Consider the following 72,089-nt stretch of genomic DNA (forward strand, 5'->3'; position numbering starts at 1 on the left):
AAGCACTCAAGTGTTCAGAGGAGGAATCAAGGGTACCAAATGGAGAAAAACAATACACAAGAGTCTAATATCTTTAAGTGGGTAAATTATTTTTTCCTTGAGAAAGCAGAAAATGTTAATGGCTAAGTCTGCCAAGACATTTTATAATAGAAGTAAATAAAGAAACAAAAGATTGTTCCAGTACTTTTGTGTGCAATTAAAATCTGTCATTCAGTACCCTAACTTAATCTTGGCACTCTGACATAAATCTATATGTCATAAAAGGTACACTTTGTCTTGAATTTTTTCTTCATATAAATACGAAACAGCTGGAATTTTTTGTGTGTGCAGTGATATTTGACATAATATATTTAACGTATGTCAGTATTAGAGTGAAAATAATTATTAATTCATTTTACCTATCTTTTCCCTTATTCAGCCTATTGAAATAGGACTGTTTTGCCATTGAGACTTAATTTTGTTAGTCAAAGTTTCTTTGGCTCCAGATGATAAAATTATTATTGATTTATAAAATTAGATGAGATATAAAAGAGTCTGTGGGATAAGGAGTTGTCAGAAACAACAAAATGAATAGGCTGAACAATGCTGGCTCCGTTTCCCTGCCTGTTTCCTTTAGCTTTTCCCTGGGACATCTAGAAAAGATAAGCCTCCTTGTACCTCTATGTTACTTCAGGACATGCTCAGAAAGGAGAACCCTGGAACTGCTCCTACACCCAGCTACCCCACTGATAAAATGATAAAAAGCAATGAGTATAAGTCATCTCCCTGATGTCACGATGGTGTAGGTGTGATTGCCAAAATAGTCTCTAAAGTACCATGTCTTCAACTCTTCCACAACTGACAAGTGGATTGACAGAAAAACAACATGTCGAATTTGTACAATGAAGTGACATGACAAAGTAGAACAATAACAGAATTTGTTGGTAGAACTTTCAGGCCAGGTGTGGTGGCTCACACCTGTAATACTAGCACTTTAGGAGGTCTAGGAGGGTGGATCACCTGAGGTCAGGAGTTTGAGACCAGCCTGGCCAACCTGGTGAAGCCCTGTCTCTACTAAAAATAGAAAAATTAGCTGAGTGTGCTAGTGGATGCCTGTAATCCCAGCTACTCAGGAGAATCACTTGAACCCAGGTGGTAGAGGCTGCAATAAGCTGAGATAATGCCACTGCATTCCAGCCTGGAAAACAGAGTGAGACTCCATCTCAAACAAAACAAAACAAACAAACAAAAACAAAAAAACAAACAACTTTTGGGTTTTTTCACCGTTCACCAGTTGTGAATAGCAAGTCATCTAACCTCTCTGAGCCTCATAATCTAACTAAAAGAAATAATGATAATGTCTCTGCCACATATGTTAGAATAATTCTTTGGGATCAAGGGAAATGAATATATAAGCATATTTTTAATACAAAGGCATACAATTTGCTACTACTAATTACTTGCACATGGTAGGTATATACTTAATCAATAGGTATATATTTAATAAAGGATGCAATGTGTCACAAAAGCCCTTCTAGATTAGATAAGATTACCAGGATGAATCCTTCCTATTAAAAAAAAAAAAAAAGACTAAATGATGAGTAGTACAATCTATTTGTAAAATATTTGTTAGTATCTACTAATGTTGAACATTCTGCATAAGAGTCTTATAAGACTGCATTGCAAAAGTCAAAGTTAACAGGAAAAAACAGGGAAGGAAAGATGGTAAGTTTAGAGAAGATGCTGCAGAGACTCTTCATGCTCACTCTACAATAAATACCTGTTGAGCTTACAGTTTGTGTTAAGTACTGTGCTTTGTTCCATGTTCTCATTGCTTTTACAATGTGGTCATTGAAAAAATTAAATTTTAAAGCAGCAAGTATAAATTACAACTTAGTTTTAGTTATAGGTGATAGACAAATTTACAACCTTGTAAATGATTCTGTAAATTCCTGGATGTATTAAGTTCAGCAAGTTACTTGACCTCATATATGTTTCTAATTTCTCACATGGGAAATAGGAATAATAATTGTACCTACCTCACTGGGTTGTTATGAAGATTTAAACAGTTAATACTCATAAAATACTTAAAGTAGGGCTTGATGCATTGACATTTACACGGCACATTTCATTGATCTAAAAGGTATAGTTTAACATTTTGGATATTGGGCTAGTATAATCAGTAGCATGGTATATTCACTTAGCCAAGGTGTGATAGTTTCCATTATCTACACGTGCTTGACCTTGGCTGTATGTTTTTGGTGGCTTGATCAAACACTTCAAAGTTCACTTGAAGAAGAAATTAGAAGTTCTGATTATATCAGAAAACCTTAATTTGAAACGTTGTGGTAAAAATTATTAAAATACCTATGTAACCCTTCTAGGAAGAAAAAGGTTGCAGCAAACTCTCAAAAGAAAGTAACTGATTTTGAACTTGAAGCAAATTTTTGAGAAGCAGTACATTACCAATGCTTTTGATAGCTTAAATAAAATATTATATAAAACACATGGATATTGACTGCTTTGAGTTGAAAGAAACTAGGAAGGTTGTATTCTGAATGTAAATATTTTAGAAATATCATTATTTCCTATCAAATTCCCCTTTTATATATGTCTAAGATGGATATATTGCAGAAATCTACATCTAAATATTTCAGAGAGCCCTTTCAATAAAAGTAAATTAAAAATTCTGAATACTATAAAACATTGTGCCATCATTTAATTAGCATCTCCTTCTCTTTCCTAGTGACTACACGTAAAGTAAAGTAAAATGTGTATTACCGTCAGCAGTGTCTTGGTTTCAATTAAGTATGTACGTATTTGTTGAATAAATAAATGGTGTGACGAGAGCATAAAAGGAGAAATAGACTATCTTAAAGAGGTCAAGGAAAACTTCCCTAAGGAATTAATTTTTGACATATGGCTGAGATCTAAAGAAATGACAGAGATCGAACAAAGGGAAGTAGAGGAAAAGTGTGTCTCAAGCCCAAGAAACAGATGTACAAAGATGCTGTGGTAAGGGTGAACATGACACTCAGGAAGGTATAGCTAGGAGGATAGTGGTCACCTCACAGCCTCATTTCAAGGTACCTTCCGGATTTAGTTTCCTGTAAGTTGAAAGCAGGCTTTTCCTTTACACATATTGAAAATCTATACAATCTCTTGAACTCTCATTCTGATTTGGAAGCAAATATCCTTCATCTGTATCACATATTGGTTTTATTTTTCACTGAAAAGGGAAATCAGTGCTCATTAGCTAGAAAAATACGTTGCAGTTAATAAGTCTACTTTGACTGTTTAATGTCTGCACATGGGATTTTATTCAACATGATTTTATAATAACAGCTTTTATAAAATTGAATAAATATTATTTGATTATAATAAGTAATATAATGAATTTAGCTACAAAATAAGAAAAGCTGTTGAATCACTGTGTAACACAAGTTAAATCATAAATCATAATGAAATAATTTGAACTTAATTCGAATGTAATAACCCATTACATCTCCATATTTTTCTCTCTCTTTTTAATACAGTAAGCTAATTATCTTCTCAAAACCTTTATATTATAACATGTATAAGGGCCAGAAAAGTATCCTGCTCTTTAAACTCTTAAAACACACATAACTAGCCATATGTATTTAAGGTAAATTCAAGATATTGTGGATGAGGAATTATTTTAATGTGCTTCGCTGTAACAGGTAAATAGTGTAGAGAGTTCAAGATTGCTGACAGAAGCAGCTGGTGCACACCACTCTAGTGGAGAGAAAACAGAGTGGCAACTGAACACTACTGTTCACTTGGATAATCCAGAAGGCCACTTTGGGATTTATCAAGGAAGCAAAGGGACCCATGGAGAGCAGAGAGGAACAAAGCAGGATAGCCATCTATCTAGGACTGGTGCAGAGTCAGGGGAAGCTCCACACAGTGGGGAAAGGGTCAGTGAGGAAGAGCCTCAGGGACTCACAATTCCACTACAGACCTTTGTAATCCTAGGCATAGGAGATATATACCCTGACCCCGCCCCGCCTCCTCACCCCCACTGACAGGCCTCCAGAATGACACAGAGAGCTGCCTGGTGTCTGGGCAGAACTACTGCCCAAGGCCATGAGGAAACCCATGGACTGGGATCTCTGAGCACCCCAGTGCCAGCTGCCATAGCTCTGCCAACAAGGAAGGACAGGCTCTCTTACATGCCTCTACGACAGGGGCTGCAACCATGGTGCTGAGGAGGGAGAGACTGCAAGCCTCATCTCCACTGCTTCTTGCCAGACAAGGCCCACTGGCCTGGGTCTCTAGCACAGCCATATCAACCCTGCCTGATCACTCTAATTGGTTGGAGGCTCTGTATTTCTCTGGGGTGTATCTCCCAGAGGCAACTGACAAGCCCTCTGCCATTGCAGTTTCTCTGGTCCCTTATCCTGCTGCCCCTGGACTGGGGAGGGAGCAAAAAGCCCAAACACTTTTACAAGCCTCCAGCATACCAGCAGCCATCCTACGAAGAGGCATCAAGTCTGCTTTCAGTGTGCCTCCTGCCCCTGCTGCTTCTTCCCAAACAGGCCTTTCTGCCCTCTACCTTCCAGTGCAGCCATCCTACACCCCTTCCTGATCATCTTAGCTCTGGCCTAGAGCCCTTCTGAAGAAAATTATTCCATGGGCCTGTGATCTTCCCTATTACTCCCTCTGCCTAAGTGCCCTGCTTACCCCACCTGATAGTTGAGCAGGTGACCTGGTGACTAGCCCACGTTTCCTCTTCACAGCCATCACTCAAGCCACCTTCCCTTCCATCCAGCCCCATTGGGACTCATATATGTTATCCAACAGGCCACCTAGCGGCTAAGGAGTTAGAGAAGTACCCACTGCATTCCAAACCTGCTGGCACCTGACCATTTCCTCCAGGAGGCCTGAGTTTGGACAGACCCACCCAACTGACATCACCATCACCAACACACCCCAGCAAATGCCCAAAGGCAGAGCCTCCCCCACCGCTCTTAAAAAAAGACATTGTGCTGCCAGCTGTGTTTTCCAACTCCTGTGGCATAGAAAGCACATGGCACCAAATACTCCAAAGTCCAGCCCATCACCTGAAACAACAGAGAGCACCTCACAGTAAAGAAACACCAGGTACATATTCATCTGAAAATGGTCATGCTGCCCAAAGCGATCTACATATTTAATACTATTTCTATCAAACTACCAATGTCACTTTTCACAGAATTTTAAAAAACAATTTTAAAATTCATAAATTCGCCGGGCGCGGTGGCTCACGCCTGTAATCCCAGCACTTTGGGAGGCCGAGGCGGGTGGATCACGAGGTCAAGAGATCGAGACCATCCTGGTCAAAATGGTGAAACCCCGTCTCTACTAAAAATACAAAAAATTAGCTGGGCATGGTGGCGCGTGCCTGTAATCCCAGCTACTCAGGAGGCTGAGGCAGGAGAATTGCCTGAACCTAGGAGGCGGAGGTTGTGGTAAGCCGAGATCGCGCCATTGCACTCCAGCCTGGGCAACAAGAGCGAAACTCCGACTCAAAAAATAATAATAATAATAAAATAAAATTCATAAATTCATATGGAACCAAAAAAGAGCCTGAATAGCCAAGGCATTTCTAAGCAAAAAGAACAAACTCTGAAGGTACCACATTACCTGACTTCACACAATATTATTAGGCAACAGTATCCAAAACAGCATGTTACTGATAAAACAAACAAGCAAACAAAAAACAGGTACATAGACTGATCAAACAGAATAAATAACTCAGAAATAAAGCCACATGTCTACAGCCATCTGATCATCAACAAAGTTGACAAAAATGTGCAATGGGGAAAGGACTCCCTATTCACCATCCCAAATGGTGTTGGGATAACTAGCTAGCCATATGCAGAAGAACAAAACTGGACCTCTACCTTTCATCATATGCAAAAATTAGCTCAAGATAGATTAAGAATTTAAATGTAAAACCTCAAGATATATTAATGCTAGAAAAAGCTTAGGAAATGCCATTCTAGACATCAGCCTTGGAACATAATTTGTGGATATGACCTTAAAGGCCGCAAAAACAAAAATTGACAAGTGGGGCCTAATAGAGATTCTGCACAACAAAAGAAACTATCAACAGAGTAAGCAGATACTCAATATATTGGGAGAAAATATTGCCAAGATATGCATGTGAATAGGGTTTAATATGCAGAATCTACAAGGAACTTAAATCGACAAGCTAAAAGCAAATAAGTCCGTTAAAATGTGGACTAAAGACATGAATAGACACTTCTCAAAAGGAGACATACAAGTGGCCAAGCAACATATGAAAAATGCCCCACATCATTAATCATCAGATAAATGCAAATTAAAACTACAACGAGATACCATCTCACATCAGTCAGAATAGCTGTTATAAAAAATTTATAGATGCTGGCAAGGTATGGAGAAAAGGAAATGCTTATACACTATTGGTGGGAATGTAAATTAGTTCAGCCACTGTGGAAAGCAGTCTGGAGATTTCTCAAAAACTTAAAATGGAATTATCATTCAACCTAGCAATCCCATTGCTGAATGTATACCCAAAGGAGAATAAATTATTCTGCCAAAAAGATACACCACACTGACATATTAATCCCAGGACTATTTACAATAGCAAAGACTTGAAATCAACCTAGATGCCCATCTATTGTGGATTGGACAAAGATAATGTAACATATATACAGTACAAAATTATATACAGCCATAAAAAGAACAGAATCATGTCCATTACAGAAACACTGGTGGAGGTGGAGGCCATTACCCTAAGCGAATTAAAGTAGAAACAAAATTAAATACCAACATGATTTCACTTATAAGTGAGAGCTAAACATTGGGTGTATGTGGACATAAAGATAAGAATGATAGACATTGGAGACCCCAAAAGGGGAGAGAGAGGGAGAAGGGCAAAGGCTGAAAAACTACCTGTTGAGTACTATGATTATTATCTGGGTAATGGGATCAATCATACCCCAAACCTCAGCATCATGCAATATGCCAATGTAACAAACCTGCACATGTACCCCCTACCTCCAAATAAATGTTGAAATTAAAAAATAATAATACTTAATAATAAAATGCAGATCAATGAGATTAATTATAAATATATTTAATATTATTAATTATAAATATAATTAATAATAAAATTACAGATCTATGAGACAGAAAGTTAACATCGATATCCAGGACTTGAACTCAGATCAGGAACAAGTAGACTTAATTAACATTTATAGAACTCTCCACTTTAAATATACAAAATATACACTCTTATCAGTACCACATCACGCCTCTTTACAGGTTTAAATGAAATATTGGTTGGCTGCTTGTTAGTTATTTTCTTCCCTCATTCTTTTTTTTTTCCATTTCTCTATTACTAAACACAATTACAGGCACACCCATTTTTAGACTGCATTCTAGCCCGGGCAATAAAGCAACACCCCAGTTCTCTCTCCCTCTCCCTCTTCCTCATTCTTCCTCTCCTTCATTTTTTCTTTTTCTTTTTTTTTTTTTTTTTTTATTTGTTCTCTTTCTTCTTTTCTCTCTTTCTTAAAAAAAAATAAAAAAAAAAAAACCAGTATCTGTAGCTCCTGCATTCCTTTCCATGGCCTTTGAGTCTTTGGACAGAGGTTCCTGTTGCGTGTTGTCAAATATAGACCTTTCTCCTTTCCATCAGTAACTGATGCTCAACTGGAACCCAACAGGGAGATGCAGTTTTAGTCTCCTGATGAGCAGTTCAAAAGGCCTGTGGCACCTATTAATATGTCTACTATTGCTAGGTAACATATGCAGTGCTTCCTAAGCACCAGGCAATGCTCTAAGTACTTTCCGTGCTTAGAGCCTCCCAACATTCCTATCTATGGGAAAGGTACCATTTTTTATTATTGATACAGGAGCTAGAAAGAATTATTAGGCCAATGTAAAAATAAATAAATAAATAATTTAAAAAAATAAAATGCATAGTGATTATTCTTTTACTTTTCAGAGTTCTAAGTCACGATTCTTTATTTTATTCATTATTTTCTGTCTTACAGCTTTCCTTTTTCCTGTTCATTTTTTATTCTTTGGTGATTTAAGAAGTCTATATTAATTTTCCTAGAGTTTACACTTATAATTTTGAAACACAGCTCATCCTTCAGTTATGTTGCCACAATTACTGACGTGATTGATTTCTCTTTTCTATAAATGAAGAAAACAAATTTACAATTTTGGTTCATGTTAACAGCTATTTTTACCTAGATTATTTTCCCCATTGGTATGAATTATTTTTCCACAACTACTTTACCTTTACTGTAAGATTCCATTAAAATTTCCATTATAAACTTGAACTTCTTCAATCCTTTGACTTTTCTAATAAACAAAACATAAATATAATAATACACACTACATAAATAGACAGCAAATGCTTTCTAATTTTTTCCAGTGTTCTGTGGGAAAATATTGACCACTTATTTTATACCACTGATCTCTGTCTTTTAGGTCATTTTCATCATCTTGTTCCAAATTTAATGAACCTATTGGTACTGCTCAAAGTAGTCTCTGAGTTATATTTGTGATACTTTCTCATAAAACATAAAAAAGATAGTAAAAGAAGTAAACATTCATAATTTTTGTCAGCTAGAATTTAAATATTTTTAATATGCATAATAAACATTTTATCATAGACAAGGTCAACTTTAGAAAAATTGATCAGGTAGTTTTTTGGGGCCTAAACAACCTTAGCAATTAAATTAAATTTTTAATTTGTAGATAAAATATCATCGTTTTGCAAATTGGAAAAAAAATGCTTGAAAAATATGAATTTGAGGCCATTTTATGCAATTTTGGTGCCACAAGCTCTTATCACTATTGTTGCCAAAGTATTTCTTATGTTGAACAGAGATTCATATTATGCCAATCTTACTTAAGGCAAAACCAACTATTTCTTTTAGTCTTCCTTTTTGCTACCTTTATTTAGGAGATCATTCTTACTGATCAATATGTTGTTATTTCAAGAGTCAAAGATCCCTGATTATTCTTGCTAATTTTATTTTAGAGAGTATATTTTCCTCTTCAGCAATAATTTTTAATACTTTCTTTTTGCTTGGAAACTATATTTTCTTTGGAATCACATCTTCTTATAACCCAATTTTTTATTCATTACTTTGGTTTATCGCTGGTTCAACTGCAATGTGCTTTTTTATTAACTTTTTTATTAGGTGGCATAGCATATACTTTCTCAGCTCTCATATATATAAAATTGTTTTTCCATTAATTTTTCATAAGGTTGAAAATTTAGGTGTATGAAATTTTGGGTCATGACAAATTTTTATCAAGAATTCTTATTAGCTGGGCATGGTGGTGCATGCCTTTAATCCCAGCTACTCAGGAGGCTGAGGCAGGAGAATTGCCTGAACCCAGGAGGCGGAGGTTGCAGTGAGCCGAGATCGCGCCACTGCACTCCAGCCTGGGTAACATGAGTGAAACTCCGTCTCAAAAAAAAAAAAAAAAAAAGAGAATTCTTTAGACATTGCCAAATAATTCTGGGATTTTGCCTATAAAGCAGAATGTGAGACTAATTTGACCTGTGATTTCTATTCAGGAGAATTCTTATTTTATTTGTATGCCATAAAAATGTTTTCTTAACACATTAAATTCAAAAATTTAACCAGGACAAACTCAACACCTTTCCCAGTTTGTAAACGTGAGATTAGTTAAAGAGCAATGTGTATTGTGTTGTTTGTCATTAATTTATCTAGTTATATATATTAATTTATATAACTACTTGTTGACCTGCCTTCCTGTCTTAGAGGCTTCACTTACCTCTGTAGTCACATTAACATTGTCTTTTTAAACACTTATCTTTAGCCTGTTGCACAGTGCTTGATACAGCATAGCTCTCCACAATATTTGTTGAGATAATGAATAAGCAAACGAATATGAAATATTTCTTAAAATTCCAGAATTTGATAACATTTCTTTAAATGAAGTTCAATTCCAGCCATGGGATAGACATACGTAGGAATGAGAATTAAGAGTCTATATATTTTTAAAGAAAAAATTAAGATTAAAATATTGGTTCAAAAATTAAAAACATTATTCCACATAACACATTAAGTGTCAAATATTATGAAGGAATACCAGTTGCCTTATCTTTAGTGCATCTATTAGCTCCATTATAGGTGTTACTTCATTATTGTAACTTTTAGTGATTACTGATGGTAAAATTATTTCAAGTAGGCATTGTCTTTTCTGGGAGTACCTTGTAGTTTGGATGCAAGTACACACATAATTTTCCAGTTTACCTCTGAGAGGAGGCAAAATTTACTCTCAACACACCACAAGTAAAAATTCTAATTTAGTTGCATGTGGATAGGTGTGGGTTCCAATTTCTGACAGGTCACTCTCCCATGCAACCCCAGAGTTATGTGTAGAAGAAACACTTCCATGTCATATTTCAGGAGAATGACCAGATTACGTCTCCTAGTTTCTGAGTTTATATGAAGGCTTTATGACTTCGTGAGTTTCAAGATATGAGGGCTTCATCTTGCACCCTTATTTGGGAAGCAAATCTGTGCACTCACCCTGTAAAAGTTTAAATCAATGTGGGAAACTGGTAAGACCACAGTGAGTTCAGCTCCAGCTTACTGCATTGGCTTTCTGATCTTTATTAGTTTCTCACATGTGGCAACGTTTTAGATTTTTTTCTTTGAGTTCAACCATATAATATTTAATAGTTTTCATTTATTCAGCATTTATACAGCATTTCTATGTTTTGGAGGAAAAGTTAACTCTGCTGTCTTAACTGGACATGTATTCATCTTTGTATTTCCAGTAACTTCCTAAATCTGTGGACCAGAGTTATTTCTCACTCTTTCCTAAATTATTTATTTAATAAATGAATAAAGCAGATATGAATGCCCTGTAATAGTCACAATGCTGATGTTCATTGAGAGGGTGGACAATAGACTGAAAAGTGCTCCAGGAAAAATAATAAGGAATAATGGGAAGGGTGAGAGTATAAAAGAGCAGGCAATCCAACCCTAAGGAATAAGCTCTGTGACTTGCAAAAAGTGCCTGAGACCTGATATCTTTGGGGAAATTTTTTTAAATTCACCATAATCACCCTAGTTTTGCCATGGTGATGCTTTACTATTATTTTAACGTTCTGTAGCTCTTTACTAAATACACACTATAAAAATTCTGCCCAAACAAAAAAAAAGATGTCGTCAAAAATAAATAGTGAAAACACCATCTAATGCAAATTTCTGTTAGCAAATTCCTGTCTACGACACTCCTAGCTTGACAAATTTGGATCATACTACAGATGGATAATTTTTTGGCAATAATGTTAGTTTTCTCCCAAATAGAAACTGTGTGTTCACCGCTTTCCAGATGTACAACTCCCTCTGGTTAATTCTTACAAAAACCTCTTTCATTGTTCAAAGAAAAAAAAAACCAATTTGAACAAGTTTCTTTGTATCTTTATTGTTTCATTTGATAAAAGACAGTTTATCTATCTAGCACATGCATTGCATTCTCACAGCACCTTGTGGCAACATAGCTTTTTTTTTTTTTTCTTTAATCTGCATTTGCTAAATTTAGTATGAACGGCAGGATAATCCTTGCTAGGAAAGTGGATTATAAAGATAAAAGAAAGAAGCATTAAGTTCTTTCCCCAACCAGTTCCAAATGTGCCTTTATGCCTATAATATCCCATAAACACCAGGACAACTGCACCAGCTGCTCTTGACTCTCGGAGGGCATGATATTTCCTCTCATTCTGGCACCAGCCACCACCCCAAAGGAAAGAAGCTCTCACAAGCCAGAAGTAGGAGGCGGAGCTTTCACCGGTGCTATAGATAAAACACTAGGACCTGATAGCTCTCTGCTGACAATGACTTTTCTATAAAAAATTTAAAAAGTAAAATATAAAAGACATGAAATCCAGACATTAAAAACAGGCTTTGGATATTTTTAAAACTGTAGTCTTCTGATATTTTATAACTGTTATATCTATGACTCTTGGCAATGCTGCATTAAGTGGGAGTGAGAACAAAGGGATTTAACTCCCTAGATGGACTGATTAATACATGGCTTACTCACTTCCATCAGTATGAGCTCTTTCTTTTGTGTTATTGCATTTTTGTACAGCTAAAAACAATTCATTAGCTTATGTTAAAGCTAGAAACACCATTCAAGTGCTGTAAAAATATGATATGTACATTCTGCTTTATCTTATGGTTTTTATTTTATTCTATCAAATGATGAGATTGGAAACTTTCTTACTCTTAAAATGAACATAAAACAAGACTATACTTTCAAGAAAGCCTGAGAAGTGCTGTCCTGAGCATCTTTATTCCAACGTCCTTGAATACTGGCCACAAAAGACTATGTTACTCTCTGATATTGTAAAAAAAAAAAAAAAAAAATCCCCCTACAACCCCCACAAGGAAATGGATGTACATCATTGAGAAACTACATGCTTGAGAAACTACAATATGATGATTGTCCAAAAGGAATTCCAAATATTATGGCAATTTTTTTCTTTCTTCAAAAATATTCACTTCAACTCTTTGTTGAATTCCCATTATAAATACACACACACACATGCACACACATACACCATGTTCCCCAATGGAAAGACTGAAATGGCTATGTGCTGGTGGTAGGCAGAAAAATCACAAATCATTGAGTCCTCATGAATAAGATCAGATGTTGGCACCTCTTGACCCCTCTAAAGCAGGAAGAAGCTTCAGAAAAGCTTCCACCAGAAAATCTGGATTGATATCTTAGCCCTGATACTTAAGAGAGTTGATGCTGGTATTTACTTGTTGTTTAACCTTTGTTTCCTTATCTGTAAAATAAGGTACAATATCCTTTCCCATTTTTTACTCTGGTTTTTGTCATAATCGGGTGAGATAATGTATGTAGAAATATGGAAATTATTTACAAAATTTAATAATGCTATTTTTGGAAATTTATATTTGGTACATACAGCAAACACTTATGCCTTTCTATGTGTTAGTCACTGTCTAAGTGAATTAAGTATTTAAGTCATTTTATCCTCCCAATCTCTGTCTGAAGTAAAAATGATTATCAACCCCATTTGACATACCAGTAAACTGAAGCACTGAGACACAAAGTAACTCACGCATGCTATTAATACCTATACAATATCAATGTTTTATGGATGTCACTGATTGAACTAGTGCCATTCATATGCTATGCTATACTTATCCTATAAGATCAATAGACTGATATACAAATTGGTTGAACTATAACATTTTAAAGGGAGGTTTCAGATATAAGCCCTTAAGATACAGTGCAAGCCAATCCTAGGAAAAAGTTAGAAGAGAGAAATGAAAATATTTATATTATCGAAATGGAAACAACGGACTCTGGGCATGGAGAAACAAGGGATAATGATGATAACCTTCCCCTGCATAAGGTTGGGCCCTTCCATTGTCCTTCCTTAGTGTCGTTATCATAGTACATGTAAGCAATAGCAGAAAATGAAAATGTAGCAAAGAAGTATTTGAGATATGATACATCCTATTGGTGAGAGTATGATCATGAGATGAAAACGTTATTAAACCGAGCAGGGGAAGGCTGAGGATAGGAAGAAGTAAGTATTACCAAATTGCTCAGATAATTCAGAAAGAGTTCAAATAACGCATTAGAGTAATTCTACTTATAATGTACTATTTGACTAGACCACCAAGTCCTTAAGAGCTAACTTTAAGTAGGCAATGGCACCAACAATACTTTTATGGGGAAGGTAGAAGTGTAGATGCATTTATAGGGTATGTCATGGGGTATATGCGGCTTCCCTTCAGCTGCTTTCTCTCTTTTTTATGATGACTTTCTTAGAGGTTCTACCATTGCTTCCCAGTTACATATTACTTAGTCACAAAACATTAGTTTGTAGCATACACTTCAATTGCCAGAGGGACAAATGACTTCAGTGAGGGGGGCATAGGTACTTTGTTTGTTATCTATCACTGAATAGCAAATTACACCAAAACTTAGTGGCTCAAAAAATGCCATTTGTTAGTTCACAGTTCCTGTGGGTCAGGAATCTGGGCACACTTATCTGGGTATGTCTGGCTCAGGGCTTCTCACAACATTGCAATCAAGGTGTTAGCCAGGATTTCAGTCATTTTAAAACTCATGTGGGGAAAGATCTGCTTCCAAGCTTGCTCACATGGCTGTAGGCAGAATTTAGTTCTTCACTGCTGTTGGACTAAGAGCCTCAGTTCCTAACTGGCTATTAGCTAATGGCAGCCTTTAGTTTATTGCCACATGGGCCTGTTCATAATGCAGCTCAAACATGACAGTCAGCTTTCTGGGTAACAGCCTGGATGGGGAATGAATAAGGTCATCCACATTTGGGCTTCCACAAGTGAGATATAGAGGCAAGGTAATTTAAAGTATTGATAAAATAAAAGGTTAAGAGGACCAGACTGTAATCCCAGCACTTAGGAAGGCTGAGGCAGGAGGATTTCTTGAGGTTAGGAGTTTGAGGCTTGCCTGGGGAACATAGCAAGATCCTGTAATCCCAGCAGTTTGGGAGGCCATGTCAGACGTATTGCTTGAGGCTAGGAGCATGAGACTAGCCTGGGCAACATAGCAAGACCTCATCTCTATAATAAATAAAAATTAAGCTTGGCATGGTGGCATGCACCTGTAGTTCCAGCCACTTGAAAAGCTGAGGGGGGAGCTCACTTGAGCCCATAAGTTCAGGGTTGCAGTGAGCTGTGATCATGCCACTGCACTCCAGCCTGGGCAACAGAGTGAGACCCTATCACAAGAAACAAGCGGTTAAGAGAAAACATTGAAAGAAAATGCCTGAACTCAAGTGTAAGGGAAGGTCTTCGGAAACTAAAAAGTTCAGGAACTGGTAGTTTTGGTGAACCCTTGGTGTGGATGTTGAATTCACTGTAATCATTGGCAGGGATTGGAATGGACAGGAAGATTTCGAGAGTCAAAGGGAAGGGTTCATAAATTTAAGAGAGTGTGCTTGTGCTTGATATTAGAAAGGAAGGAAGAATCCCTGATCTCACTCAGGCCTTATAATATATGGAGTGTGAGAGATTAATGGCCTCTGCTTGGATGGGCTGCAAGAGAAGTAGTGACCATTATGGAGAGCTTAAGTTATTTCAGGCAAAAAGGTTGAAGTTTATTAACTGAGATTGTTGTAGATACAGAGGAGTTTCTTTATCATAAAGTATTAACTCTAGAATTGCCCAAATTTCCTATCAAACTGGCCTAATTAATAACATGTTATAGTATATCTTGATTCCATGTAATTGCTTCTCCTGTGTCGCATATACCTCATTAAAGTATTCCACACATACTCTTTTATTTCAGGCTTGTTTTCTGGGACACTCAAGCTAAGACAAAGAAAAACGGAAATATAATACTGTTTATACAAAAGGGTGTGTGTGTGTGTGCATGTGTAATATACATTATACATACCAGTAAACATCAACAAATTATAATCAAACAAAAAATCTAAGATATGAATTTTTCTGTTTTTAGTAATCACCATCATCATCATCATCATCTCCCTCTAAGTCACTGTAAGGAAACAAGCTATATGATCTAATATGGGATGCTTACAGGAAGAGGCCAAGAGGCCAGACTGCAGGGGAAAATGAGAATGTTTGTATTCACCCAATCAATATTGATTTCATTAAAAAGACTATTTTTTTCCTTTAAATATAAATATTCTGTTCAGAAATCCTTAAGACTACTAGAAGTTTTAAAAGATATATCAACAACTTCTATAAACAAAAGTTGGAAATTATATATTTTTATTAACAAAGAGAAAATTATTAAAAAGATAATACGTACATAATTTATAATCAGGAAAATTATGGTTCTGAGAGTATATTAGGTTACGAGGGCTGCTGTAAACAATTATTACATTTTGGATGGCTTTAAAAAGCAGAAATAAATTTTTTCATCATCAGGAGGCTAAAGTCTGAAATCAGGTGTTACTAGGGTCATGCTCCTCCTGAAGACTCTAGAGGAGAAAACTTCCTTGCCCTTCCTAGCTTCTGGTGGTTTCCAATAATCCTTGGCATTCTTCATCTTATGGCTATATCACTCCAGCATCTACTTCCATCTTCACATGGCTATTTTCCCTGTGTGTGTGTCTCTGTGTCTCCAAATCTCTTTTTCTCTATAAAGATAACAAGTCATTGAATGTAGGACCTAATCTAATCTAATGTGACCTTACATGGACTTGATTATATCTTAAAAGATTCTATTTCAAAATAAGGTTAAAGTAACATGTACCCAGGTTTATAATTTCAACATAGGTATTTTAGGAAATGCAATTCAACCAACTCCAGGGTATTATCAAATAATTCTTGGAATTTTGACACTAATTCATATAAACCAATGCTTCTACTAAAATTTAAAAAGAACAAGTTAACAAATACAGAATATTTTTACTCAGGTAAACTATAAAATCTCATGACCTGGGAGCAGTCACTTAAAAAATGCAAATAAATCCTTTCCCTAGCCACTGTTATGATAGCTCTTGTTTCCACGAAGTTTCTCAGCCTTCAATTGCAATATATTCCTTTTTAAGAAAGTGTTATACAATCAATGACTATATGCACAAGAACAGACTAAGACTAGGCATATCCTTAGCGCTGCTAGTGTTTTAGCTTTGCTTTGCTGTTCACACTTCTGGAGTTGAAAACACTGTAAGGATCTGATCAGTTGAGGAAAACAAAAAAGAGAAAACAACTACATCAGAGTTGTTTTCCTACTTCAATGACTGGATTCTGAGCTTTCCCTCCATCTTAAGGTTCTCTGAGGTGGAATGCTTAGCATCCAAACAACGTACACATGCATACTGTAAAATTATAATCCTCTTCCTTACAGTAAACATCACTGGGAAGGAAAAAAAGGATTTTCTATGTTGGCAAATGACTTTGGTACAACGGATACATGAAAGCCAAGAGATTCTTTCCCCCTAGCCTTCATTACTGCAAATATGTGCTGTCATGTAGATCAGCTCTCAGGTCTAAAATGTAAGACCTTCTGTGAGACTGGCTATCTACTGAAAGTGCAAAAGGTGAAAGTCTTTTTACATAGTCCAATTAAATGCATTTTTTTCCTTTTTTTTTTCAAAAGACCACTACCTTTTATTAACTTTAAACCACTTCTGTGAAATAATTCCCAAGGAATTATTATGAAAGGGGATTTGTCTTAGTTCGTTTATACCACACAAATAATATTACCAAATTTGGGATGTTTTCAATCTATAACCATCTTTGTCCTCTTTGATGGCCTTTTTCCTACATTCTTTATAATAATTTATTTTTCTTTAGCAAAATTCAACATGATTAATTTTCGTGTCAAGAAACTTATTAGAATTTATAACATGCATATGAATATATGACACTATCCTGTTGTGTTTTTCATTACCACGTTGTGTGGGCTTACTTTCTTCTCTTCATTTGCATTACTGTAGTCTTTCTCTAAAATCAAGTTAGTTTACAAATGGATCAAAGATTGTCCTTTTCTTACAAGGTGTGTTCAGCTCCACTCTTCCAACATTAGTCCATTTTGTCAACCAGCATTGTCACAAACTATGTAATTGTCACATTGAACTTTTCTCTATACCATTTCTCAACTGATTCCCCATCTTCTAATACACAAGCTTCAAACTCATATTTGCTTCAAAACCTGCTACTAGTCCCTCAATTCTCACCTCTATTGAATGAATTATTAATGCTTTTGGTTTATGCACCATTACCTGCAATCACACCTACTTGTTTCTCAAATGTGTCCTGTCCAGAACACATTTCTCAAATAATTTCTGAACCTAAAAATGAAAGCTACTTCAAGATAATTCCTCTGTTTACAATTTCTGGCCTTTAAATTTTTATCTGTAAAATCAGTGATTAGATTATCCCTAACTAAGTTTACGTTTTCTGTGGTCTTTAAAACTTGGCACAAGCTCTATTTGCTAGGTACTACTATAAATTAATCTTATAAAAACTCAGTAAGAAATTCTATTTGATATATGAATATACTTATTTAATCTCATCATTTATAATGTGACTCAAATATTTCAAGTAAAAAGAAAATGTAAAGATAAGTTTAATAAATAAGAATGCATATTTTTTCCAAAAGTATATATTGGAGAACCTTTGTTTACACTGTGACCTCACCTGTTGCTAGTCTGTAGCTAAGGGTAAACTATTCAATTTGAATGTCATGTCAAAACAAGTCAATGCTCTTTGTTCATAGTAACTGATGAGTAATGGGCTATTTTATTTTTAAAGCCACGTGGGAAAATACCATCTGATTAAACAGAATATAGACAAAACAGTTGTAATGTGTAAAAAAAGAAAATCTTCAATATTAGTTTTCTTTTTTCCTTTTATTACTATGTTTAAAAAAGGGAATCAGGGGATCTTAGAGCAGAGGAGCAAAGGGGAAAGGCCCAGATTTTTTGGCTGATGAGAAGATGTGTAATGCTAAAAATACAATGAATAAGTAAACATTGAAGACTATCCATTATTATCCTAATGATTTCAATAAATACTTAAAATAAGTACTCATAATGCAGAAACCTTTTCAGCAGCTGAACTAAATACAATATGTTTTACTTTATGATAATCTGAAACCAGAGGGTTAGTACAAAGGTGATTTAGTATCAGTATAGGACTTAATGGTAGTAAATATCCAATCCTCCATTTTTAAGTATATGAATCAGGTCTGATTAAAGCTAGTAAAGAAGAAAAAGTAAGAAAAATATTCAATACTACATATGTACTAAAGAAAGATCTTGTTAAATAAGATTTACCTGCTTAACTTGTAACATTGCTTAAGTTCAATTGTTTAGTTAAAATACTGACTTTTAAATAAGAATGATGTGAGTAATTTATTAACTTGTATCTCAGCTAAGTCTCTAACTCTTGTGTTATTCACATAGTGTGATGGTGACCACTCAAGATAGTAAATAAACAATATAAATAAATATATTGTTTACCTAGATGTTGTCAGAGTTGAATCTTGAAGCATGAATAAATAAATAATATTTATTAATTTGCATGGTATTCTGCTAGCCACTTTATTTGTCTATGTGATGTCTTACAATACTCTAGATTCATGGCATTATGGGCTGAATTCCCAAGGCCCCCACTCATTCATATTAAAGCCCTAATGTCATTGCATCAGAATATGACTGTATTTAAGATAAGGCCTTTAAAAAGGTGATTAAGTTAAAATAAAGCAATTAAGTTTGACCTTAATCCAATCTGACGAGTGTCCTTTTGTGAAGAGGTCATTTTGACACTCAAAGATATACCAGAGATGCATGAGCACAGAGAAAAGATCGTGTAAATACACAGGGTGGGCCACCATCTGAAAGCCAAGGGCAGGTTCTCAAAAGAAATCAAGTTTGATGACACCTTGACTTGGACTTCCAGCCTCCAGAACTATGAGAAAATAAATTTCTGTTTTTTAAATCACCCAATCTATGATATTTTGTTATGACATTAACACACATAGGTCAATCTACAGGCATTGCTTAAAATTTTTTTCCATTTACAACATTGTATCCTTGTTTTTTGTTTTGTTTTGTTTTAGCACCAGGGAATGACTGAATAAAAATATATCTTCTCATTTCTTGTTTCAGCTCTTTGGTAACCCATTATACTATAAAAATATACTACCAAGGAAGGCATTTCCACTCTGGCTAGCCTCTACTCTGCCTTCTGAACTTCAGTTTTATTTTCACCAGGTTGATTTTCCAGGCACTATGTAGGATCTCACTGGCAGCCAAACCAGTAGACATCACAGCTGAGAACTAAAGTTGCTGAACTTCAGATCAACCCAGGGAAGTAGCTTTCCACCAGTTGCTATGGGCTGTACAGGGCCAGGAATGGGCTGAGGTGATCCTTACACAGTGGTGTGATCCTTGCAGAGTGAGATCTCCTGAAGTTTTAACTGTAGGCACCTTACTCTCTCTTTACTCGAGTTTCAGCCCTGTTGATGCCATATCCCTCCAAAGCATTTCTTGGCATTCCTTTAGAGCATTTACAGTTTTGTTGGGAGTACACAGGAGATAGTTAGATGAGATTAGAAAAATGTGTTAGCTTTAAAAAAAAGTGCTGAATGATGATCTAAGTGAGTTCTTCATGAGTTTCAGGACATAATTTGCTTTGCCTCAATGCTATAAAAATAACTTCATAGAGCATAAGAGCTTGAAGGACATATAGGATTTTAATAATGCCTGGAAGCTGGTATCTTCAAATCAAACAATGTAAAAAGATGGATAATGTAAAAACTACAATAAGTACTATTGTAAATAATTTAGAAACTTCGGAGAAAACATGAATTAGAAGCCTGACTATACCTCTTACCAGCTGTGTAACATGGAGCAAATTACAGCCTCTCTGAACTTCTATTTCCTTGTGGGTTTGTTGAGATTATTAGAAATAACCTACATAAAATGATTTACTTTGTGCCAGGCAAATGCCCTGGACTCACTAAATGATTCTACACTTATTATCATTGTTTCTTGATTAATGCAAATCTAACCACCATCATCTCAGCAGGCCTTATGTTAGCACTCACATGACAGACATCAGAAATCAAAATTGACCTTAGCAATGATTTAGTCCAGTCTCCTCATTTTCCGGAGAAAATTAATGCCCAGAGAAATTAAATGACTTGCTTTAGGTTACAGGGCCAGTTGGCAGCAGTGACAGCATCAGCCACAGAACATATGATTTCTTACTCTGGTTCAGAATACTTTTCATTTCAGATCACTTCATTAATAGCAGTACCCATATCTTAAACATGTATTTTTAAATGTGTACTAATTGCATATGAACAGTCAATGAACTGAAATAGATGGAATTAAATTAAGACTAAGTGCTGTGCTAGTGCTACAAATTTACACTTAAAACAACTCTGATGTACAAGTAATTGAAGGTTCTTGGTTGTCTTGCACAAATCTAATCTTCCCCGCAAGCCCTGACCCTGACAAACAGAGAAGAAATTCATGGTGGAGATTTTAACTGGCTAATTAATAGTATCTTACACTCTGGTTTATTTTTTTTTTTTCAAGAAGGGAATTTGTTTAATAGATTGCCACTTATAAGTCCCAAAATGGCAAATGAGAATGTGGGTATGGGACACAAGGGGACCACTTGCCCTTGCAGAAGTGGAGAAGAGATGCGGGACTGCTGGAGTGTCCTTTGGGCCCCTGGCTCCTTCCAGATCTTCGCTGTAGGATGTCTGGTTTGTTTATTTATGTATTTATTTTAATTTTAATTTTAATTTACTTTAATTTATTTATGGAGACAAAGTCGCACTCTGTTGCCCAGGCTGGAGTGCAGTGGCACGATATGGGCTCACTGCAACCTCCACCTCCTGGGTTAAAGTGATTCCCCTGCCTCAGTCTCCCGAGTAGCTGGGATTGTAGGTGTCCGCCACTATACCCAGCTGATTTTTGCATCCGCCACTATAGCTGGTGATGTTTTGCATTTTCAGTAGAGATGGGGTTTCACCACGTTGGCCAGGCTGGTCTTAAACTCCTGACCTCAGTTGATCCGCCCACTTTGGCATCCCAAAGTGCTGGGATTGCAAGTGTGAGCCACCGCACCCAGCTGGATATCTGGTTCATTCCTGAGATTTTTATGCTGTGTTCTGAGCTACAACATATAATTTGGACTTGTTCTAATGGATACTTCAGTGGTTGGTTGTGCTCTTTTTTTAATTTTCCAAACCACCCCCCATTAGCTGCCCAACTAGGCTATTTATTCTGTGGCTTCGGCACTGTGACCACCTTGTCTCTTCTCAGGGTAGTCCCAGGAATGCCCCCCAGCTCTGGGCTCAGCTCTCTTCCATCTCTTCCAGGAGACATGTGGGCACTTTGGGGTCCCATTCTTGTCCCCTTACACAAGGGCAGCTCTGAACCTTTCCTCAGCATTCTCTCTCTGCTTAACAATGCCATATCTTCATTTTATATTTTCTGTGCCATGGCTGATCTACGTTGCCACAAACACCACATAGTGAAGCTATCTTTTCAAAGATCAAAACTGAAGTGGGCAGAAACCTTTCCCTTCAATTAACTCCACACCTCTGACTCTGGGATTTCAGAAGAGCAAGTGAAATCTAGGCTTCCTGTTTTACTCTTTGTTTTTTTCTTCACCTTGGTGTCTTTCTTCCCGGACCTCACTGGACCATAAAAAATTGTCATTACCTTTTCTCTCTGTCTACCCAAAACTCCCCTTCAATTATTATTTTTTTTTGTACCTTCTCTGCACTTTGGTTAATGTTAAATATCTACAATTTGAGTCCGTTAGACTAGGTTCTTGATAGTGCAATCTCAGGTTTCTAAAAACTAGTGTTTAATTAGGGCAAATAATATGTTGGCTAACTGTTCCACAAATATTTTTCTCATTACAATACGTACTTTTCTGTAGACCTAAATTGGACTATGTCAAAAAATTGCTTGAAATTCTTCAAAAATGTTTCCTTTTCACTTAGATTAAAATACAAATTTTCTACAACAATTTGGAGGGTCTGACCTCCCTACCTCCTCCATCTTCCAAACTCACCTCCATCCTTCACCCCTGATTCATTGCACCCTAAAAACACATATTGAATCAAAGATCCCTTCAGGATCTTTTATCTCATTCTTTTCTTTCTTTCTTTTTTTTTTGATTCTTTGCACTTCCAGTTTCTTCTCATCCTTTAAAGGTCAAGGCTGGAAAGTGACTTCTCGAAGAGGAGTTTCCTAAACTTCTTGTTGAAACGGTTTGAAAATAACCTTCCACTCCTTTCAGCAGCTTGTTTCTAGCACGGCGCCTGGGTTATTCCCACATATACTTAAGAATCTGAATCCATTTTGTTCATTAATATGGAAGTTCATTGTCTGTTACCTGAGACTATAGAAAATACATAGAATCAAAGATGATCTTTATCTTGTTCACCATTTTGTGCTTAGAACAATTAATAAATAGTGCCTGAATAACAGTAGGTGCTCAATATACAAGTAATAAAAATGTAGATGGGGGATGAATGAGTATATGTGGATCTGCTGGGAGTCATCATGAGGTGGACATTTCTTGATGTCCCTAAATTATTTACACTTTTGAGAATACTATGAAGAACATAATAAAGAATGATGATATATAAGAACTATCAAATCCTGTGATAATTTTAGATGATTAAGAACATAGTCTTCAATAAAAGACTAACATGTATTAAAAAATGAAAGAAACAACTTCAGAACTTAGACTATATTTCGAACTAGGATTTTATTATCTAATTGCTTTATCCATTTTATTATTGCTTATTTGGTAATATTTCTGCCCTTCGTTGTATTTTCTTTTGTATAAAACATCTATTCATTGTACAAACCTTCTGAACATGCTCCTAATAAATTAATCAAGTATTCTGTTTCTCATCTGTATAAGACATGCAAATACATACACATTTATGAACATCTTTATCAAAAACTGAGCACTAAAATGGCATAAAGATTGGCTAGTCTATCCAGGAATATTAGGACTGTCATACAAGATAATTGCTGCCAAATATTGTTACCTTGTAATTGGTCACAACAAAGCAGTTCTCTTTTCAGGTAAAGCTAATAGAAAATTAACTGAGTAATAACTATTTCTTCATTATTTCTTTTTGTTCCTCCTCGTTTTTCTCCTTTTCCTTTTCTTCTAAGAAACAAAATTTAAAAACCATGTTATTTAAAACTCAATTGTATTACTCAACTGAAATATGCATAAAGACATAAAGTAAGACAGAATTTTGTAACTAGACTTGCATCGTAATTTTCATTTAATTGTCCTTTATTTAGAATTAAACCTCTGTTTTTCTTCTACAGCTCAGCTACCTATTTAGAAAGTAATTTTGTTGTATGGTAGAAACTGTTCATTTATCAGGGTGGTTTTTTTTTTCTTTTAATTAACCATTGCTTCATGTGTGTTCTAGATTTATAGTTGCAATTTGAAACAATAGATTTTACCTGGGTCAAGTTGCATTGGAGGTTAATGATTTTTATCATTCAGTTGTAATTTAGCCTTCTTATGTTTAAGTTTCTCTAGAGTTTTCTCTGTTGTTTTTCTGTCCTTGCTTTTTACTCTCGCCTCTATTCCTAAATTAAATCTCAACTTTATCTTTGTTCCCTGCATGACTTAACAGAACTGAAATTTAAATGGAAAAAAGTTAATGTATCAAAGCAGAAACTTACCCTATTCTGTTACAGTATAGGCATTCACTTCCCAGAGACTTGTTCAAAAAGACAATATCTAGACATTAAGGTTTTGATTATAAATATCACTAGTCAAATTGTATTTTCTTTTCAATCTATACTGACTAAAACAAAAAAGTTGCTCTTTATTCACTTTCAAAATATATAAATGTATTTATTTTATGAATAACACATCAAGTATTATTTTTTTCACAATAGTCTATGGTCAATTTAATGAGAAGATGAGTCATATTTACTGCCTTCAATGAACATACAAACTACGGTATTTATAGACTAGCTCTTTAGCTCTTTGTTTATTACATATCTTTTGTATTTGAGGTTTTACTAATTTTATTCATGATTTGATTAATTCCAGCAAAACACTGAAAGATAACTGGAGAACAAGCAAAACATAGTAGATTGCTTTGGTACTTTGAAGATTTTCTTTAAAAAAATTAGTTACTGAATATACTGAAGTTCTACTTTATTATATTATTATGTTAGTAAAGTTTCACATTTTATAGAAGTTTGCTATTGGTTGATGAAATATTTAATAGAGGCATTGGCCAACAAAAACTCTAGATTTATCTTTTAATTCACAAATAATTTTAATTGAGATTAATACAAATCTGATTTTTTTCTTCAGTCCTAATATATTTCTCCTCCCCTTTCTCTGCCTTTTTCTTCTTTTTCTCTTCTCCTTCTTCTTCCTTTTTTCCTTCTCTTTCCTCCTCCTCCTCCTTTCTCCTTTTCCTTCATCTTCATTGTCTTTTTTTTTTTTTTTTGGCACACCCACCCTATTTTGAACTGTTTACAATGAGGAAGACAGTTCCTGTATAGACTCTGACTTTGTATTTGTCAGTAGACCTTGGCGATTACCTACCCTGTTTCTGTTTTTACTCCTTTTTTTCTTTTCTTGTCTTGTCTTTTTTTTAGAATGGAGTCTCACTCTTTCACCAGGCTGGAGTGCAGTGGTGTGACCTCTCTGCACTCCACCTCCCAGATTCAAGTGATTCTCCTGTCTCAGCCTCCCCAGTAGCTAGGACTACAGGCAAGCACCACCATGCCCAGCTAATTTTTGTATTTTTAGTAGAGATGAGGTTTCACCATGTTGGCCAGGCTGGTCCCTATCTCCTGAACTCGTGATCCACCTGCCTTGGCCTCCCAAAGTGCTGGGATTACAGGCCTGAGCCACCACGGCAGCCTGGCCATGCTTTTACTCTTAGTCTCTTGAATATGGAGAAGTTCCTGCTGGGTACTCACTATTGCTTTGATGATCTGTATAGAGGATTTTTATGTTGTTGTTGTTTGTTGTTTATTTTTTTCATATAGTTTATGTTAACTAGATAAAAGATAAAACATATTGAAATAATTAAAATGCATTTTGTTGTATTTATGTCCTTACATTTTGAATAGTTTATGGCTGTTTTTGATGGAATCATATACAATTGTTAAAGTAAATTTTATGAAAATAGATAACAAAAACTATAAATGCTCATTGAAAAGTTCAATTAATACACGAGTATAAATTTAAAAAGCCAAACTTCTTTACGTATTATCTTTAATTGCTCTCCCGAAGGCCACAACTGAAAAGTTGCTGTGTAAACTTTCACTGAATAGACATAGACACATTCATACAACTATGTACAAATATACAAATGTATATTTTCAAGCAAAAACTGCATCATAAAATACAGATAGTTCTTAAACCACATTTTAAAAATTAATAATTTTATGAATATTTATATTCTTTACTTAAAAGTTAAATTATAATAAGCAATATAGATATAGCATTATATTATGATTATTGATATATTATTTTTTCTTCTGCTACTCAGTGGAGCAGTAAAGAAAAAATCAAAACCTATGCATGGTTCAGAAGAAATTGTATTAAATTGCAATTTTTGAGATTTATTGAAAATCCTAGCACTTGAGAGTTTGTTGCCTGAGTTGACAAATATGCAATGGGGTGGCCAGATGCTGATCTGCTGGTTTCCTGATAACCTGTCTGATAGGTTCCTTTGATTCTGTAGTAAAGGGTGCCATTACAGTAGGAGTAGGGATAGTAGCAACAATAGAATAAATGAGTTGACCTTCATTAACATATAATTATATTTTTAAATGAGATAGAAGTTTATTTTTCTTTTATACACAATTGTAAGCTGAGGTGGTGGCTCTAATCATCAAAGTTTTCAGAGACTTCGGTTCTCCCTATTAATTGCTCTGCTATCCTCAGCAGACAACTTCCATCTTATGGTCCAAGAAAGCTATTCCAGCTCCTGCAGTCATGGCCACATTCTAGCCAGCCAGATAAATTATAAGGAAAATGGAATGCCGGTTCCCTTCTTTAAAAGGAATAGCCCAGAGTTTGCACAGAGCTCTCCTGATATAGTCCTTTGGCCAGAACTTTATTACATAGTTATACCTGACTTCAAGCAAAGCTGGAATATAAAGTATTTCTCTGTGTGGCTTTACCATTAGCCAAAAATTCTTTGCAAAAAAAATTAAGAGTGGATGTAGGGGACAAGGGATATCACAGGTAGCTAAAAATGAATACCTTTTAATACTCATGAAGTCTATGATTTTTATAAAGAAAAATGGTGTGTTAAAGATTTGTGGATTAAAAATGAGCTTTTCCTCTCTTATCTTGTTAATTTCTCTTGTATGTCAATTATAATTTGACTCTTTTTGTCCTTTGTGTATGCCACCCCCCTAATTAATAGAAAGAGTATAATTGTAACATAGAATAATTGCAGCTCTGTCATTCCTGCTCTTCTTGTAAAATCACTTAACTTCATTTTGTCTGAGTTTTCCCACCTGTTCAATGCTTAAAATAATGTCTGTGCTATATATATAAATTATTCATAGGAAGGTATTACACAGAACAAAATAAAGAAAATTACAAATATATTTGATATGTAAATCATGTTATGCTTTAGTAAGTAGTTATAGCTACCAATTATCTACTGCCTACTATAGGCCAAGCGGTCTCTCAGATCCTTTAAATGTATCTCATTTAATTAGTATCTACAGCAATCATATGATGTATTTCAACGTTTTTGTATTTTAGACTTGAGAAAACTGAGGCTTAATAGTAATTAAATGATTTGCCCACAGTGCCAGTTCCACCATGCTCAGGCTTTGATATTTCAGGTTCTTGGAGTTTTCCAGTTTTTATACTTTTAAGTAAAAGACTAGCATATCCATCTAACTTGTTTTACTGCAGTAAATAACTATAAAATTACATCAGATGCTCATAAAAAGAAACCTAAATCAGGAATTTTTCTAAGACTTATAATATTAAAACAAATATTTTGGTTCCTTCTGCCGAGGGTTATCCTTGTCACACTACTTTTCTCCTCATTTTATGAGTGAAAAGAGATATTGCTTAATGTTCACTGCAGTCATCTTTAACTTCAGTTGTTACCTCTTTCAGTCCATCAGTTTGTGAAGTCAGTATTGAAACTCAAGAATAATTTGGCATGCTCTTGGTCTGGTTGAGTGAATGCCGGAGCCTACAAACACATGAAAGTTGAATTCTCATTTCTAAGGAGTATTACCTTGTAAGGTGAGCAATGTTCACGTACATGGAAACTCAGAGACATTTTCATTATGGCTAATGACAGTGTACCTAGCTGGTGGGTAATTATAGGCCTTCAACCTCCAGTTCATCTTCATGAGAGTAATGTTTATTCAGAATAATAAATATAAGGTCTATGACATCTTTAATGTTATGCTTAAATGTGACTGTGACCACTGATGAATGACTGCAGTTGTTTCATGCCTTGCTAAACATATTTGACTTTCCACAAGCAATAGATTCTGAAAGGAGGGGTATTCAAAGTGGGTGCTAGGAAGGTACACATATTAATCCTGTAGAATCTAGCTAAAGCTTGTGTTCAGTTCAAGGGTGACATTAACAGAGTTTTGTGATCTGTCTTGCGTCTCATTAGTGCTGATCAGCTGGTAGGGACCAGTGGCATTTTCCCTACATCAGCATCTGCAGTATGCTTGGGCTTTGTTCCTGATAAAGAGAATTAGGGCTCTCCAGCCCTTTCAGAGATTCTGTGAGATTATATACTTAAAAAAATTTTAATCTAAATTAATCTGACCAGATGCTGTTATTTGCAACTAAGAACCCAGAATATATCCACCATGCTTTGTTAAAAAGCTTAGAGAAAAAGTAAGATTCATTCATTCGTTGGATTATTTGCTTACTATTTTCTTTTATTCATGTTCTCTTTCTTGAATAAATAATTAACACATTCAAAGTGTTTATTGAGTACCAATTGCATAAAGGCTATTTTATTAGTTTTGTGGGAGGTGAAAAAAATAAAGAAATTAGATAGAAACCCCACCCTCAAGGAATTTTTATAAAGTTGATTCAACCATGCTAGAAAATAGAGAGTGATATGAGAGAAAATAGAAAGAGTGATGTGAGAGAGGTACAGAGGTATAATCTTATGAAGGTTCAGAGGAGAAAGAGATTGGATACAGCAGAAAAGAATCATTTATTTCAGAGAGGAGCTGGCATAGGGGATGAGGACTAAAAGTTAGAAAATATTTACATGAAAATGTGGAGAGATAGGCACTTCTTGAGTAGAGAAGGCAGGAAGAAGAGAACATACATGGACAATATGGGCAGTAGGCATAATTAGTTGTAACTTATCATTAATGGAATGAGAAATGGCCAGATCACAAGAGCTTTTAATTTATGCACAGGCATTTTGTCTCTAATTTGTAGGGCAGAGAGAGAGCACTTGAAGGATTTTGAGAAGGGAGTACTTTTAAAAAGTTATCTATTTATCTATCTGTCTACTTTATGGAGATATAATTAACATACCATATTATTTGCCAATTTAATGTAAAAATTCATTATTTTTCATATTCACAATATGTGTTGTTTCCAGATGATAGGTTTATTTCTTTTGTTAAAATTTTCCTATGTATTTTATATTTTTGATAGTATTGCCAATGGAATTATTGTCTGAATTTCATGTTTAGATTATTTGTTGAAAGTATATAGAAAAGCAATTTTTGTGTATTGATCTTGTATCTTGAAACCTTTCTGAACCAATTTATTAGTTAATAGTTTTTTAGTGCTTTTCTCAGGATTTTATGTAAAGTTTTTATTTCATTTTCTTCCCTAATTGTCCTGCCTAAATTTTTAGTAAAGCATTGAACAAAAGTGGCAATGGAGAACATCACAGTCATGTCTTTCACCATTAATTATGATACTAGTTATTGTTTTTATAGATGTCATTTACCAGGCTGAGGAAGTTTTCTTTGATTCCTAGTTTAAGTATGTCTATTATTAAGGAATGCTAAAATGGTTATTCTGATGTATGTGTACAAATGGGATTGGAACTGGAGGACAATGAAGATGTTATAAAAAAAAAAAAGGCAAACTGAGATGACAGTGCAAATTAGAACAGGAAATACAGCATAGCTACAAATGAGAGAAATATCGAGGAGGTGCAAATGATGAGTACTGGCAGCTGAGTTGGCATAGGTAAAAATATAGAGGGAGGTTTCTGAGTGTCTGGAGGCACTTAAATGTAATAGAACACAAACTGAGACTACATGAATTAGTGGTTAAATGCATGAGTTAAAAATCTCAGTTTGACTCTTTTATACTTATATACTTTGACCAAGCAACTCATCCTCTTTGTGTCTACATTTCCTTAGCTATAAAATGTAGTTAATAATAACTGTCTGGTAGGGTTTCTGTGACTATTAAATGAATTACTGTATTTGAAGCTCTTAAAACAAAGCTTAGCTCTAAGTGTTACCTGCAATTATTACTTCAAAAGAATTTACTCTTTTCCTAATTTAAAAACAAATGCAAATATATAGTCTTCACATCGGTATTTTTCAGTCAAAAGGTGAACATAGAAATTTTTTTTCTATTCACAGTAAAATGGGCAATGCAGACTCTATTGGTGCAAAATATCATAGATGAGGTAGAGAACACGTTTTGGAAATATATTCACATTTTCAGGAAAACAGCCTGTTTCCTTTTTCAAACCCATGGCAGACATGAACAGACAGCATGAAATAAAGAAAAGCTCAAAGATTTTAGAAATAGGTATCCAACTAATATACATAAAACTTCCCTTTACAGAGCAAAATGCATATTTAATCAATCTAATCAAATACAACCTCGGCTAAATTGTCTTATTCTTGCCTAAGACATGCACACACCTGCTGAACAAAAGGAATAAGACATCTTGTCTCTAGGAAACTACTGAAGTTAATTAGCTTCAAAAATACTTTATTTTTGAGCTTTAAAAAAAATTCAAATCCACAGTAGCACCTAATTACAACATAAAATATGGTGATGCTTTGGACTACTTTATTTAAAATGACTATATTTGGTTTTTATCCCAAACCTTTGTGTTCACAAATATAGCTGTTTAATAATGTAGGGTAGTTAATTAATAAATATATTTGAATATTATTTTGAAATCATAGTGTATGAAATGGACTAAATCAAGCCTATAATGCTCAGAAGAAAAATTGCATACTGTAAAATTATATAAAGTTTATTTCTTTTATCTATAGTTTAAGTTTTATATGTAGATAAGTGATATATAGATACACACACAAGAATTTTTACAAATTACTGATGTTACAAATCTAAAACTCATATTTTTATCTCAAACTAATAAACATTAAAAACATTAACGATGTTTTCATCAATAGGTCAACCTTTTTACATCCTAGTTTTGAACTTTTTCTTAAATTTGTCCATTTTAATCCAGATTAAAATGCTTAAATAAATGAAAATAACACATTAAATAAATGTGTTTATGTACTGCACTTCTTATCTAACAATATCACATCTTGTGGAATACATGATACCATATAATTTGTGATACTGTTCTACGGTTTCAATGCTCAAACTGAGCTTAATAAAATTTCATAACAAAAATACCAAAAATGAAGTATCATGATGAAATGAGCAGTGGTATCAAAAGGAATAAAAATGGTTCAAGCTTTTTATAAGCAAATTAGATATAGGTTTTAAGAACTTTATATGAAGGCTTAAATTTATTTGACTTATCCTCAGATGTATTTTAAAAATTAACTTATTTATTATGTGTTTAAGTTACTTGACCTTCCTCTTGAGTCTCTTGAACCTCAGGATAGGGAAAAAATACAACTACTATGTACTCACAAAAAGTAAAAAATTAAAAAAAGGAAATCAAGTAGTCTTAGTTTAATGCAATAATAAAAAGGATCACTTAGGCAAAATGTTAAATTCTTCAATTTTCTCATTTCACTTTCCTTCTTTTCTTATCCAAGATGGTATCTGATGTATAAGAGGGACTTTGTACTACTGAAAAAAAGAATTTTCACTGGTGTTGCTGTTAATCACTGCAGTCTTTTCTCTGCTTTAGCCTTCTCCTTACTAGTATTGTCCAATTGGACTGCCAAATCAGTGCTCACCTGGTTGCTAATTTTGGCTTCTGTGTAGCATGTGATCTGGACCCTGCAGGTTTGGTCAGAGCCTGGTCTGCATCTTCAGGTTACCCGACTTTCTCTCAGCATGCATAGGTGAAAAAGCCCTTTCTAATGCTTCACCCCAACTTTCATCTAGACCCCAACCAGATGTCCACTCCTCAGTGCCCTTGGAAAGCTCCAACTTCATATTGTAAACCCAATCTCGAGGAGACTGTGAGAACCTCTGAGTCATCCTTAAAACATAGGAAGGACAGTTTAAGACAGTTAAACATTAGTTCTTCAATTCCTTAACCACTGAGGTGCAGTATTTTTTTCCCAATACTCACAACAAATGACTTTGAGAAACACTTTTCTTCCATCTATTAAGGTACTCATAGTGATTACCACTCAAATTCATGATTTCACCTACTGTCTTTGAATTATTGGTGTTAAAAATTAAGCCCATATTTTATTTATAATCTTTATGTCTCTATACTTATTTCTTTGACATTTCTATTTATATGTCCCGAAAGAACTTTAAAGTCAGTTTACTCATAACTGGAATAGATTTTCTCCTTCCTTTTCTGAGTCCTACTCTATATTGCTGTATCTTAATGAATGGTAGCACTACCCATCTAATTATGCATGCCAGAAATCTAGAAGTCATCCTTCCTATCTCTTTTTTCCTCATTTCCTACATTCAACTCTACCAAGTAATTTTGATCCTTACTTTTAAGTATCTCTCAGTTTTACCCTCTTCTCCATTTCCACTGCCCTCGCTATCTTACTCCAAGTCATTGTCACCTTCGGTCTGGACTATAGCAGTGGTGTCTTCATTGTTCTTATTGTGTATGCTTTTGTCTCCCACTAATTTATTCTGCACACAGCAGCTAAAGTGCTCTTTAAAAATCTCCTACTTTATAAGGTTCTTATTGCTTAATTTCTTCCTCATCACATACTATTCTCCTCATCACTCTCTGTGCTAAACAACATTGACTTTTCCCTCTCTTGTCCTCAGGGATTTGGGCCCTGGAGTGAGTCACCTTCCTGCTCCTGATTGAATAAATGAATCATTCCTCAGATGTTTCTTTATGAACAACGATTTTATTTCTTTATGAACAACTTAGTTAAGTTCCCCTCACTACAGATTATTATAACTTTCTTAGTAGCATATAACACAGGTTGTAATTGGATTTATGTATTTTTCTGCTTTGATGCCTGTGCCCTCTATATGTCCCATGAAGGCAGAAGTCATAACTTTTGGGTTTTTATTGTTGTAGCTTTAGCATCTACAGAGTACCTGGAATATTGTGGTTGTTAATAACTATTTGTTAAATAAATCAGATGATATTTGCGTGATTTGGAAGTTGATTAGATGTGAAGTATAGAGAATATACAGAAGTCAAAGGTGGTGGTCAGGAATATAGAAGGTTATGTGCATGACGCTTCTATCAGATATTAAATATTTTCATTTCTAAGTTGTATATATCAGAGAGAAAAGCATGAATTTCTTAACACATTTTATGTTGATTTTCACTGAGTTATTATTGTCATTATATAAGACATTTTGAGGTCTCTTCAAAACTTTAAAACATTTAAAACTTCAGACTTTGAAATTAAACACTTTTGTGTATTATTGTATATACACACATACTTATGCATATAGTAGCTGGGTCATAAATAGTTAAGTATCTACTGGTACTTCAAATGTTATGACATAAATCCAACATTGATTCCAAATTCCATGTAATGTTGAAATAAATGATCTAACATTTTCTGTATTTTCTAATTTTTTAAATACTAACAATGAATCTTATAGATAAGGAAAAAAGATTATATGTAGTATTTAAATTGATTTATTATTGCTAGTTGGTTCAGTGACCACCTCAAAATACTTGAATTTATAAAATACCACCAAAATACCACCTCAAAATACATCAGATCTCAATTACAATAGATTTTACAGTTGATAATAAATCCTTCTTTATTTATAACAAATTTTATTATAAATTAACATTTTCTAAAATGGTGAGATTGGGAAAAGATTTAATACATTTAAAAATGTATTTAAACATTTTTTGTAAATGACTCAGATTTTATAAGAGTATGTTACTCTTAAGTTTGCCTGAGATTAAAGTATATAGCAAATTATGTTTTGAAGGCTTTGCCAAGTAACTGCAATGCAAAAGTATTTGCATTTATATTTACATTAAAGTATTAATATGCTAATTTTAAAAAATTGGGTGGCTATATTTTGTAAGCTCCAAGAAGGCGAAGATCATGTCACAAAGAATGGATTTCAGTTTTATTTATTACTACTTAAGATGTAAGATTTGAACACTTTCCAAATTATTGTTAAATTTTATATTTAAAATACTATTGTCAGTCTGAACCAACATGGTAGTATTTTATATACTAAAATACACATATATACTAAAATACATATATGTTTATACACATATATACTAAAATAAAAAATTAATAAAATTGACCTGGGTACATTCTTCTACTTTCAGAATTAGATTCAGATGAACCTGATTTTTTTCCAGAGGTACATCCATTTACATATCTTAAAAGGGTTACACATAACTCTTGCATAAGTAAGGACATGAAGTTTGCCTTCTTAGAAAGTGTTTTTCCCATTAAAAAATAAACCAAAAAACAGATGCACCATTGCCTGTTTCACAGTCAGAGCCAATATGAAATGGCTGCTGCTAGCTTAGGGAAGTCATAAAGAGATCAAATGACTTCTGGGCCAACGGAAAGCCCTACTGTCTAAATGCTTTTCAGCCAATTTGAAGAAGTAATTAGACTTACTGGAAGCTTGTGTGAATAATGCTGCAAGTACAATTATGGACTTCCCAGAAATATTGCCTTCAATATAGAAGAACTTATCAAGTGATTCTGATGATACATATGTAAAATTCAAGATTTTGACATTAGAATGGGTAAAATGATGACATCATGATGTATTAAAATTGGGGTTTACTCTTTGGAATTAATTGTCATAAGGTAAAAAGCCAACTATTAGTCAAATAAAATATAATAATGTTCTCCCATCTTTAGCACTCATCTTTTTTTATTGTAAATGTTGACAAATAACTGTAAATTTAACAAGTTTACAGATTATAATTGAAAAGTCTTCTAAGAACTGAAAATTGAGAAACACATGACAATGGCAGGCTATTTGTAGTGCAATTATAAGATGTTGTGTGGATGCCGCTGCAGTGCTTATAAATGGATGTGACTTCAGTACTACTGCCAAATGAGTCCAATATTCCCACAAATGAACTGAAAATAAAGTGCCTGGAATACTATGTCTGCAGTGTTGCTGTAAGGTGACTGTCATGCTATATTACTGAAATGATTTGCTGAAAGTAACATGGCACATATAGCACCAAGAGAGTTAAATATCATCTATTTCTGTGAAAATCATGTTAACCATTCATGAGACTGTATATGTCACCAGAGTTGATATATTTCATGACTGAAAAAGTTTGAAAGGATGTTTATTCAGAGTATGACTGGAAGCTGAGTTGAATAATATTTCTAAAATATTTTTTATAAAATTATAATAAAGAAATCTAAAACAATCTAGAATGCACTTTGGTTTCTATTATTTTCAAATTGGGAAAAATAGTTTATGTTACATTCAGGGTTTGTATAATTTCTAAGGCGCTTTTGTTTGTTTGTTTGTTTAACACAAAATATGATATGGTTAACTATGATCTTACAGCTCCAATAGACATTTGTATTTTTTTATTTTTAATTTTTTTAAATTATAGATTTGAGGGTGGATGTCTAGGTTGTTACATGGATATAGTGAGATTTGGGCTTCTAGTGTAGCCATCACCCAAATAGTAAAAATTATACTCAATATGTAATTTTTCAACCCTCATCCTATTTCCATTCTTCTTCCTTTTAGAATCCTCACTGTCTGTTCTTGTCATCATTATGATAATGTGCACCCACTGTCTGTATCTCGCTTATATGTGAGAATACGCGGTATTATTATTTTCAGTTTCTGAGTTATTTCACTTAGGATATTGCTCCAGTTCCATAGCTAGATGGTGCCGCAAAAGACGTTATTTCAATGCAACCAAATTTGAACACAGGATTAAGAAACTAACTCAGAACCACACAACTTCATGGAAACTGCACTGGCCTCTTGAATGTTGACTGGATAAACAGTGAAACAAAGGCAGAAATAAAGATGTTCTTCGAAAACAGTGAGAACGAACACACAATGTACCAGAATCTCTGGCACACATTTAAAGCAGTGTCTGGAGGAAAATTTATAGGAATAAATGCCCACATGAGAAGCAAGGAAAGATCTAAAATTGACATCCTATCATCAAAATTGAAAGAGCTAGAGGAGCAAGTTTTTAAAAACTCAAAAGCTAGCAGAAGACAAGCAACAACTAACATCAGAGCAGAACTGAAGGAGATAGAGACACAAAAAACACTTCAAAAAATCAATAAATCCGGGAGCTGGGTTTTTTTTGTTTTGTTTTGTTTTTTGTTCGTTTGTTTGTTTTGAGACTGAGTTTCACTCTTGTTACCCAGGCTGGAGTGCAATGGCGCAATCTCGGCTCACCGCAACCTCCGCCTCCTGGGTTCAGGCAATTCTCCTGCCTCAGCCTCCCGAGTAGCTGGGATTACAGGCATGCGCCACCATGCCCAGCTAATGTTTTGTATTTTTAGTAGAGACGGGGTTTCACCATGTTGACCAGGATAGTCTCGATCGCTTGACGTCATGATCCACCCGCCTCGGCCACCCAAAGTGCTGGGATTACAGGCTTGAGCCACCGCGCGCGGCCAGAGCTGTTTTTTTTTTTAAAGATCAACAAAATAGACAGACTGCTAGCCAGATTAATAAAAAAGAAAAGAGAGAAGAATCAAAGAGATGCAATAAAAAACGATAAAGGGGATATTACTACTGATTCCACAGAAATACAAACTACCAACAGAGATTACTAGAAACAACTCTATGCACATAAATCAGAAAATCTGGAGAAAGTGGTTAAATTCCTGGACACTTGCACTCTCCCAAATCTAAATCAGAAAGAAATTGAAACCCTGAAGAGACCACTAACAAGGACTAAAGTTGAGGCAGCAATTAACAGCCTATCAACCAAAACAGACCAGGTCCAGATGGGTTCACAGCTAAATTCTACCAGACATATAATGAGAAGCTGGTACCACTCCTTCTGAAATTATTCCAAACAATCCAAAAAGAGGGAATTCTTCCCACATTATTTAATGAGACCAACATCACCTTGATACCAAAACCCCACAGAGACTCAACAAAAAAAGAAAACTTCAGGCTAATATCCTTGATGAACATAGATGCAAAAATCTTTAATAAAATACTGGCAAACTGATTGCAACAGCACATAAAAAGCTTATCCATCACAATCAAATAGGCTTCATTCTGGAGATGCAAGGCTGGTTTCAACATAAGCAAGTCTATAAATGTAATCCGCCACATAAACAGAACCAAAGACAAAAACCACATGATCATCTCAATAGATGCAGAGAAGGCCTTCAACAAAATTCAATAGCACTTTATGCTAAAAACTCTCAATAAACTAGGTATATATGGAATGTATCTCAAAATAATAAAAGCTATTTACGACAAACCCATAACCAATATCATACTGAATGGGCAAAAACTGAAAGCATTCCCTTTGAAATCTGGCACTAGACATGGATGCTGTCTCTCACAACTCCTATTCCATATAGTATTAGAAGTTCTAGTCAGAGCAATCAGGCAAGGAAAAGAAATAAAGCGTATTCAATCAGGAAAGGGGGAAGTCAAATTGTCTGTATTTACAGATAACATGATTGTATATTTAGAAGACCCCATCGTCTCAGCCCAAAATCTCTTTAAACTGATAAGCAACTTCAGCAGAGTCTCAGGATACAAAACCAATGTGCAGAAATCACAAGCATTCCTATACACCAGTTACAGACTAAAAGAACCAAATCAAGAGCAAACTCCCATTCACAATTACTACAAAGAGAATAAAATACCTAGGAATACACCTAACAAAGGATGTAAAGGACCTCTTTAAGGAGAACTACAAACCACTGCTCAACAAAATAAGAGAGGACACAAACAGATGGAAAAACATTCCATGCTCTCGTGGTTAGGAAGAATCAATATTGTGAAAATGGCCATACTGCCCAAAGTAATTTACAGATTCAACAGTATCCCCATCAAGCTACCTATGAACCTCTTCACAGAACTGGAAAAAAACACCTTAAACTTCATATGGAACCAAAAGAGAAACCACATAGCCAAGTCAATCCTAAGCAAAAAGAACAAAGCTGGAGGCATGATGCTACCTGACTTCAAACTATACTACATGGCTACAGTAATCAAAACACCTTGGTACTGGTACCAAAGCAGATATAGACCAATGGAACAGAACAGAGGCCTCAGAGGCAATGCTACACATCTACAACCATCTGATCTCTGACAAACTTGACAAAAACAAGCAATAGAGAAAGGAATTCTGTTTAATAAATGGTGTTGGGATAACTGGCTAGCCATGTGCAGAAAGCAGAAACTGGACCCCTTCCTGACACCTTACACTAAAATTAACTCCAGATGGATTAAAGACTTAAACGTACAACCTAACACTATAAAAACCCTGGGAGAAAACCTAGGCAAAACCATTCAGGACATAGCATAGGCAAGGACTTCATGACTAAAACACCAAAAGCATTGGCAACAAAAGCCAAAGTAGACAAATGGTACCTAATTAAACTCCAGAGCTTCTGCACAGCAAAAGGCAAAATCACTAGAGTCAACCAGCAACCAACAGAATGGGAAAACATTTTTGCAGCCTACCCATCTGACAAAGGGCTAATATCTGGAACCTACAAAGAACTAAAACAGATTTACAAGATAAAAACAAACAAACCCATTCAAAACAGGGTGAAGGACATGAACAGACACTTTTCAAAAGAGGACATATATGAGGCCAACAAATGTGAAAAAATGGTCATCATCACTGGTCATTAGAGAAATGCAGATCAAAATCACATTGAGATAGCATCTCATGCCAGTTAGAATGGTGATCATTAAAAAATCTGGAGACAACAGATGTTGGAGAGGATGTGGAGAAATAGGAACACTTTTACGCTGTTGGTGGGAGTGTAAACTAGTTTAACCATTGTGGAAGACAGTGTGGTGATTCCTCAAGGTCTTAGAAATAGAAATTCCATTTGACCTAGCAATCCCATTAACTGGGTATATATCCAAAGGATTAAAAGCCATTCTATTATAAAGACACATGCACACATATGTTCATAGCAGGACTGTTTATAATAGCAAATACCTGGAACCAACCCAAATGTCCATCGATGATAGACTAGACCAGGAAAATGTGGCAATTATACACCATGGAATACTATGCAGCCATAAAAAACGATGAGTTTGTGTCCTTTGTAGGGACATGGATAAATCTGGAAACCATCATTCTCAGCAAACTGATGTAAGAACAGAAAATCAAACATGGCATGTTCTCACTGGTAGGTGGGTGTAGAACAATGAGAACACATGGACACAGGGAGGGGAGCATCACACACTGGGGTCAGTTGGGGGGGACTAGGAGAGGGACAGCAGGGGTAAGGGAGGTTGGGGAGGGATAACATGGGGAGAAATGCCAGATATAGATGACAGGGGGATGGAGGCAGCAAACCACATTGCCATTTATGTACCTATGCAACAATTCTGCATGATCTGCACATGTACCCCAGAATGTAAAGCACAATAAAAAGCGTATATATATATATATATTTTTAAAAGACATTATTTCATACTTTTTTTGGATGAATAGTATTTTAAGGTGTGTATTACCATGTTTACTTTCTCCAATCATTTATTGATGGAAACAGGTTGATTCTATAACTTTGCTTTTATGAATAGTGCTGCAATAAACATACAAGTGTGGGTGTCTTTTTAATATGGTGATTTCTTTTCCTTGGGTAGATTCATTGTAGTGGGATTGCTGGATCAAATGTAGGTCTATGTTTAGTTTTTTGAGAAAGCTCCATACTGTTTTCCATAAAGGTTGTACAACTTAGATGCCCACCAACAGCATAAAAGTATTCCATTTTCTCCACATTTTCGCCAACATCTGTTGGGTTTTGACTTTTTAATAATGGCCATTTTGACTGATATAAGATGGTATTTCATTGTGGTTTCAATGTGCATTTCTCTGATGCTTAGCGATATTGAGGATTTATTCATATATTTGTTGGCCTTTTATATGCCTTCTTTTGAGAAATGTCTCTCCTTTGCCCACTTTTATTGGGGTTGATTTTTTTTCTTGCTCTGTTTGAATTCCTTGCAGATTCTGGATATTAATCCTTTGTCAGTTACGTAATCTGCAAATACGTTCTCCCATTCTGTAGATTTTCTGGTTACTCTGTTGAGTATTTCTTTTTCTGTGTGCCAATGTTTTCAGTTAAATTAAGACCTATTAATATATTTTTGTTTTTGTCGCATTTACTTTTGAGGTCTTAGCCATGAATTCTTTACTTTGGCCAATGTTCAGAAAACTTTTTCCTACTTTTTTCCTAGGATTTTTATGGCTTTATTTTTACATTTATGTCTTTAATCCATCTTGAGTCTTACGGTGAGAGACAGGGGTCTAGTCTCATTCTTCTGCATATTTCTATCCAATTTTTTTAGCACCATTTATTAAATAGGATGTCCTTTTCCCACTTTATTTTATTGCTGTTGACTTTGTTGAATTTTTGTTGACTCTGTTTGTTGTAGGCATGTGGCTTTATTTCTGGGTTTTTACTCTTTTCTATTGCTCTATGTGTCTGTTTTTCTACCAGTATCATACTCTTTGGGTTACTATAACCTTGTAGTATAACTTCAAGTCAAGTAATATGATTTCTCCAGCTTTGTTCTTTTTGCTTAGGATTGCTTTGGCTATTCCGATTCTTTGTTGGTTTCATATGAATTTTTCGATTATTTTTCTCTAATTCTGTGAAAAATGATGGTAATTTGATAGAAAGTGAATAGAATCTATAAAATGCTTTGGGCAATTTATTTTAATGATATTAATAATTTCAATTAATAGGCATACGATGTTTTACCATTTGTGTCATCTACAGTTTATTTTCTCAATGCTTTATAGTTTTCATTGTAGAGATCTTTCATTTCCTATGTTAAGGAGGCATTTTATTTACTCTTATCAGTGTTTACATGTCTTAGGTATGAATTTCTTTATAAATATTAACTCAATCTTCATAATTATTCTGTGATGCAGGTATGTTAGTCTCATTTAGAGTTGATAGAACTCAGATATTGAGAGGATAAGTAATGAGCCCAGGGTCACAGGACTAGTAAGTAAAGAAGCCCAATTTAAACTCAGGAAGTCTGCTTTAGATATTGAACTTGAATTTTGGCCTGCCACATATATAAATATCAGGATGTGCGTAATAAAAATAGTTGCAGAGTTGTTTTTTTTTTTTAATGTTTTGATATCTAGGTTTTAGCCCCATAGATTTTGGATTTAGTGAAACTGGGATAAGTCCCATGCATCTCTATTTTTAACAACATTTTAGAAGTAATTTTGATGCTGGTGTTTTGTTGGCTACCCTTTGAGATAAACTGATATTAAAATATAGGTTATATTCACCACTTTGGATTTCTTATTCTTGTTTGGATTTCTTGTTCCAGTTTATGTTTAGCCACAGTAATTTGTGTAACTTACTGATTAATACTACACCAGCACTCACTCTACTTCTAAATAGTGCAAGTTCAGAAACAAATATACTTATATGGCTCATGTTGTCATTTTCAATTATCGCTAAGGTCTGACCCTTCATAGATCCAACTCATTTAGGGATATTATTCATTATTCTTGAGTAATTAGTGAGCTAAAAATTAAATACTATATAAATTTTTATTAACTGAAATAGTCATGAATATCTTGCCTTATTATGACTAAGATGTGTACCTTTTTGAGTCTTTGTATTCTTACATTAAAGTTTTTTAAAAACTTCATCCATGATGAACTAGGCTGAACATTTCCTTTTGTTTTTCAAATGAACACTCCCTACTAGCACTACAATAGTTAATTAAGTATTCCCATTTTATAAAATATCTTTGAGTGTAATGACTGCTAGTATTTTGTTGAATATTCATTAACTATCCTTTCCTCACAGGGCATATAAATCCTCTGAAATGCAATACATATACACTTTAAACTTTGACATAAAATACTCATATTTCTAAGATAAAGGAGTTTTTCTTCTTTAAGCACTCTCTCAAATCATATATAATCAGGAACATTGGCAACATTGCTGCTATGAGAAGGACAGAGAGAACATCAAGAAATCCAAATGAATTCAAACCCATTAAATGTAATGGTGTGGTAAATCTCAGTGTACCATCTGCTGCAGAACACTGATACACTCTTGGAATTCCACATCTTATTTACATAACAGATAAGAATGTGCTAGTAGATTTATATGGCAAATAAATACCCAGAGACAAAACTAAGTTTTTCCTATATTCACATCTGGGGATAACCACATCTGTATAAAATTTAATCTATTTCTGTTTAGCTATTCTATGTTAAAACTGAACATGCCACCTTATCCAAATGTTATCATCAATATTGTAATAAAAACTAATCAAAGAAACAAAGAGTTCACATACAATGCAGTGTAAAAATGTGAACATTTACCAGAAGAACTTTATGTCATTTATATTTACATGCATATTTAAGGAATAGGTCTGTAAGTCTATGGTAGATGCCTAATATATCCATGCTTTTAAAAAATAACTTGGTAGGTATTCTTTTAGAGAGAGGTTTGACTCATATTTACTCAAAAATACTTTAGGAGTTAGTATAGTGACTAAAATTACATTAAATTTATTGAACTAATTAATCCCAGCACTTTTAAATCTATAATATTTAAATGATGCCCTATAAACTAAAGCTTTGAAAGAAACATAAAATCAAACTTTGAAGTAGAATTGTTTCTCGTCCCCAAATTCTATCTTCCTTTCTTCTTTTACTTTTACTTAAAGATGCCCCTTAAATATACATGAATCGCAAAGTCTGTAGATGTTTTCATGAAACAGCCTACACATAATTATAAGACGACATAATCTATTTCTATATGTATCTTTTTCAGCAGCTAGAATTATTCAGCGAGGTATTTTGCGGGTTATGTATGTGTTCATCTGCTTTCCTTTAAAAATCTATTTTTTTCCTTCATTTAAAGGAAGTAAAGAGAAAATTGATACTTTCCAGGATTGTATCTGAAAGATCATGATATACCAAACTTTTCCTGGAGCCTTTTTTTCTGACTTTCATCACCAGCAATGTTGAATAACTAAGCACTTTTGCATTTACATTTGACAACCAGGATTTAATTAAACACAGTTCTCATCTCTTCAACTGCTCTTACCAAGCTGCAGAAGTTGAAGAGTGTTAACTGTTGACGATGGCAGTCCACCAAGTGGAAAATTATGCAAAGAAAATTGAGAAAGTAGGAAAAATGCCAGGCCTGGTGCCTTAGGGAAGGCGGAGAATATGAAAGTAAATACAGTACAGAGTGTTTTGGTTAGTGCTGTTGGCACTCCTCTTGATTATGTAATTGACTTTGTAAATTGATATATTACATGTTTATTGCTTATTATCAAATCACAGGAATAGGAAACAATTTTTTCTTGAAAGAATGATGGCCCATTACCCAAGTCCCATCAAGAATGTATTTGGCTATATAATTGACCATGGTGGTAAACTGAGCTAATTTCAATGTAGGCTTATAAAGCAATATCTATCTGTGATTAGCAATAGTTAGAGCCAAAGTTTTAATATTATATTCACATATTTAACCTAATACACAGGGCCATTTCTTTCTCATACAATTAGAATTTTGCTAAATGGGACAATTACCTATCTTGTAAGCAGAATCTGGACTCATAGTTTAAATACTATGAAACCATGGTATTCTACTGATACAAAAGTCCTACTGATACTCATAGTTTAAATACTATTACACAATGGCTTATTTTTAAAAATTAGCTTAACTTATTTAGCAAACTTCTAAAAGTCTTAATTATTGTTTCAAAATATACTTTTGATTCTTACAATTATTATTAAGTATTCATTGACTGCAGAGATGCTGCAAAATACACAGCAACACAAAGTTGAAAAGGAAACATAGTCTTTGCCCTCAATGTGACTTCCAAATTAAAATGTTTAATTGAAAAACATGTGTAGTCGTTTAAAAGATGGCCTCTCTGCTTATAAGCAAACAAACATAGAGTTTATGTCTCGGCTTCTGTGAATGTCACAATTTTTGGAAAAAGCAACTTTGGAGATAAAAAAAATTTGAGATGAGATAATCATGGATTAGAGTGAGGCCTAAGTTTAATGACTTGTCCAAAGAACATGAGGGACACAGGAGAGAAGGGTATGCAAAGAAGAAAGCAAAGATTGAAGTTGTGCAGCCCCAAGCCAAGGAACTCCTAGAGCCACCAGGAGCTGGAAAAGGCAAGGAAGGAAAGTCCCCTATAGTATTCAGAGGAAGCATGGCTCTGTCAACACCTTGATTTCAGGCTTCTGGTCTCCAGAATTGTGAGAAATTAAATATATGTTATTTTAGACCATGAAGTATGTAGTAATTTCTTATGACGACCCTGGGAAAGTAACACAGATTTCGGTACCAGAAAGTTGCATGCTTCCGTAACAAATATCGGAAAGTATGGAAGTGCTTTGGAATTGGCTAATGGGTAGAGGCTGGAAGAATTTCGAGGCATATGATAGAAAAAGCCTAGATCACCTTGACTAGGGTGTAGGTAGTAATGTAGAATTTAAAGACATTGCTGGAGAGAGGTCTTAGAAAGAAATAAGAAAACCATATTTGGAAATTAGAGGTAAGGTGATCCTTGCTATTAAGCGGAAGAAAGCAGATCAGTTGCTCTCTGCTGCCGAGTGGAATGCAGAAGCTGTAAGCAACAGAACTGAATATTTTGCCAAGTAGCTCTCAAGCAGTATTGACAATAAAAATGAAGCCTAGTTTCTCTTTACTGCCTCTAGCAAAATGTAAGATGAAAGGAGGAAATTGAGGGAGAAATGTTAAGAAGCGGAACCAGCGCCGCATGATCTGGGACATTCTTGATCTGTCCAGATGGTAAAAGAGGCCAAAGTTAAGTTATTGACTGTTGAAAAGTGTGCTCTATAGAGAGGGCCAAAGGTGTAGCTAGAAAACATTTGCTGAAGAGAATGGATATGTGATTCCTGTATTCACTCAGTCGTCTCAGTAGACTCCTGGAATAGGATAGGTGATTCAGAAACGATCTGTGAAGGACCCTCTTGTTAAGTGGCATGTATCTCTGTGAAATATAAAGGAGATCCATAAGGTTTGTAAGAATGTTGCATCAGGAGAAGCACTGTGCATTTGAGCTGAAGGAGACAGAGTCGGGATGAAGTAAAGGAAGGCTGTCAGATTTCTGGGACTGTACAAGCAGGAGTGAACTAACAGAGCTCCTTAGCTACAAACATAAGCTGTCCTTCAAAAAAAAAAAAAAAAAATAGTGAATGAATGATTCCAATGGCAGAACTGCTGTGAACATAAGCCATCTAGGCTTGTGGGTCTGATGTTGCCAGTGCAGAGGCCACGTCTGACAGGGATGGAGCAGAAGTCACTGGGGCTGAGGAAGAGGCAAGAAGGGACAGATGCAGAAGACAGAGTTGCTGTGAGCCAAGAGGGTGGAGCCTTGAGCCACAGAGGAATTATTCTCATGCCTTGAAACCTTGGAGCATTCCTTGCTGGATTTCAAACTTTCTCAGTAACCTCTTTTCCCTTCCAATGTTTTCCTTTTGGAATTGGAATGCCTATTCAATGTTTGTTCCACCATGGAATTTTTTTTTTTTTTTTTTTTAGACAGTCTTGCTCTGTTCCCAGGCTCCAGGCGCCAGGCTGGAGTGCAGTGGTGCGATCCTGGCTCACTGCAACCTCCGCCTCCCGGGTTCAAGCAATTCTCCTGCCTCAGCCTCCTGAGAAGCTGGGACTACAGGCACACGCCACCATGTCCAGCTAATTTTTGTATTTTAGCAGAGACGGGGTTTCGCTCTGTTGGCCAGGATGGTCTCGAGTCACTATGTTGGCCAGGATGGCCTTGATCTCTTGACCTCGTGATTCACCTGCCTTAGGCTCCCAAAGTGCTGGGATTACAGGCATGAGCCACTGTGCCCAGCCCGCATTTTTGAAGAAGGTAACGTGTGTTTTGGTTTCACAGATTCGCAAATGAAGAATGACTTTGCTCCAGGGTTGGTTATACCCCAAGTCTCACCTATACCTGATTTAGATGGCTTTAAAATACAAGTTATGAAACTTCTAAAACTGATGATATTTAGATGAAATTTTGGACTTGGAGCTGATGCTGTAATGAGTTGAGATATTGGGGATGTTGGGATGGTGTGAATGTATTCTGCACATGGGACAGATGTGAATTTGGGGGGCTAGAGGGCACCTACAACTTGAGTTGTGGTATCCTTCCCACTTTAATGAAAATGTTCTTGTTGAGATCATTACATAACTCTATAATGCCAAATTCAGAAAACATCTTTTTTCTTTAATGTTTGTCAGTTTTACGAGAAGAGTAGACCTAACTGATGACTCCTTCTGTTTTTCAATAATTTATATTATATTTATGTATATATTTTCTGATGAACAGAGTTGAAGAGAACTTAATGTGCCATGAATAGAAGATACTCTTTTATTCATGGTACATGGTTATCCTTAATGTTTGCGAAGCTGTTCTCTATTTCAATTCATTTCCATCTACATATCTGAGAAAATCTCTATTTCTATTGTTAAAACAGGCATTTACTCACATATATCTTTTAAATGTTTGTAATTTTGAGAAATATGTGGCGTCTGTATGTATATTCTTTAAATGCAGAAAAAATGTATTGTGCTATGAGTTTATTCTATAGCATTCATTTTGGTTGTTTTACTTATCTCGCTAACATTTTAAGATTTATCCATGTCGTTGAATATATTACTAATTTATTATCTTAAAATTATGTACTTTGTTCTAAATAATTTATCCATCTGTTTTCACTTTTTATTTTTGTAATGAGCACCTACATTGCTGTCAAATTCTACCACAAATACTGCTGTGATAAGCATCTCCACACGCCTTCCCTTATTATCTGTACACAGGTGTTTCTGGAGTATAGATCCAAGAGTGAGTTGGCTAACAATTAATGTAAATGAAGAGATTTTGATTAAGAGTGTAATGAATCTATAGATAAATGTAGGAAGAATTTACCTTAAAAATACTGTGTTTAAGCTGTGAACATGTTACATATCTATCCTATTACTTAAATATTTTTTATCTCAATAACATGTAGTTTTTGGTAAAATGACATAGGTATTAGATTTATCTCTAGATATTAAATAATTTGTATGATAATATAAATTCTCTATTTTTAGAAATTTATTTTTGAAATTTTCTTTACTGTTACAGAGAAATAAAGTGGAAGATAGCCTCCACTGTTCCTATTTTACTATAAGTCTCTTGGAAGAAGGACTGACTCTCTAATCCCTGTTGTATCCAGCAAACTAAACAGGGTATGTATGCTAAATAAAATTTTGTTGAATAAATGAATAAAAATTTTATAGGAGCACTTACATTTATACATTTAGAGAGCTTACTTCTGGGTTTTGTTTTTGCTTCTTCTTGGCAACAGCCTCCTCTCATTCTTTTTTTTTTTTTTAAGATGGAGTCTTCCATTGTCACCCAGGCTGGAGTGCAATGGTGCAATCTTGGCTCACTGCAACCTCTGCCTCCCAGTTCAAGTGATTCTCCTGCCTCAGCCTCCTGAGTAGCTGGGATTACAGGAAGCTGCCATCACACCAGGCTGATTTTTTGTATTTTTAGTAGAGATGGGATTTCACTATTTTGGCCAAGCTGGTCTTGAACTCCTGACCCCCTGTTCTGCCCACCTTGGCCTCCCAAAGTGTTGGAATTACAGGAGTGAGCCAGCCTCCTCTCATTCTAAAATGGATATGATATGGCCCAAATGCATAACACTATATTATTTGGCCACAAATTGTTAGTCTCCACTCTCAGTACAAAAAGTCAATTATCTCCAATACTAAACACATGCTAAAAATATTACATTTATGAATTGTTCATAAGACAAAAGCACAAATAAGGTAGTAAGTCTCAAGGTCTTATTTTCCCAACAAGGTACTTTTTTTTCAACTAAAAGAAATGTACTGTTATAGTTTACACCTGTAAGAAAGTTCCACAAAAGAAGGAATCTAATAACTTACCCAAATTTCCATTTGATTTTAATAAACATTTTCACATAATCTAAGAAATAGAAAATTTAAACAAATTTGTCATGGGCATTAAATTGAGGCAATTTCTATGTGCTGATTCAAATAAAAGATTTGGCCCCTTTCCTTCGGATGATGTATCTGCCAACCGTCAAATGTCAGGCTAGATGAGGTTGGAGCAGAGGAGAGGAAGAGCAGACTGGAAAAGAGAGACTCCTTCTGCTTACACTGTCACCTTTCAGCACTACCCATGCACTGTTGTCAGGAACCATCAGTGCATTTGGTCTAACATTCAGTCCAATCCTACCATCTGTACAGTTCAGTACACTTCTGCTGATTTAAAACTCAATGTAATAAGGAGGTTTTTGTTTGATGAAAAGGTGAATCATTGCTATTCTTATTTCTACTATTCTTTGTTTCTACAACAAATTAGTAAGCAGTAGTCAGCTGGCTTTCTAAGATATCTTTTGAGATTTCATTAGATAAAATATTTTTCTAATGAGAAGAGCTTCTTAATGGTATCATATCATTTGACTTAAGATTTTGGAGAATATTACCATTTATGGTTTTGTATGTTGTGTTTTCTTTGATAATTTCTAACCTGCAAAAATTTTAATTTGTCAAGACTTCATTTTATTAACAAATGTGATGGAAATATGGAAAGCATTTCTGAAGTCAAACACATGATTAATGTTTCTCAAGAGTTAAATATTTAGTAAAATAATACCTAAAAAACCTAAGCTACATTTTAGATATAAATCTTACGTGATTGGCAAAATTCACACTCATTACCAAGATTGTGATCTAAAAATTGTAAATAGACTCCTTTCATTACATTTGATAATATAATACTATATAAACCAAAATGATTATTTCTACTTAAATAAGAGATTTGCCAGTGGAGAAATATCAATAGCAAAATACCTCTTTAAAGCTCAACATTAGTCTTTTTTTTTTAACACTACAAATAGGACACATAAGAAATATTTGAAATCAATTACTTCTGGTTAGACAAAAAATTAGAACAGGTAAATGGACTTGCTATTTGAAATAGTTCTGAACTTATCAAATGTATGAAAATATAGTGAAACCCAAGGCAATATACAACTAACTTATTAAAATCTAGCAGCAATTTCTTGAGAAAGTGGTTATTTGCATTTAATATTACAAAATATTTATTCTTAAATAGCACTTTTTTGTTGTGATACAGACAACTGTATCAGCATATTTTCATCAAATAATATTAATTAATGAGTTCTGAAAGACAAATCCTAGACACTGTAGAAGATCTTGAATAATAAAATTATTATTGTTGTTGTTGTTTTTACATAATGAAAACTCCATGAAGTTGTGATCATTTCAAGTGTGAAGGAAGTCATTGACTCTATTCTCAAATGCATTTGTGGATCATTTGGTAGGGTCTGAGGTAGAGCAGGAAGGCAACATAAATTCAAGTTCCTGGAAAGAGTGTCTAGAACAGAGAGCCCTGGTATCTAGAGGGTCCAGAAAATGGAAGACAGGAGTTTGGCAAGGTAGGTAAAGTAAGGTAAGTAATATTCTACATTTGGAATAGGAAGACATGATTATAAACTATAGAGGTGGTCCAACAATTGGCTAAACATAGATAATGCATCAGTTATAAGAGCAAAAAAATAAGTAGTCAAGAAGGAAGTAAAAAACAAGAAAATTATAGGAGACAGGTAAACAAAGCAATGAGGATGGTGGAAGGAGGCTCAGACAGGAAGGGGCTTAGACAGGATTTCTATTACTCCTGGGCCTTATGGACACTGGGCAATATTTCTAATGTGTATTTTTGTTTGTTAAAAAAAACCATAGTTGTGTTTTATTGTTTCTAAAATGACATGCTACTTCAGTAATTAGAAATTATATGAAATATTGTCATTTCTTCCCATATACATAGCTTTTAGAGAACCACAGAGGAAGCTGAAAGAAGAGAATGTCCACTCAGTCAGCCAGATGTGTTCAATGGAAAGATAGTCTAATAGAAACATAGTGATATATGACAGCTAATTCACTCTCACTTTCAAAATAAACCCTTATATTTCATCCTTTGACACCTTTTTTTTTCATTTATATTTCTTCAGCTTTTCTCTATATTACACATTATGGGGATATGCTGAAATTAAAATTGGATACTACTATAATCTATATACTTTGTAATACATAGATTTACTATTAAATGTTTTATAGTTAATTCATTTAATTTTTCTCTGGGTTCAGAAGTAACAAAGTTCTAAGTCATGTGCATATGTCTTTGAACTTAAGGTAGCTGTATAAATATCACATTTTCTTCCTGTCTGCAAATAAATGCTGGTAATTCAAACAAAATCTCAATACTTCTGAATTTTGCATACATCATTTACTCTTCAAAAGTGTCAAACTCAGTAATAGACCAGACATTTCAGAGTTAGAAAGACTGGCAGAAGCAGTTTTGAAAAAGAGCATCCAAGATTTAGGAATATATTGGATCATGAGAAAAAAAACTAAGAAAAAATAATAAAGGTACCAGATTAAAAAGAGTTTTTGTTGTGATGGTGTTTGAAATTTCTCTTTTTTTTTTTTCTACAACTTCAGGCAAGATTTCTGTCTTCAAACCTAACTATATAAATATCTCTTCTATCTAATAAGTATTTCAGAGCTTTTTTTGGAAATGTTTCAGTATTTTTAAAGTTTCACCACCTAAACATTTTGGACAATTTTACTTTGTTTCTGAGAATTGGTTTGATTTTATTATGTTTCATTTTCATGGATAGGTACAATTTCTAGAGATACCTTAACAGATGTTTCTCCACATTCGCTGCTTACCAATTACCAGGGATGTAGAGTTGATAAAAGGTACTTTCTTCTCCAATTGTCTATGTTGTAATTATTCTACTATCACTATTAGAACAAGACTGTAAACTTGAGATTTCTTCTGACGTGAGCCATTCAATGTAGTGCTACTCACCCATTTTATAGCGTGAAAACAAATAAGGAAATTTGATCTCTTCTTTCCCAAAACATGCACTATGAGCTTGCTTGACCACAAATATGCCTAACTAGTCATCCTAGTTAATATGTACTTTGTGATATTCTTATATGAATGAGAGAATAATCCATGTAGCTTGTACAATAGTTTTATCAATAAGCAGTAAATAAACTACACCTGTTATTAATTTTATTCTGACTAGCATTTTCAAGTTCTACCTTTCCTTTCAAAAGTTTATGTTTCTTGGTTTGTACTTATTTCCTGGAGCACTCTGAGACACAACATACTTTTCTTTACTGTTTAGTTTACTTTTGGTTTGGTTCAATCAAATAGAGAATTTAAGCACTCATGTTTGCAGTTTTTAAATACAAATATTTCCAGTAAAAATGATATTCACACAACAGAATCCAAATGAAATAAAAAGTATCTTTGGAATAACTAAAATTATCATGAAGTTCATAAAAGAATAGAAAGGCAAACATTTCTAAGAAGGTTTTGATAACAAAAATAACAAGTTAAGACTTGGCCTAGCAAATATTAAAACATAGTAAAAAGCTAGGATAATCATGACGTCAGAGGGAGGGCACAGAAATAGATATATTTATCAATGGAACAGAATTAAATCTAGAAATATTAAATCCTATATAGGAACTAAAGAAAATTCATAGGGTATGGATCCATTGTTCTATAAATTGTGCTAAGCATCATTTACATTGACAAAATAATAGATTAGACCATACTATATATTATGTACATATAATTTCTTGATGAGTTAAAGATGTGAAAAATGTAAAGAAGGCTAAAAGAAAATAGAAAAATTAAAATTTGAAGAGACTTCTTATCTTGGTTTGCCCTAAGATACAAGAAACAATAAAATGAAAAATATATACATTTAATTACATAAATATAAAAAACATATATTGGGGAAAAAGTTATAATGAAATCAAAACAAAATTTACAGGTTAAGAAAAAAATGATTGCAAACAAGTATTAAGTAAGGAATTGATCCCTCTAACATACATTGTCCTCCTAAGATAATAAGAAATGTAGGTAGTCCATCTTTTATTTAAAAAGTCCAAGAAAAAAAGCATGTATTTCACTGAAATAAGTCCAGACAAAAACATAGGAACAGATTATTATCAGTTCTCAAAAAATAAAGTTAAGATAACAGATAATACATTCATTGGTTTAGCAAAACTAAAAATTAATGGCATCCATTGTTGGTTAAATTGTAAGTATGAGAATAAATATGATTATTACAAGTTTTTTGGAAAGTAATTTTGTATTTAAATAGTTATAATTTAGTTTAAGACTATGTGAATTTTGTATTTAAATAATTTAAATAAATAGTACTTATAGCACTTAGCCTAGTTATCCTATTTCATACCATTTATTAAATACAAATAAAATTACCAGGATTAAAAGATAAATATTTCAAGATATTTATTATAGCATTGTTATTAATATTAAAGACTTGGAATAATCTGAATTTTTTTCAAAATTGGAATGATTAAATGGCATTAAACTGATACCTTGATATAAATGTCACATTGATTAGTATGTGGTTATTACACAAATCAGGTTGACATATGTGTTACTTTGAAAGAAAATATAAAATGTATATTTTAGCAAAAGCAAATTATAAAATGTATATATATAGTGTGTGTACATGTGCATGTGTACAGCAATTGCGCTTTTATAAATGTGGACATAATCTTTGTAAATGTTTTATATGCAAAATTAGCTGCATGAAAATTCTTGTCAAACTGCTAATATTTGAGACTGGAAGAAGTAAAGAAAATTATTAATTTTATTTTACACACATCTACTTATCTTCAAATGTTACAATGAATCTTTTTGTAAATTAGATCACTGAAAAGCAACAAGTATTTCTACTTTTTCATTTCAGTCAAAAGTAACTTGCATAGTATGCTTATAACAATGTTCTAAATGTTAATATTTGCTTTTTACTTATTAAAAAACTGATTTTCAGAAAGGTTAAATGACATATGCCATGACACATTCAGAAAGTGCTAGTGCCAAGACTCAGAACAAGTATATTTGTGGCTCTAAGTTAATGTACTTTCCCATTTATCCCATTATTTCTTGACTGTGTGTATGTAAATGTGTGTGTGACTGTTGAATTTTTCAGACTGATATGATTGGGTAATTTGAATTGAATATACATTGATTCAGTTCAGTTTCTTAATGTGTAGACCAGGAAATTGAGTAAAAGTCTTAGATACCTCAGAGAATCACAAATGTGAGAAAAGTCATATTTGCTTAGCCACTTTTTTATTTTTTATTTTATTTTATTTTATTTTTAGTCAAGAAAACCTGGAACCAAGAAGGGACAATTTTTCTGCTTAGCACAGTAGTAAAGAACAAGCACTTTGGATTCAGGCAGCTCAAGCATCAGTTTCCAACTGAGTCATTTATTAATAGTGCCATTCACTGTTAAATATCTCTAAACTGCTATCAACCGTTCAAGCCAAAACACCAAAGATTTATCCTCTATTTTTTTCTTCCTTAAAACTTTACATCAAAACCATAATTAAGTCTTGCTAAAATGAGTTCCAGAATATCTCTAATTAGGCTATGTTCTCAATATCTACTGTAAATCCAAACCACAATTATATTTTGTTTCATCTATTGCAATATCTTCCCTAAAGTTTAACCCCTTTTCACGCTTGCCTTGTCAAATTCATTCTCTGTAACACTGCCCTCTTTTTAAAATTTGCACAACATTAAGTCACTCTTCCTAAAAGACTTTTGTGGAGGATATGCTTTAGGAAAAAAATTACCTGCTTTACCATGATCCACAAAGCCCTCATGATCTGGTTCCTGCCTAAGCTCTGGCCTCATATCTCAAACCCACCCCTTAGTACAGAGTCCATATGATTTTATTTAAGTTGCTCAGGTTTTCAATTTCTGTTTTGGTTCAGAGCCTTCCCCCTTTGATTACCTGGGAGTCTTTTTCTTTTAGTCTTATAGTTGACACGTTCTTATTATTTAGGTCTTAGATAAAACCTTATTTTTTCATAGTTCTGGAGGTCAGAAATCTGAAACGGTTTCACTACACTAAAATCAAGTGGGCAAGGCTGCATTTCTTCTGGCTCTAGCAGATAATCCATTCTCTTTTATTTTTAAGCATCTAGAAGCTATTCTGCCAACCACATTCTTGATCACTGACCTTGTTTTCTTCTCCAAGTCTTGCTAAAAACCATCCACTTTTTAAATTTTTCAGATATTGAGTCATCTCTACTAATATACTCTTTTTATCATTTCTTTTAAGTCCTTCAACACATTTTTAAGAGCTGTTTTAAGGTTCTTGTCTGCTAATTCCCATATCTGGGTCCTTCTGGAGTTTGATTGCTTATTTATCTTTCCTATGAGAATATTCTCCTTTTTTTATACATGTAGTAGAATTGTACGTGAGCTTCAGTAGCATGTTTAGAGACTGGGTTCGTTTATCTTTCTCTGAAAAATGTTGACATTCGTTCTAGAAGAATGTGTTGGCTAGCAATTGACCTTGTAGAACCCTAGTCTTACACTCCATGGGATGAGACTATTTGGGTCTTATCCTTATTCTCATCGTGAGTTCCTTACTACTGGCATATAGATTTTCTTTCTAAAGTGTATCCTTTCTGCGATTTCAACAGAAAGCTTAAGGTTTTTAATCTAATCTCTCTAACTTAGTGGGAGTCAAGCTCAACTACCCTGAGTGGAGCTACCAGTAGTTTGATTTAAGCTACCTTGAGACTGTCATACCTGATATGCCCAACCTTGCCAGTTGAGAGGTGACATAGAGGAAATCCTGGGGCAGCAGCTCTAGCTGAGCTCTCAGCTGAGAATGAGCATCAATTTGACAACTATGTAAGTGAGGCTATTTTGGAAGTAGATCTTCCAGTCCCATTCAAGGTCTTCCAGTCCCAGGTGACATTACATGGAGCAAAGATAATCTATTCCCACTGAGCCTTGCCCAACTTGTAGAATTTTGTTTTACCCTAAGTGTTTTCATTAAAAACTATACAATATGTCAATATATATTCGCATATATGTTATTCACACTTTTGAAAAAACAAACACTGAACCACATAAATTTTTTAAAATAAAATTATTCATATGCTGGACACACAACTAGCCCCCTAGATTAATTCCAGTAACAATACATGGATCAGTGTATGTATTTTCACATGTCATACATATATATGTATATGTATAAACTCATCTGTATTGATTTATAAGTGAAGTTATATAAGAAGTTTTAAAAAATATTTTCTACTACATATCTGACAATTTCTACACATCTATCACACCTATCAATATAAATACATTTACTTTGTCTTATTTAACTTTTGTGTTATGTTGTGTTAGACTTTGTATTATGTATATGCCAGAACTTAAGAATGGGCATTTAGGTTATTTTTAACTCTGGGGGTCATCAATATTGCTATAATAAACTTTCTTATATGGACACAAACACACAGAAATATTTCTGAACAATAAATTTTTATAAGTAGAACTGATGTTAAAAAATTTATACCTTTTAAAGTTTAATTGGACACTATAAATTGCTGTTCATAAAGTTAATCATGTGTAACAGTCTTTTATATACTAAACCTTTACTAACACTAGCTATTACAAATCTGAAACATATTTTTGCCAATATTATAAGCCAAAGTGACATCTCATTGCCATTTCAGTTTTCATTTTCCTGACATTAGTCAGCTATGCATATATTTTATATTTCATTGCCTATATATTTATTCTGTGACTTGATCATTCTTGAATTTTTCCATTTATGAATATATGGTTGTAATTTTTCTACTAATTTTTAAGATATCTTAGAAATGCTATTCATGGTAATTTTTTGTCTCATGTGTATTTGAAGTATTTTCTCCAAATTTGTTGTATTTTGGTTAATGGTTTCTTTTATCATATAGCATTTTTAAAGTTTTGTATAATAAATGTCAACAAGTGTTGCCTCTTTTCACTCTGTTTATCATGGCAGTCAAAAAGTTCTATGTTTAAACACATGGGGAATAGACATCCACCTCTTGATAGGAAGTGCTGATGTTCTGCAACAAAATGTGGTACCAGAAATATTGCTCTGGACATTTTATGAAAATACAGACTTTCACAGGTTGCATTTCAAAACCTACTTTTAATTGACATGTATATACACACACACACATATGTGTGTGTGTATGTGTACATATATATGTTTATGTGTTTTACATGTAATGTATCTATACACGTATATATGTGTTATATATATATAGATACAAAGTGTGTGTAGATTCAAAGAGATACAAAGTGTGTGTGTGTGTGTGTGTGTGTGTGTGTGTAGATATAAAGAGAGGGAGAAAAATCTAAAGATATAGATAATATATAGGTATTATATATAGGTGTTATATATATATGTGTGTTATAAAAACATGTATATATTATCTATATCTATATATTTTTCCATACATATAAAACACAAGTATATAAACATATATGTGTATAGATACAAAGTGTGTGTATGTGTAGATATAAAGAGAGGAAGAAAATATATAAATATAGATAGATAAATATGGAAAGAAAAGTTCAAAATCATTTTCTTTCAGAACTTTGAAGATATTGTTTCATCGTTTTCTCAATTCTGTTTTGCTAAGGGAAAATCTGTTGCCACTTTGATTCTTGATTCTTTGTAGAAAATCTGAGAGGTGTGCTTGTGTGTTTTTGTGTGTGTGTGAATGAGTGTTTTATTGCTTGCTTGTTTTTCTCTACAGCATTTTATTATAATTGTATCATTATCTTCTTTAAGATTTCACCACATTAAGTCTACTTGTTTGATTTTGTATCATATCTTGATAGAAGCTTTCAATGTGAAAATGTCTTCAACTCTGTCTTCAACTCTGAAGCATTTCTTCCTTTCATTTGTATGTTCTTGCCTTTGGGAATGCACTTTCAGTGGATAGTAGGTCTTCTCAATGTACCACCCACGTATTCATCTACCTCTTTGCACTTTTGTGCTGCATGTTGAGCTGTATCTTCTATTTTAACATCAAGATTCTATTCCCTTAAAAATTGTTGTACATAAAAATGTGAACCTGATAATGCAAGCCATTATCAAGTTTTTGACTTACACAGATAATGACTATCATGTGTAAGTCATTTTGGTAACTTTTCTAATCACACCAAATAACTAATGTACTCATTCTCTTTGTTGACACTGTGTGCTTTAAAAATCTCTACACAAGTCTCAGGGACTACTGAATTGTAACTCTAAATCTTTCCCCAGATTACTTTGTAAAAAATGTTTTGGGTAGGTAAAATATATATTTTACTGTATATATAAACATAAGCCAAAATGTTAATTTCTATGACATTTGGATATCACAGAGACATTCTGTGGAATAATGGCTCTTAATTCTTTAGCGCAGTCTTTCAGCTCACTAATTGTATCTTCTGTTTTAATATTAATAATTTGATTACTTTTTACATAATTAAATTTTATATTTTAATAATCAGTTTCTTTTTATCACAGTTTATTCTTATTATTAATAGATAGTTTATCATACTGCCTCTATCAACAGTCACTATATTTATTTTAGTTTTCTCTTTTCCCTTTTAACTCTGTTCTGTGGTAGCTATTTCTTATGTATATTTGTTGGGTCCCTTTATTTCATAACATTATATTTCCTCAAATGTTGGGTGATTTTAAATTTCCTGTTCTTATTTTCTAATGAGTTTCTAATTTAAATAGCTAATTTCTTCAACTAAAATTTAAAATTTAAAAATCATTTTGCCTTTTTATAAGTTTTTTCTTGCATATATTCTTTTTTTAGTTTGTTCAGTTCTGGTTTTCCTATTAACCCAATTCCAACTGTTTGCTATCTTATAAGAATGGCTCATCATTTCTGGTTTACATCTTCGGATTTCTAATGTTTACAGATTTCTTTAATTGGAAGATTTCTATGCAATCTACCATTTTGGCTTAATCTCCACCAATTTTATAGCCTGTTGGTAAAATCTTTCATGTGAATTTTATATCTTTTTGTTATTTTTAAAATTCTACATTTGTATTGAAAATATGGTGACTCAAGTGTAGCATTATTGATATATTATTTGCATTCAAAGATGATTTTTAATCCAGACAAGGTCATTCTTCTAGCTGTAAGAATTGGATGAATTATTTGTTGTTTTATTTTCTGTGCTTCCAGATTTAAAATATAGATGTAATCTATTATAAAAATCCAGACCGATTTTCTTCATTGGATAATCTGCATGTCGAATTAAATGACAAAGTCAGATTCTACTACAGCATAAGATGGTGTATAGGAAAGTTACTAACATTTGATTCTTTCTGATAAATTTAAATCTCTTTGAGGGCAAGGATCATGTTTTAGTTTTCATGTGTATCTCATGTCTATGGCATGAGACAATTACAAACATTTTCTTGTGTTTTGCACGTTTGCACAAGTCGATCCTTCTGCTTATAGTTTTCATATTCCTCCTCCCATGGCTAACTCCTATTCTTATTGAAGACCCAGTTAAAGGTATGCCCTTCATGGAATTTCTTCTCTATTTCTCAACCACCCCCAACTGTGCATCCTGTAGGCCAGACTGAATGCTTCCTTCTACATGCTCTATTTTAGCCAAAGCACAGCTCAATCACTTAATTAACTACTTTGCCTCATAACTGTCTGTGTGATAAAACAGAGAGATTGTGTACACTCCCGAAAGTCACACAGTTACTCAGTTTCAGGATCAATATTCAAACCCAGAAATTTCAGCTCCAAATTGTGAGCATTTAATACTATGCTTAAGTACAGGCTTAATAACACTAAATGAATATGCATCAGAAGAGAATAAAGCATACTGGGAATGCTAAGACAGATATCATAGCTGCTAAGCTATCCTATTTTGTGCATTCATTTGTAACATTTAATATAAAAAGTTCTATTTATACAAGTAAACTGGATAAAACCACATAATTTCTTCAGAGGTCTGTGGTAAATTTCCTTTGATATTTATGGATGAGTAATGAGTGTTTAAAATAATTTTTACCATTAAATTTAAGAAAGTATTTGCAACATGCTTTGCTTATTGAGACTAAATTTTACCATATCACTATTTTTTAATAATCAGTTACATTTGGATATACAGCATCTCAATATAAAAAAGGGCAGTTACATATTTGCAAATGCTTTATTAAATATTATGTAAAAACAGCTTATTTTTTGAATGCATGGATATAATTAATCAAACTAGGATTGAGACTAGAGCATCAATCGATTTTATGATTCACCGGAAGAACTGCTTTTGTTTTGACCCTACATATAAATGCAAAATATCTAAATTTTAAAAATTTAATTTATTTTTGTTTTAAAACTCTATATCTGTAAATATTTGAGATTAACTTTTATGTATTTTTCTAATAGGTTTTGTTTGGGAATGGCATATGTAAAAAAACATGTAAATGTATTCTTTATTCTCATAAAAATTTAATAAGATAAACTTTTTAAAATACTGTCAAATACCCAGTTAAATAGATGTTAAATCAAATTTTTGCATCAGAAATATTCAGTAACTGAACAAACCAAGGCCTGAAAAAATGGCTTTGTATAGCACACACACAGAAACTTAAATATAATCTTTTCTGCATACTAAGGTATTTCATTCCAGCCTTTCTAACTCCCTGTGCCTGGAAGTAATAATACTACATATCCCTAGGTTTATTTCACTTCCTTTTTTTCTCTTCTCAAACATTGTCGTAAAAATAAATGAATATTGTTCCACTGTGCATGCTTTTTACACTCCTCATGATGAGAATGGATTCGTGATAACCCATTTATTTTCTTTTCTTCTAACAATCTTTGCAGCAGGAATGAGATGCCTGAATTTTAATGCCTAATATGATCTTTGGAAGACTATAAACTTTTAATAGACTTTAAACATAAAGTGAGGGAAAAGATAAATAGAAAAGTCTGGGGTTTGATCCCAGGAAATCCTGATTAATTGTCCTCAGATTGTGTCAGACCATCCAGAATATTTTCTGAAAACAATTGGTTCATTTTATTGTCAAATAAATTGTAATCGATGTTACCAACTTCTAACCAAATAAAAATCTAAATGAGTGAGAAGAGACACAAAAACATAATTTCCTTATGTGAGATAGCATCTAGGACATATCTCATTTTATTTCTTCTCTGTGCTATTTATTCCTGTTAGTTTTGTGTGATAAACACAAGAGGTTTAAGATGACAAAGATTTTATTTCAGATTGTCCCTCCCTTTGAATCGTTCTTGAGTAACCATAAATTAACATAAGATCAGAAATATTCAACATTGCCTTTCATATCTCAAGGGCAAAATACTGACTACTTTCAGTGGTGTACAAGCACAGAATTTAAGGCCTCCTTAGAAGGAGCACTCTCTTCTGCAGTATCATCATTAGCAATGTTTCCTGTGTGATTTCAAATTTTTGTTCTCTATTCAAATGTTTTCAATAAAATTAGACATTTTAATATTTATATCTCTTTATATAAATCAGTCTTGAAACCCTGAAGAAAATGCACATGGGCTTTACAATCAGAAGAAAAAGAAAAAATTACTTAGGCATTAATACTGTGCAAAGGTTTAAATCACATATAATTTGTTAATATCCCTCTGATTTCTTTTTAAAAATAAAAAAATAAAAATTTTTATTACATAAAAGCAAAGCAAAAAAATATCTCTTGATGTGACAAAATACTATGAATTATTTTTCTAAAATTGTGTCTTCTCTAGAGCAGAGAAGAAAACAAAATAGTTTTAAAAATTAGTTGGTATTGCCACAATATACGCAACCCCCTGAGCTTTGCCTTTTAAATCAGCATTCTGCTGTTAAATAATAAAAGAAAAGTCCCATTATTTTCCCAGCTTCACTTTGCTTTAAGTGATTGATGTAGAATTTTACTGCCATCCAATGGCAGCCACCTAATATAGCTCAAGTAAATGTCTAAAGCTTTTTGATCAAATTGCAGTCTAGGGAATTTAACTTATGTAGTACACTCTGAACTTACATCAATACATCTCTGTTTGTTACACAGTGAGAAAGAAATACGACTACAGTTTCAATTTATTGTTCATTCTCCAAATTCAATTTAACAGTGAATTACTAATATTGCTGAACATAATTACCTAAATGAATAAATCAACCTAGGCTACTCACTAGAGAGAACATTAGAGCATAATATTAATTTTTACATGCACCTCATCATATTAGTTTAAAAGGTTTCTTTTTACAACTAGCAGTCTTTTCCTACCAGGCAAAATAGCCTTTATTAAAAGACTGTTTTCAGCTTTACTTCTGTTATTTGGAAGGCATTTGAATATTTTTACCTGCTACTGTACGTCATATAATTTCTGATTAACATTAAATTGCATACTGTTTTAATTACAATCTTCTTTCCTAAATGATTGAGTATTTAGATCATTTCTCAAAAAGGCAAAATAAAAATTATGTCTGATTGATATGAATGAGTTTGTGCTTAAAATATTCAAGCTTAGTTATTTAAAATTCCTGATTTGAGTTAGAAGAGTTTATAGGTAATAACCTAATTTTACTTTTCATTAACATTAACTAAAATATAATATATTTGAAATTATAGGTAATTGCTATGACAAAATTATTTTATTTCAATAAAACTTCATGAAAAGTATATTTTTATGATTTATTTATATATAAATGACATTTTGCCAAAATATTAAGTTTAATTCAGTAAATAATTATTTTAAATACAGAAAAATTCAGATAAGCTATCTGGCCTATAATATGAAAAGTCTTTCCAATGTTATTTTATTCAGCTGAATTTTTAAGTGTGTGTGTGTGTGTGTGTGTGTGTGTGTGTGTGTGTGTGTAAAAATAGCCTCAGGCTTGAAATACATTTTGTACTCTTGAACATCTGAGACCAATAATTCAATGGAATTGAAACACAATAACATATTTATTTTAACTTATTTTAAATTAGAATATTTAATTCAAACTTTCTTTTTTCAGTTAAAACCTCACATATTATTGTTTTTCTAAAAGATTCCCAAATTAAATCCAAAACATTTTCTTAGAAAAATTCAGACAAGACTTCATACTGTGAAAGATTTTGTAAAGGAGCTTAAAACAATTGTAGGAATTTTGAATGGAAAGAGGTAAACAGACCATTTGCTGATGTTAGATGGAATTTAAAGACTAGATGTATACAGAATAAAGGAAGAGGTGGCCATGCCTTTGTGCCTATAGTAAATTTGATTTTTGTTTCACGTATTTAAAAATTACACCATCATTTAAATCCTCCTTTCTAACCAGATGATTTTGGTATAAGATCCTGGAATCTCAGTTTTAATAATGTTTATGAAAGAAGTCTAAATTTCACTCTACCTCATCTCCCTTATTTATAGATTCGAAACTAAACTTCAAATAATGTCAATAGAAAAATCAGTTGCATCTCTCCCCTTTCTATCTCTCCCCAGCTCCCCACCCCCCACCGTCCCTCCCCTATTTCCCCCCAACTGACCCCAGTGTGTACTGCTCCCCTCCCTGATGGGGAGGAAGGCAGCAAATCACACTGCCATGTGTGTACCTATGCAACAATCTTGCATGTTCTTCACATGTACCCCAAAACCTAAAATGCAATAAAATAAATAAATGGGGGGAAAAAAAAAGAAAAATCAGTTGCTTAGTTTGAGATAAACTAAATCTCATCAAAAGTTTAATTCTACCTATACTATATTTTGTGATATATATTTAAATAGTATGAACTTATATATTATATATGCGTATATATACTATAACATGTTGCTTTTAGAAAGTTGTATATTTGACCTCTTATTATTAAATTTAAAAAATCAGTTTCCAGTTATAAATCATGTTTTAAAAGCCTCAATTATATTTTCTTCACTTAACTGATATTACTCTACGAATTATAAGTGAAGGATATTTTTCTTTGCTTCCAATCATCTTGTCTAATATGCACAATTAGTATTTTCTCCACCTACACGTGTATTCAAGCAATTAAACTAAAATGTAACAGAATCTGAAATTTTACTACCTAAAACTCACTGTGAAGAAATTTTCATTGATATATTTCTTTCATCAATTCCTCTCATTTTCTTATCCAATGTAACAAATGAGGTAAGTTAATTTCTTTATTCTACGTTTACTATAGAGAGATTTTAAATATTTCAATTACCTGAAGGATCTTATTGTAAAATGATTTTAGTTTCCTTTTTATTAACAAGAATATTAAGGAATATTTAATTATTATTTGCAATGTGTTCATTCACTATGACTTAGAGAATTATATCTTTTTAAATCTCAGATATTAAGAAATACAATAATTTCAACTCACTTTTTTTTGCTTAATGTGATAAAAGACTGATGATAATTTGTTTAGAAAAATGTTTAATGTTCTTATGACTGTTGTCAATATCAAAGCTACACAAATCTATATTTCAAATTAAGTCTTAAATCTAACTTTAGGAAACACAAATTTTAATGTGAAACTAGTAAGAGGTTAATGTATGATAATTTTCTTGCTTATTAATTTTAATGCCTACCTTTATGAAGTATATTTTGTGGTGCCTTTTTCAACATAGAGAACAAAGTAGGCCAAAAAAAAAAAAATGCACCTATGCCAAAAGATAGAAATGGGTGATCTTCTAAGCTGTACATCTTTGATGAATATAATCAACAACATATTTAAAAATTTGCTTTTTGGTTGAATAAGCACCTTGTTGCCAAACCTATACTCTTATATTTGCATTAAATTTTAGATAATTATTTGGAATGAATTCTGTTTACATTAAAGTTGTGATTAGTTATATCCTTCTGTTTGATTCCTTCCCTGAAAAGAAAAATTAAACCATGGGTAACACAATTCTTATGCCATGACAGAAGTTCCCACAGCTTTCCAATTTCATCAGAAATGGAGGAACCCTTTATGTTTCTGCAAGACAGTATTGCTGAAGGCTTATGCCAGCCGTCTAATAAAATGATAGCTATTTTGAGTTAAGCATACTAATATCAAATCCTATCAAACTAAAGAATTTCAGAAGCACGGAGTATGGTCTTTCTTCCCCCAAAGACAGCATCAAAATCTGATCAAGATAAAAGCAAAAACTTCTGATGAATATACACTACATGATTAAAACCGTAAGTCCCTATGGTTTAAACCTTGAAGACATTTTAATTATCTATTTAACATCTTGCTATTTCTGGAATTCTGACTGAGAATGTTTCTGACATAGTATTTCATGGAATGTCCTTCTCTCATACTGAGCCGCTTTTATACTCCAGATGTAAACACAAAAGCTTGCCTTTCATCTTTTTAAACTCCATCACATAAAAGGAAAGGTAAAAACCCTAAAAACCACTTTTTCAGTGAGTCTCCTATATAGATTACATAGTCTCCTGTACAGATTATAAAACTAATGCATTTCTCTGAAATATGGAAATCTAACAATTTTTCTTAATTTTTTGTACTTGTTTAAGAGTAAGTTTAACAATTCTTCATCATGATTGAAATTTATTTCTTTCAGAGGGAGAAGAAAGTGAACAGCACTTTAGATATAATATACTGAGCTGTTTGCTTCTTTCACAGGAATTGTCATTATTCAAAATTTTCGCTAATTTCTAAATGCTATCAAAGTAACAAGATTATGCTTTAAAATAAACTTTCCCTAAAATTCCAAAGTAGTATTTGCTAAATAAATTTCCACTTAAGACCATTTGTATCAGCTAAGCTTACTTTTGGCTAAACTAAATGCTATGAAAACCTTGGAAGAAAATGTTTTGTACCATGTGATTAAGGGAATTAGTATCACATTTTCAGGCACTTGACAATTAAATTATTCAGTTTTTACAAAGATAAAAGAAAAGGAAAACAACTATGACCCATATTATATTGCTACAGTCTGATTTTCTTTTCACATTTTTGTCATTTCTTTATATTCTTCATAGGTTTAGTTGTATGTCTCTGTGTTTGTTTGTATACCTCTGAATGATTAACTTATGGTTCTCTAAATGTGTATTCATTTTACCTTTGAAAAGATGAGTAGCATATCATGATGCATTTTATATTAGTATACATATCTCAAAACACACATAACTTTTGAATCTATAAAACGTTTTGTATTTGGTTAAAATGTAGGTAATGTCAAGCAATATTTGTTTACAAAATGTGTCTGATTTATAATGGGATTTGGATAAGAAAAGATGCTTTTGTTTGGGTTTATCAACCTTATGGCCCTGATGGTTACTCATAGGAGACAGATTTTATCTTAGAAGGGGGTATTTGCTAACTAGGATTGAAAGCATCATGGTGGTGGCATGCTCCCATATTACCACTTGAAATTCATTGCTGGCTGATCTACAGAGCAGCTTTGATTGCAGTTTTACCAAGCCAGATTCCTGCTGTCCTGGCTGCAAGGTTTGTTTTCTTTTGTTTGTAGCAAGAGGGGAGGTAATGCTTGATTTTCTACTTGCCTCTAAACTTTAGAGCTTAATTTTGGCCTAAGAAAGAGGAGAATTTCTTAAAACTGAAGTGTTTCACTTAGCTATATGAAAGTGGGAAAAAAGAAAAAAAAAAAACAGTCCTTGCTGTTTTCTTGTTCATTTTTCATCTGTTAACTGCTGGATTGAAACTTTTTTAAATTTCCTGATAATCTGAATCAAAGTAAGTAAAGTTTCCACATTTGGAAACTAAGAAAGGACTTTCACAAAAGAAAGTAAGACAGAAAAAGAAAATATGGAGGTTCTAATGTTACCATCAAATCAGCGCTAAGTTGCTTGGCCTGTTATTCAAGACCCTTCTGCAACTGGTTAGAGTACCATTCTCTTTTCAGGGCTCAGTTCATGTCCCACTTCCTCTGTGACTTTCTGTACCTTTTCTTATTTTATTTCCTCTGGCATGAAGGAAATAATGTGGGGCATATAAAATATTGAATAGATTTTGGAAGGAAATATTTAATTGCACAGTAATGTAGAAAACATTGTAAGCTCGGATAAAAATTATGTGTGTTAGATTATTAAGAAATTTGAATGAATGATAGTTTAAGGAGGGTTGAGACTTTAAAGTACAAATAAAACTATGCTTTTATAACACACTGTCTCAGCCTCCCAAAGTGCTGGGATAACAGGTGTGTGCCACCACTAAAAATACAAAAATTAGCCAGGTGTGGTGGCACACACCCAGTTGCTTGGGTGGCTGAGGCAGGAGAGTCGCTTGAGCTCAGGAGGTAAAGGTTGCAGTGAGCCAAGATGGTGCCATTGCACTCCATCCTGGGCAACAGAGCAAGACTCCGTCTCAATAATAATAATAAAAAATAACATGCTTGTATTTCACACTTTAGTGTGGCTTGCTTTTAAAAATAGATTACATTTGTTTATGTCAGATGAGATAAATTTCATATATTGTGCGTCAACCTATTGATCTCTAAGTTCCCAATGTGCAGTACATGTTCAACAAACTGTTGAACAGACTAAGGAATGAATAAGACTAACTGTAATATTTAGGAAATTTGCAGAACTCAGTATAGCATACATCATTCTAGCAGCTCGTAATAATTCATACTAAAATATTAATGGGTTTTATTTATTGAAATAATTCATTGCAAATAATCTCATTCATTTCAGATACAACACAATTAGTTCAATAATAAAATTATTAGGATAGCATATTATTTTACTAAATATAAGCTTAAGAAATTAAAAATAGTTTCTGTCTTAATTTGTCTTTATAAAATGACTTAGTAGTAAAGGCATTCCTACTTGCAGTTTTCTCTGTAAGAGATTCCAAAAAGGGGATGCATTAATAGTACACATTATAAATATTAGCTGACTGAATTTTTCAAAGATTAAATAAACAAACACTAAGACATGCATGAAAATTTTATAAACAGTTAGTACTTATTCTTCATTAATCAGCAACAACCTTGATAAGTTAATAGACATAGTTTTCACCAGGTCAGCAGGTGCTTGAGTTGAGTACTCATTGGGATTGATTACATGAAACCATGCCCAACTAAACCTTGAGAAAATGTACACATTATACATAAATAGAAGCTAATGAATGGCCTACTTAGAGATTATTTGACCTCTCTGCTTAGCCATGTCCCTTCATCCCTGTAAGAATGTAAGGCAGGCCAAGTTCTCCTGGGATGTTGGGGGGATAGTCTTTTTGTCCAGACTGGTTCATGTTTTCAGAATTTTTAGTTTCTCAGATCACTCATATGGCTCAGTGATTATGTCTTATCTGGAGTGGTTGTTCTGGGGCAGCAGTTCCCAAACATTTTGGCACCAGGGACTGGTTTCGTGAAAGATAATTTTTCCACCAGTTAGGGTGGGGTGGGGATGGTTTCAGGATGATTCAAGCACATTTATTGTGCACTGTATTTCTATTATTATACCATTGTAATATATAATTAAATAATCATATAACTCACCATAATGTAAAATCAGTGGGAGCCCTGAACTTGTTTTCCTGCAGCTAGATGGTCTCATCTTGGGGTGACAGGACACAGTGACAGGTCATCAGGCATTAGATTCTCATAAGAAGTGCACAACCTAGATCCCTTGCCTATACAGTTCATAATGGTATTTGAGAATCTGGCAGGAGGCAGTAATATGATCTATGAGGAGCGGCTGGTTCCTAACAGGCCATGGACTTGTACCCTGGTCTAAATTACCTGACTGAATGTCTAGAATTATCAAAGTGTTTAGGGTGGTTAGTGTATCTAGAATAGTGTGTCCAGAAAAGAAGGGGTTATCTATTGAAAGTGGTTAGTCTCTGCTATAATCCGTCTATTAAGCTGGGTTGACTTATCTTATGCTTTCTATCCAGACAGCACTTGGTGAATAAATATGAAATGATAACCATGTATACAAAATTAAGTTTTCCGCAATGTTTCAGTTGGATTTGGTTTCATGTGATCACATTATTCTGTCATAGAGTAGTCATAGAATACAATGCTAAGTTGAACCTTGGAGGAAACATACATTTCTGCTTTATATAACAAGAAAAAATGAAGTAAATTGTTTGTTTAATGTCTCCTAACTGCTAAAGCCACCAGGATACTTGCAGCTTGAAAGTTCATCATGGAAAGTATATATTTGAATCTCTCTATATTTATACACTATGAAAATGACTGCCATAAAAATAACAACAGTAATATAAAACATTTCATTAAGCACTCACTGGAAATCAGGTGTCAAAAGTAGTCTCAGAGACAAAATCATTTAGAGAAGAAAATTAATTTATTTGCAGAAAAACTTTCATTGGAGTACAGGTTTTAACAGAACTTGCTCCTAAAATTAAATAAATGAAAATAAACTAGAAATTTAATTTATCAAATTTGTCATGTTTATGGTAGAAAATTAATAACTGTTTTGAATTATTATCTAAGATATTCTACTATTTCTATACATCAACATTTCGAAGGTCAGGATAATCTCATTTTGTTAGGGAGTCAGTGACTTACAAGACACTCTCAAGGTTTGACTTAATTTGTGAAATAGAACTAGACAAAATGACTCTGTGTTTTGTTTTTTACTTGTCATTGTTGTTTACTTTAGGGTACAAAGCATTTTTAAAATTTTCCCTTGTACGGAACATGATGTAAACCCTTATTCTTTTAATGGAGCAAGGTGACGTGTTACATTATTTCCTTACAGATGTTGTGCTAGGCACCTTATTCACTTATCTCTAATAATAAGCCCATGATATTCATAGGGCACTATTTACTCATTGAATTTACAATTACACGGGAGGTGGAATTTAATTTGATTTAGTAATACATTAGGCTTAGTAAATAATTTAGTGAGCCCCTTGAGAATGATCCAAAATACCAGCACCCACTTGTATCATATGTATGGTCAATATTATTTTGTGTTAGAGACTCATGATGAGATTACAAAGAAATTAGAAACTAATTAAGCACATAGAACTGAAGTTTTCACTCCCTAGTCCATTATATGCATCCTATTACTCCTCCAGGAGCTTCTTAAACTTCACTTTAACAAGCTGAAAAGACATTATGAAGATGAATGTATCAACAGTTCTAATACATGTTTGCATATGATTAACAATGCAAGAATAAAGTACTCTCAGAACTACACTTGGTAGGACGTAGTACTTTTCTTTCTGAGATGTAGCTTCCATGCCTTTTAATTGGTGAATGATAATATAACTTTACATATTTAATTATTCTCAATATTTAAAAAATGGGTTATGAAACAGTCTGAATTAAAATAGGAAATGGGCTGCATTAAGTCAGTTTTACATTTTCTAAATATACAATTAATTAATTTTTTTTTTTTTGAGGTGGAGTTTTGCTCTTGTCACCCAGGCTGGCAATGGCACATTCTCTGCTCACTGCAACCTCTGCCTCCTGGGTTCAGGTGATTCTCCTGCCTCAGCCTCCCGAGTACGTGGGATTACAGGCATGCACCAACATGCCCAGCTAATTTTTGTACTATTAGTAGAGTTGGTGTTTCACCATTTTGACCAGGTTGGTCTTGAACTCCTGACCACAGGTGATCCATCTGCCTCAGTCTCCCAAAGTGCTGGGATTACAGGTGTTAGCCACTGCACCTGACCTCAATTAATGTTCTTAAACATATTCAATAATGAATCAACTAACAGTATTTTCAAGTAAGATCGCCTTTTGTACTTAAGCCAATGAAAGGATCAAATTCACTTTTAATTGGCATCTGTTTGCTCATCAACGATTAGAATGCCAACCTTCTTAAAAATAATTTGTCAGTTAAATAAGGTATAGTGGAACCAGGACTACACTGGCATTGTTCATAAAATAAAAAATTAACTTCAGCTCCTGTCAGATTCAATTACCACATTTTTCTTTTTTATTCATTTGATGAAGGATCACATACACAGGGCAGGAATCTAGGTCTGGAAGTTTAAATTGGAGTGGAAACCAAAGAAAAGTGAGCAGGCTAAATCTTGAAGCTACTAAGTATTGGAATTTCCATTGCCTTTTGAGATGTCTCAAATTTATTCCTCTTTTTCATCCTCACAGCCTCTACTTGAGTTCAAAAGTGCAAGTATCACCTGAAATATACTATCTCTTTTTTTCTTATTGGGTATCTGTCTCCACTCCTAAATGGTCTCTCAGTTCTTTCTACTACTATCATTTTGTTTTCACACTAACACATGAGTTTTGTTTTTAAAAACAGATAAAATCAAATTTTACTTTCCTTCCTAAAAAGTATGCATTTTTAAACAACAAATGTCTAATTTAAAGTAATTATTCTGCACTTCAACCTAAATTTTTGATCACCAGTGACCTTCCCACTCCATTCCCCACAGACCTACACCTCTTGCTTGGTCCACTTTTTTGTCTTTTTTCCGTGGTCCACAATATCCCATGGTTCTGAACATTCTCTTTTCTCTGCTTAGAATGGAAGTAGAACTCTTCCCTCAAGCTCACCAGTAAATTTTACTATCTTTTAAGATGCAGAATTCATCTCTTATTTTTGAAGACTCTCCCTTCCTATCTCCCCTGCTTTATGTTATAGGCTTGCAAAAGGATGAGGCAAAGATAGATGTTCTCTAAAGATAGATATTTGCCTGTTTGAAGGGCTAAGGACTACCCAACCAAAATAATAAAGGCACTAACTTTGATAAGAAAGTCATAAATAGCACCAGTGACAAGGAGATCTATATTTGTTTTCACTGTTACTTCATTCAGGAAACCAATATTTTCATTCCACGATAAGAGATGGCTAAACTGATTTGAGTGGAAAATACAGGACCTAATTTATGTAGAAATATGTTTTTTTCTTTAATTAGTAAAGCTGAAATTTTAAGCATTCCAATTTACAGTGTGAATTGTGTCTTTTATATAAAATGAGATCATGCTACTAAAACACTTCTGTTTTAATTATAATTGCTACTAAGGTCATCATTACTGTTTTTTCAAATACTACTTTTAATTTTCCTTTATAGGCTTAGTCTAACACTTTTGGTACTAAATGTTTCTTTGGCAAAGCTAATTTTTCTGTGTTAAAGATTATGTCAGTTAGCATATCAATAATGCTGCGTAATCACTCATACCAAAATTTGGTGGTATTTTATAATAAGTATATATTTTTTGCCTTTGTGGTTGCCAATAAACTGGGATTTTTTTTTAACTCTTCTAAGCTTAGTTAGACTTGGTTTTGTCTCAGTCTCTTCCCATGTGTTCTCGTTAAACCTACAGCTAAGTTATTTTCTTCATGTAAAGAAAAGCAGGAAGGTAAGAGGGTAAGTTCAATTGCCAAACACATTTCAAGACCTTCCTTGTTTCCCATGTGTGAACATCCCATTGGCCTCTACCCAGAAGCAAGGAGCAGAAAAGCACAATTCTGCCATGGAAAGTGTGAGTATTTGCTAAACAGCAGGACTATTAATTTTAAATAACAAGCTGTTAGGCAGTTTTTATTCTGTGAACAATGAGATTACAAGTGGCCTGTATATGTTACCTTTCTTCTAGAAATCCAAACCTGGAGAGCATTTTCCCTTACTTCTGATTTCAGAGGTGTTCAGTTGCCAGATCTTTTTCTCACTTCCACTGACTCTTTTCCCCACTCTTCTAACCATCTTCCCACTTATTTTAAAGTCCAAGTGAATTATGTCTTGGCTGTCAAGGTTTGTTACTTTTGGATTTTGCAATTATAAGGATTGTTATGCATCTTTCTAGTACTTGGGGCATTATTATTATGGGGAAATATAGAAGTTTTTTCAAATAACTAATTTGAAGTTATTTTGTAAAACAATCCATTTTATGAGAAGAAATACCCTCTTGCAAACACACACACACACTGAAATACTCTCTATGGATAATTTGTTTTCTCACATTATAATTCAAATAAACACGAAATATTAAAGTTAATTTATGTAATTAGTAGGGATTATTTTAGGTTAAATACAAGGTAATTTGATATGTTAAGTTTTTTCTTTTTGACACATTTTATTGTTTATTTTGGGGAGTTTTATACTCCAGTTACCAAAAATAGTTATAAAAGCATTAATATACAATATCATGCAAATTAATTCCATAT

At 33.6% G+C, this 72,089-nt stretch overlaps 1 long non-coding RNA gene across 1 annotated transcript; it reads left to right on the forward strand.

Moving 5' to 3' along the window:
* The first annotated feature begins 19,750 nt into the window (after positions 1 to 19,750).
* On the forward strand, positions 19,751 to 47,294 carry LOC116540471. Its single transcript, XR_004264457.1, has 3 exons — positions 19,751 to 19,955; positions 46,889 to 46,934; positions 47,196 to 47,294. It is a non-coding gene; the product is annotated as an uncharacterized LOC116540471 (long non-coding RNA).
* Positions 47,295 to 72,089: the final 24,795 nt, after the last annotated feature.

This window comes from Sapajus apella, unplaced genomic scaffold (genome assembly GCF_009761245.1).
Source record: "Sapajus apella isolate SASKATOON/1434 unplaced genomic scaffold, GSC_monkey_1.0 scaffold4, whole genome shotgun sequence".
NCBI lineage: Eukaryota > Metazoa > Chordata > Mammalia > Primates > Cebidae > Sapajus > Sapajus apella.